At 35.9% G+C, this 72,089-nt stretch overlaps 3 protein-coding genes and 1 long non-coding RNA gene across 6 annotated transcripts; 3 read left to right on the top strand and 1 right to left on the bottom strand.

Moving 5' to 3' along the window:
- Positions 1-7,314: 7,314 nt before the first annotated feature.
- On the bottom strand, positions 7,315-8,816 carry ALC (basic helix-loop-helix (bHLH) DNA-binding superfamily protein). The gene is made up of 5 exons (XM_078992689.1): positions 8,319-8,816; positions 8,089-8,193; positions 7,909-7,974; positions 7,749-7,814; positions 7,315-7,682 (listed from the first exon to the last, which is right to left on the bottom strand). The coding sequence occupies exons 1-5, from the start codon at positions 8,649-8,651 to the stop codon at positions 7,440-7,442; spliced, it is 813 nt and encodes a 270-aa protein (XP_078848815.1). The 5' UTR covers positions 8,652-8,816; the 3' UTR covers positions 7,315-7,439.
- A 29,808-nt stretch (positions 8,817-38,624) lies between these two features.
- LOC145039307 (uncharacterized) lies at positions 38,625-39,651 on the top strand. The gene is made up of 3 exons (XR_013679808.1): positions 38,625-38,840; positions 38,913-39,197; positions 39,355-39,651. It is a non-coding gene; the product is annotated as an uncharacterized LOC145039307 (long non-coding RNA).
- Positions 39,652-46,892: 7,241 nt separating this feature from the next.
- Positions 46,893-48,468, top strand: LOC145039306 (F-box/RNI-like superfamily protein). The gene is made up of 5 exons (XM_078987374.1): positions 46,893-47,084; positions 47,208-47,354; positions 47,654-47,789; positions 47,953-48,051; positions 48,160-48,468. Exons 1-5 carry the CDS (start codon positions 46,987-46,989, stop codon positions 48,367-48,369), a joined length of 690 nt encoding a protein of 229 aa, XP_078843500.1. The 5' UTR covers positions 46,893-46,986; the 3' UTR covers positions 48,370-48,468.
- Positions 48,469-51,690: 3,222 nt separating this feature from the next.
- Positions 51,691-62,244, top strand: LOC145043914 (tRNA nucleotidyltransferase cca2-like). Of its 3 annotated transcripts, none has more exons than XM_078992688.1 (2): positions 51,691-53,541; positions 62,190-62,244. In XM_078992688.1, the coding sequence occupies exons 1-2, from the start codon at positions 52,108-52,110 to the stop codon at positions 62,235-62,237; spliced, it is 1,482 nt and encodes a 493-aa protein (XP_078848814.1). In that variant the 5' UTR covers positions 51,691-52,107; the 3' UTR covers positions 62,238-62,244. The 3 variants fall into 3 exon arrangements, with proteins under 3 accessions (XP_078848814.1, XP_078848813.1, XP_078848812.1); XM_078992687.1 differs by lacking the exon at positions 62,190-62,244 and having other exon boundaries at positions 51,691-51,836; positions 52,203-53,999; XM_078992686.1 differs by lacking the exon at positions 62,190-62,244 and having other exon boundaries at positions 51,691-51,836; positions 52,056-53,999.
- The last annotated feature ends 9,845 nt before the right edge of the window (positions 62,245-72,089 follow it).

The following is a 72,089-nucleotide window of genomic DNA, read 5'->3' as shown; positions in this document are numbered from 1 at the left end:
GGACCATGATCAGTCGGGTCTAATACGGGAAGGGTAAAATGGTATTTTACCCTTAGTAAGAGAGAATATGATATGGACCTTTGATTATGGGTTATTAACCTAATTATTAATTAGGGTTGGTTTGGATGTGTTCAGTGTAAAGAGCTTTGTATCAGCTGCGTGTGTGTGATTTCGGTTATCTTCAGATTGAGGTGAGTCTTCTCATAGTATTTGCAGGTCGAAGGCACCAGTGCCAGCCTATTGATTTATGTTTATAGGATGCTATTTTTTTGTGCGACTCTTACATGTATTGTATGTGTTTGTATGTATATCGGATGGGGCCCGATGCTATAGGGGGGTGACGAATGTGTTGGGCGGGGCCCATTGCTTGTTACTGACAAATCTGTAACAGGTGGGGAGCGCTGTATGTATGGTATGTGGTATTTTTGGGAACTCGGTAACTTTTATGCTAACGATTTATTTTTAAAATGTTTTCAGGTACTTCTGGTTCGAAGGGGAAGGGCTTGACATTATTGCACAACATCCACCCGTGTTCTACATTTTGTGATTTTGGATTGTACCATGATAACTATTTTTTACATTGAAATACTTTGATGGTGTAACATCCTGTTTCGAGTCATTCATAATTCAGTCTCGTAACCCAAATATCAAGTATAATAAGGCTTTGCGCTTTGGGGAAAAAGAGGTTTATACCCATTTTGGAAGTGGGTAATGTTAGATTATGTGATCCAAAAGTTCGGTTTGTGCTTTGTAGCCCAAGGGCATAATGGTAAAAGTGACGCTTTAGACCTTTTATTTGAAATAAGGATTTTAGTTCGATGTGTTTTAAGTCAAAAGTAATTATATAGGGTTGTAAAGCTCCTCAATACTTTTTCGTAGATATAAAGATCGTCAAAAACAGAGTTGTAATGAAGAAGTTATGATTGTTTGAAGTTATGAGGGCTTTGGGCTAAGCAGAGTACGTTGGGCATACTAGGCTGGTTGGATCGCAGAGTGTTATCCAGTACGTTGGGCGTACCTGGAGTACGTTGGGCGTACTCCACTCAGATACAAATCCTAATTTAGGGTCTTGGACCCTATTTAAACACCTTAACTCATTTCCATCCCTCCTTATATTCAACCTCCATCTCCTCTAACCCTAAATTTGAAACCCTAGCCCCCTTTTCAAAGGATTTTGAGTCTTGGAGTGGTTTTGGTGCATTTGTAAGAAGAATAATACCTTTGCAAAGTGTTGGTTGTCCTGGAGCTTGTAGATCCAGGCTTTGTTCATCTTGATCTAGCTTTTGGAGGTATAAAGTTTGAATCTTGATGATACATTTGATAGATCTAGCTAGTCTTGGGTGTTTTGAGCTTTTGGTCACTTTAATGCATAAAGTTTAGATCTTGAAAGTTTTTGACCTTGTTATGGATAAATTTGGAAACTTTATCCATCTAAACGTCATATTGATTTAGGTCTAAAGGTTTGAGACTTGGACTTGATGGATTAAGTTGAAAAGGATGCAATTTTGGTCCCTTTGAGACTTAAAGACTAGATCTTGGTTGTTTGGACCATTATAATGGATAAATTTGGAAACTTTATCCATTATGGAGTTATTAGGAACCATAAAAATGTAATCTTAAACCTTAGTTTCCTTCCATGCATAAGCTAGGATGTCTTAAAGAGTTTAACAGTTAGGGTTTTTGGTATTGAGCAGTTAATGACCATGCAAGACCATGAAGTTGGAAACTTTATGGTTAAGGATATCATTTTAGGACTATATCTGAAATTTGAAATAGACCCAATATTGGTCGAAAGAGATCGAAGGGGTGAAATATACCAAGTACTGGTTGAAAGAGACTGCATGGGGGTGAAATAGACCCAATTATGTTTTGACTGTTATGTATGTATGGTATGGAGTATTTTGAGAAACCTACTAAGTTTTGTGCTTATAGTTTATGTTATGGTTTTAGGTACTTCCAGCTTGAGGGGGAAGGGCCCAACATGATCACACTGCATCCGCCCATGTTTTCGGCATTATGTGATTTTGAGATTTCGTACTATGATGTTATTTTCACTATGATCAACTTTTGATTTATTTGAGATGACTACTGAATGCTTTAGAATGAATTAAAAACAACATTTTTATTTGGATTTTTTGGGATGTTATAAGTTTGCATCAGAGCCTTGGTTTGAGGGATTTGGGCATACTCTCGGGTGTGTCTGGAATACCCATACATCTTGTTATGTATATGAGAACTACATGCTAAATTATGGCTAATGATTTGTTCATGATTTCATTTTAGGAGAGATGCTTTTATATGATTGATTGTTTGAGCTTTTAGAATTGCATGCTAGTATGAATTTCAGATGATTGGATGGATTGATATGATATGTGATGTCTTATAGCCTAAGAGAAATTGTATGTTATATTAGATTTGGAATCTTTATTAGAAGCAAGTGAGTTGAGATGTCCTCTCTTTGGTTGGTGACTTAGAGTGTTGATGCATGAATTCTACTTGCTTTGTGCCTCATGGGACTCTTGATGATGTGAATTAACTATTAAGTAAATATGTTAAGTCACATGCTGTATAGGTTAAATAATCTCAGAGTGACTATTTTGAACCTACTACACAACTTTCTTCTGAGTCTAACCGTTGTAGGGATAAGTCTTTTAGTCGAAGGATTATTTAACCTTTGTGGCATGTGATTGTGTTCATTAAGTAGTTAGCTGACATTAGTGGGAGTCAGGGCCGGCCCGTGGGCATGGGCAAGCTGGGTGACCGCCCCGAGCCCCCAAATGCTACAGGGCCTCAATTTTTACCTTGTTATTTTGGTTATATATTAAAAACCCATTACTTTTTAGCCTATTGGACTACTTCAAACCCCAATACTCTGATCAGGAACTAATCCAAAAGATGGAGCGTAGGAGCGAACGAGACTTATCTGGCATGCATCCTAATTCCAAGGCGAGATTTCTATAGAAAATCCAAACATTGCCATGGAAAATCCAAACGACGTCTTCTCCAAAAGCAAGAGTTAATGATCATTCTTCTATTTCTTATTCAAGATTTCAAGTTAATCAATTTCTTTCATTCTTTTCTGATTTTCTGAATTCGTCCACAACAACCATTAGTGAAAATCGAATGTTATTTTAGAATTGAGAGACTGATTGTGTCTCGTTCTTTTCACGATTTCAGAAAACGGGAAACACTATTGTTTCCCTTCTTGTTGTCGATTTCCTTTTTTGATATACCACCAATGGGAAGTTAATCATGTTATTTGATTTATTTTAGGAGTCTGGCCTAGAAGTTTGAATCGAGAGTTCCAGTCAGTGCCTCAATTGGATTTCTTTCTCAAATTCTAGAAATTTGAAGGTTTAGTTTTCAGAATCGACTGTTGGATGTGAAATTGATTTATGATAATATGACTGTGAATCTCTGTATGCTCTATCACTCTTGAAATTTCTTATTCTTTTTTGAAATTCGATTTTTATGAGTCTGTTCAAGTTTGAGACATAATCAAATGTTAATATTTTTGAGTTAGAGACAGTTCTTGAACTTTATTGCTTAATTTCGATTTGTAATGTTAATATTCTTATTTTTGATATATGAATGGTACTCTTTTTTATTTCTATTTCTATGTTTTTGATATGTATAGAATTTTCTGTTGTTGTATAGTTTTTTCAACTACTTCCAGGTTATTAACAACAAGTATTCTAGATTTAAGCAATTCACCTAACAACTTTTTGTCGATGATAAATCTACTTCAGTTGGAGGTCAACAAATTATGTACAGGAACAGAACTGAACAAGTTAATGAAGAAACAAAGGGGAAGGGATTTTAGTATTTTTGTACTTCTATTAGTATTGTATTTTTAGTTTTCCCCATTCTATGGTGTACAAATTTAAATGTATTGTTATGTATGTATAAAATAGTGTGATATACGAATACATAAAATTTTCGAAAGGGCCCTATTATTTATTTTGCCTCGGACCTCCAATCGTCTTGGCCCAGCCCTGGTGGGAGTTCTTCAACAACTGATGAAAGACCCTCACTTTCGTATTTCTGAAAGACCCAAACTTTTATACTTAACAATATATTTACTTCAAAGCATGTTACTTGCATATTCATAAAAACAATAATTTACATTGATAAAAAGTTTACAATGACTGGATACAAACCGATTATTACAAAGTGTTATATATTACACAACTACCCAGGATACTATACATTTATACATACATGATCCTTAAATACAAAAGTAAGAGTAAAAAAACTATTCTACATCTTTTGACAATATATAATCATACTGGTTACTTATCTCCTGCAACTTTGTTAAACATTGAGAGGGTAAGCGGTGACGCTTAATGAGTTCAATAATAGATACAATATGACGTTATGCCATATATATACTTCAATATGTCAGAAGCAAAGAGGAACAAGGAACAACAACGGTATATGTGAATCATGTGACAAACTTTCCATATCAATCATTGATTTGATTCAAAGATATATAATCAATAAGACATAGCAATTTCCATAGTTGATATACATCAATAAAGCTTTGGCCCAAATGGCACAGAAGACATACAACTTCGGATTAACATTTTGGTAGATTTCAGGCTTTCAGCCCTGTCTAACCTTCTGCCAATACCATAGAAGAGAAATCATTCTCTTACGGAGACATGTTCTACATGGCCAGAGGCTACATACCAGTACCAACGTGAATCTAAGTTCTTTCACTGATCACATGGTCAAAGGTATTTCTTTGCTATTAAAAATAGAGAATAAAAATAACACGGGAAAATAACCTGGAATAATAACACTGAAAAGCACATAGCACATATAACACATAACATACAATTATTTCTATATATTAAACTTACCTTGAAATAACTTGGGGCTAAAATAGTAATTTGAGCAGCATTTCAACTCCAAATATGACTTTATTCGTTGAAAACCGGGAGTTTATTGAAAAACCGGGCTCTGCAAAAGTAGAGCTTCAAAACCGAAAAGATAAATTTTGCGGGCTTCTCGTGAACTTCGGGATGTATTTCGGGTGCTAAAATTGACACCGGGGCTTCGGGGGATGTCAAAATAGTGAAAATATTGAAAAATGGGTCAAAATTGTCAATTTCCTAAAAGTACCCGGGCAATCTCGCAGGCCTTCTATTTAAAAGGGCGAGCTTGCGAGGGTCGACCGAGAAGGAGGAGTTAGCGAAGGTAGGTGGAAACCGCGGAGCGAGGCCAGGTGGGTCGTACGAGGTTCGGACATGTGAAGGGGGCAGTTGGCGCATCGGACTCCGGACCAGACACGCGTCGGTCTTCGGACCTGTCACGATACGGATGACTCAGCGAGATCAGACTCGGGGAATGCTTCGGTTGGGCCTCCCTTCAGTCGAATCAGCAGCGAACATGAGGCTACTGTTCATGCGAGGTGACGTGGCCGATCTTATCCATGCGGAAATTCTCGGAAAATGTGCCCCAAACTTCTAAAATCCATAACTTTCGCATACGGGCTCCGTCGTTGACGTTCTTTATATGCACGCGTAGGCGGGAATATAACATACAAATTTCGTTTAGACTTCATCGCCTAGTTTTGACTTTATTTTTAATATTGTTATTTTTAACAAACCGGGACTGGTAAATCCGTTAAAAATTCATAACTTCTTCATCCGACATCCGTTTTCGTCGGACTTTTTACCATTATACTACTATTGACAAGATCTTCAATTCTCGTTTAGGTTGTGTCGGCTAAAAATCACTCGATCTAAAATTCGAGTTTTTAGTTGTCTACTGCTAAGCTGAAACTTAGAAAAATCATAACTTTCTCATACGAAGTCAGATTTTGGTGTTCATTTTATTAAATTTCTCAGTTTAACGAATACTATGACTTTCATTTAGATCACTAAGGCTAAAAAATAGTTTATCAAAAACTCACTTTTTACGTCATTCGGCGTCGTGTCGGTTTTGTCGCGGATCTTTGATTGGTCATAACTTCTTCGTTATAACTCGGATTTCGACGAGATTTTCGCCTACATGTTTCTAACAAGATTATCTACAACTTTCAATCATAAATTTTTACTTATTTCAAATTTTATATTTTCGCTAAATTTCACTATTTTCTTTTAATTGGAATCTCATAAGACTTTCAATATTTTCTGAGTGATTCTAAACATAGTTTTACTTCATTTCTAGTAAAAACCATCTGTTAGAACTCAACATTCAAATTCACATAATATTTCGTAATATTATTCATTACAAAACACGATTTCAAAACGTATATGTTACATGCAAGAAATAAGCCAGGTGGAGATTCGAGGAATACATAAGCAAAAAGGAAGTATGGTGCTCCATTCTGCTATGTGATGGAACCCTAATTGAATTGGAGATACAAGGAAGACAACATATAAAAAATTGAGGAATACATGAGCAAAAAGTAAGTGTGGTGCTCCGTCTTGCTATGAAGCCAGAAAGCATGAGATGGAAGAAAAAATAGTGGTAAAGGAAACTGTCCTCCAAGGAAACGGTAGCAAAAGATTCACCATATCAGTTTCATGTGCACCTCGATACATTATAGAAGTCTAATTAAAATTAACCAGCTCAAGCTCACTGATATTTGGGTTATTTTGGATTTGTGGCTATTTTTTCGAAAATAGTTTGAAGAAATTAGTTAAATTTATCACTTTCTCTTAAATTAAATATCTTTTTTTTTAAAAAAAAATTATATAGCTCTACCTATTTATGTAATATATTAGATATGAAAAATAACCTATCAAAACCTAGTTTCACCCAATTTATTAAATTCGTTGTATTGGTTGGATATCAAGCACATTTGGAAATTAATCAACCCGATCCATTCCCATCCATAAGTCCATAACCTATCATTTTTACTATTATATCCAAATAATTCTCTCATATTCATCATTAATTTAAGAAAAAAAATTAAACATCTTTCTACATTTTTTTTATTTATCCTTCTACTCATATAAAATTATGACAAAAATTATGACATGTCCTAGATGCTATTAGTTTTTTTTCTTAATCTACTCATTTAATTTTAACATTATCTTGATCTACTCGGGTAAAAAAAAAACTCGAAGGTTACTTGATTTATCTTTTAAGGAGAACAAGTTTTCCAACTTATGCTCATCTTTACATTCATTCGATTTAACCATATAAGGCTTAAAATTTATATATTTGTTTTTTTTTTTCAATTTTTTAATAATTTGTGTCATCACAAATCAGATCAAAAATCGGATCTCTTTGATCTTAAGTTTGGAAAAATCCAGTGATTTTCAATCAATGTCACATCATTAAAGTAACACTTCTACGTTCCATCAACAGTTCTATCACTATTGAAACTGAAAATTAAAATCACAATCATACCAACTACTAACAAAGTCATCAAAATACATGTTTCACCTTACGATTACAACAACTAATAATAACTAAAAGATTCAAGATCCCAGTTGAGTTCCAAACGGAGGTTCATGATTCATCGACCGGGAAAAGTCAAGTATCGACGGCGGGGTTTGGCCGACGCCGGCGCATTGAACCGGGAGGCTAAACATCGGGTTCACCACCGGTTCTTGGTTCGCCGTCATGTTGCCGGACTGGTTTCCAAGGTTCAACCCACCGGTTCTCTGGTTCGCCGGAGCACACATGGAGTACAAGTTTATCCCATTTCTCATCGTCAACATCTGAAACATTAATCACAAAATTAGTAAGATTTTTTCGTGAAATTTAGCCGGAAAAAAACAACATACCTGAACTTGGAGCTGAAGCTGCTTCAGATATTCAATGGCTTCATCCAGCATTGAAGCTTTATCCGTCTGATAAATCAAAACCAATTAGGCGTTCATGTTGAATATCGAAATGTTTGTGTAGAATTATCAAAATCGAAGTATTTGTATTTGAGCACAATACCTTATTTGAATTGGGGATAAGCTTCTGCAAGGCCTTCATCTTCTCATTTATCTTGCTTCTCCTTCTCTGTATCAAACAAAATCCGATTATAAATCAAGGTCGAACAATCACACAGAGTACTAGTGAAGTAGTGATGTATGGCTGATTACGAATTTATGATTAATGGTTGATAGTTGTTACCTTTTCGGACAAATTATGAACCTCAGCTGCTCGTGTTCGTTTCGAAGGATTACGAGGAGGATTTTGTTTTGCGACCATTTCATCCATCAAGTTTTCGAATCCCTCCTGCAAAACGTTTCAAGTTTCAATAAACGAACCACCATCTATGGCGGATTTAAGAAGCAGAGAGAGAACAATATATGCACGAAATAAGCTAAATGAATCAGATCAAACGGGAAATATCAGAATACCTCACTTTCGCAATCGTATTCATCTGGGTCATAATCCATAGTACCCACAGAAGAAGAGGAGACATGAGCCATGGTATTCGCCGGAATGTGAGTAACACCGGTAGAAGATAAAGTGGGGATCTGATCGGAAATGGAAAGCCCGGAGGAATACGGCGGTTGTTGGCGTTGGAATTCATACTGCATTTGTTTGGGAGTGAGAGAAAAGGATGAAGAAGAAGAAGAAGATGCTGATTTAAACAGGATCTGACGAAGGAGAAGGGAAATGTCATCGGTGGATTCAGGCGGCGGAGAATATGAAGAAGAAATGCGTGGTGTATCGAACATGTCCGCCATTTTTACAGAGCTTTTTTACATATGCATTGATTTAAGAGAAGAGAGTGATTAAAGTGGAATTTTTCAAAGACCTATTTTGATGTATAATCTGTAGATTACTTTACGTCGATGGTGGAGAAAGGGTTGAAAAGTGTAGCAGGAATTGGAAAGAGTTATGGGCAAGTTAAATAGTTGGCAAGGAATGATGAAGGTGGTGGTTGATGAAACGTCACGCGTCGTGGTGTGAGAGTGAGAGTGTGACAATCATATCATAAACCATTGCTCTTCGAATAGTAGATATTTTTGTTTTAATCGATTAAAATAGATACTCTAAAATATATATATATATATATATATATATATATATATATATATATATATATATATATATATATATATATATATATATATATATATATATATATATATATATTTATTTATTTATTTTAGGGTTTTCTATAAATATCTCTTCTTCTTTCTCTTAATTTCATTTTTTGTTTTTGTTGTTTATTATTATTTTTTTCTTATTTTGCTTTTTTATTGTTTTAAATTCTTTTTAATTATTATTATTATTGTTTTAAATTTCGCATAAAATTTCAACATTCATACAATATTATAAATTTCAACTGTTATATAAAATCGGTATTGAGTTTATTACCCATGGAATCATTTTTGTTGAGTTTGTTCAATCCCATAGTTAAGGGGATGTGGTGATGTGCTTCAATCTTTAAAATTTTCTGAAAACATCCATAATTTTTTATTTTATTTTTAAAAACCCTTATATTTCACAAGTTTTATTTTTATTTTTAAAAAACTTAAAATAAAACTTAAGTTTAATACATAAAAACACAACTAATAAGATTTTTTTATGATATTAACTCTCTAACTAATAGGATTGAAGTAATAATAATAATAATAATAATAATAATAATAATAATAATAATAATAATAATAAAACGTCAATAGTCATTTATTAACGATGAATGTTTCATTATTTGGATATATTTTAAAGAAAAACCATCGTATTGTAATTGATAATAACATAAGCACCATTTGTTACAATGTACATCAAGGTACAAAAGGCATGGGTATTCAGCTCATAGGTTTGTACCTATCTACTAATCCATGCAGAATAATGGTTACATCCATGAAAAAAGATATGAAAAAGAACGAGATGTTTATTAATTTATTCAACACTTTCCTTTTAGAATTAAAAATAAAAAGTTATTAATTAATATTGACAAAATGTAAAAAGGTTGAACTTTTTAGTAAATGTTTTAGGATATGTATTTAACATATGTAATAAAATATAATATATTTAGTTTTTTACTATTATTTTTATGGTTCTCCATTAAGAAAACATTCCAAGCTGGTTCTCCATCGTGAACACGAAAAAGCCTGGTTACGACCATGGGTGGGAAGAGGCGTGGGGGACATTCAAAGTTACAAGAACTAAACATGTGATGAACACTAGGATTAATATAATGTATTATGTATTTGAGCTAGTGTTAAATGATATTTGTGTTATAGAAGTAATATTAACTTATTGTAAATTGTATTATTAATACAACATTGTTGAATTAAACTTAAAAATCGCATCTATAAGAAATTTTAGAATAGTAGAAAAAAATGACTATTTATTAAAATAAATTGTTAACGTGTGTTGTGCAAAACTAGCTTACAGCTGTAAATTGGAAGCTAAATGTTGGAAGTTGTTAAGTTGGTATATGTTAGTTGGAAGTTGATAGTTAATAGTTGAAAACAAAAATCTATAGTTTTTGTTTTTATTTGTACAAAAGTGTTCACCAAATAAGTTGTCAATTTTTAAATGTGTAAAATTAGATAAAAACAAAAAGTTAAATACTCCAAAAAAAAACATGAAATTAAGATGATAATTCTTGACACGAGACGAAAATAAAAATGTTTGGGTGAAATTTATGACATGTTAACCTGTTAACCCCCAAATAAACAGGTCATGATTGGTTGGTAATAGTAGGGATGTTATTCGGGCCAGACCGACCCGAACATGAATAACCCGAGAACCGAATAAAGGTATTTGTATGAACCGGAAACTGAACCAAATAAGCAATACGGGTTCGGTTCGGTTTGGGTTTTATTCGGTTCGATTCGGTTCCGGCCCGAATAACCCAAATAACATGTAAAATGACCTATTATTATTGTATAACCCGAATAACCCAAATAACATTTACAATGTGATTATAACTATTGTATTTTGTATGACTTTTGTATTTTATGATTTCATAACAAATCTTTTAAAGAAACAATTTTTTTAATTAAAAATAATACAACGTATATATAATTGTTCCCAAGGTGCAAGAAGAGTTAGAATTTGTGAACTAAGAATATAAACACATATAACATGGATTAATTATTCTTGATTAGTATGTAAAATACAAACACCAAAATCTTAAGATATAGTTATGACGCAACATATTAAACACTAAACATTAAACACCAAAACATCCAAAAATCTATATATAAGTATATAAGTACAAGACCAAATAAGCTATCAATCAAGGGAAAAAAATGTGAGTTATGTGACTTTTCTAATTCGGTTCGGTCCATTTGGTCCGAATAAGCCCTTATTCGAGTAACCCGAACCGAATAACCCGAAACCCGAATAAGCCTTATATAGATACCCGAAAACCGAATCAAATTGCTTATTCGGGCCTAATTCGGTTTGGTTCGGTTCGGGTTTGCGGACCAAATTCTCATCCTTAGGTAATAGAGTTCATGGATCAACCCACCAACCCGTATATTTGTTTTACATTTTTTTATTTTTATTTTTTTACTTTTAAAAATATATTATTGTTTTAAAGCAAGTTCCCTGAAGGTGGTTCACCTTATACTATATTAGATTTTAGTTATGTGATTATGCCTATCAATCTATGGGCAATGTATGCTTTAAATTACTCAGTTCTCACAAATAATATATGGGTTCATGGATCAAACCACCAGCCCAAATTTGATCCACCAACTCGTCAACTCGTATAATTAAACGGGCTACATAGTTCATGTTCGAATTGATGTTTCCAACCCGCGACACGAATAACTACACGGTTCGTGTACAGATTGATGCATTATGGCACACCAACCTGACAGGATTGTCCCCCCTATTATAGAACTAGAGAAATTTTTTCTCCATGATATTTTCTACAAAAACACCAAATATAGCCTTAAAGCACACCGTTTAGTTCATTTGAAAACCAAAATCTAGAAAGAAACATAAAAAATGTTATATATATATATATATATATATATATATATATATATATATATATATATATATATATACACACACACACACGATGCATATGGAAACCGACATATATGGAAGACAATCAACAAAGAACATTCCATGATCACTAACCACATAAAACAATAGACTCGTTAGAAATAGCTCATACAATTAATTTCCTAACTTTCTGATAGAATTTGGGTCTAAGAATATCAATATAAACTTGGGTAATTCTAGAATCGTGATTGTAATCATTTTTCAAAATCTGTGATTTCGACCTTTTTACATAGGGTATCAAAAAAAAAATATGCTTTTAGGATAATCCAATAATGACAATTCAAAAGTCAGATCACTTCCAAATTCGAAATATAGAAATTACCTTGCTATTTTGCTTTTTTGACAGAAACATATTCACATAAACAATTTCGAGTGATCCAAGTGTTTTTCCTTTCCAAAGAACATACATCTTCCTTTTATAGAAGGAAAATGGCGGTCGGAAGTTGTTTATACTGAAAAATGGCGCCAAAATGGGTGGTTAAAAAGATGGTTATAAGACATAACCAATTATTGCACCATCATGATGTTGTAACCCTTTTGGGGGGAAAATGCATGTTCGGACTCTTTCCTAATATAGAATCCATTAACCACCCCAAGGGGCTCTGTCCCTTGGAACCCTATTCCTTGGGGTGCTGCCCCCGGACCACTGTATTCCCGAGTTTTAATTTATTACTCCGAGTATGCACCCCGCATCTCCAGTTGTAACGTACCAAAAATTAAGGGCAAAATTTTCAATTTTCAGAATAATAAAAACCATCTTTCAAAACATGTCCATAAAACCAAAATAGAATCAAGTATGATCAAAACATCTAAAACATCATAGTAAAGTGAAATGTGGAACAACATAGTGTGTACGATGCGATCACCCCGAGCTCTTCTCCGTGGATCCAGAAGTACCTGAAACATAATATGAAAACCGTAAGCACAGAGTTTAGTGAGTTCCCCAAAATACCACATATCATATATATATCAAACATATAACAGACCCCTCGCGACATCGAGCACCGCCTAGCATCGATCCCTACTCGGAACAGATCTATCAGAAATATGAGTTGGGCCCTGCCTCATCACATTCATCAGGCCACGCCCGGTATACATATAAACATATAAGCACATGCAAAAATCATAAAGATAAATAACATATAATATACTTATCAGGCCTCGCCTGGCATCGAGCCTTGCCCGATATACATATCAAATATCATACATGCAAGAGTCACATAGAAAACTAGCATCCTAATCATAATAACCCATGGGTCGGTATTGGTGTCATCGACCCGCCAAGCATAGTAAGGAAACTCACCTCAAACATGCTGAATCTCTTAGATAAATACACGGACTGCTGATCTAGAAAAATCTCTGCGCTAACACCACCAAATGATATCCAATCAATAATTGGGTTACAACCCAAAACTAGAATCCTAGTCTAATTGTCCAATACTCAGGGTAAAAGAACATTTTACCCCCTTTTAATTTGGCACAAAATTCGAGGCCCAATCCAATAGCACTAAAAAGCTCGGCAAGGCCCAACTTCCTGGTTGGCCCAAACACATCATGGGCCTAATTCCAATAAGGCCCAATGCCTAGCCATGGCAAAAAATCAGAAGGCTAATAGCCCAAAAAGGGCCCAAACTCTTCTAGCCCAAAAGCAGCCCAAATCGAGAAAGTCAACCGAAGTCAACGGCGGTTAAGTACGCCCGACGTACTTAGGCTTACGCCCAACGTTCTACAAGGATTCCAAGTATAGGTTGCATATGAGCTAGTTACGCCCAACGTACTACTCAGCGAGCCAAGATCAGGGACACGTACACTCAGCGTACGTGCCCATTACTTAGTCAGAAATCTAGCAATCTTGCTTAGGGTAAAATGACCATTTTACCCCTGGTCAAATTCAACGTTTTGGTCAAAGTCAACCTTCCAGGTTAACCTAACTCGTTGAGTCATCCTATTGACTCGTCGAGTTCTAGAACTCAGAAACCCTAAAATCGTGACTCGGCTCGCCGAGTCACCCTATGACTCATCGAGTTCCCAGGCTACCCATCATCGCGACTGGACGAACTAACTCGTCGAGTCATCCTCAAACTCGCCGAGTCCTAGAAGAATCAAAAAAGGGACAAGATGATCCAACTCGTCGAGTTCCTTGACAACTCACCGAGTTTCATGAACATCATCGAGGATCCTTGATCGAACTCGCCGAGTTCCCATATGAAATCACTGAGTCCCTTGCAAATCTAACCTAAACAGCTGATTTCACACTTCTAAGGCTCTAAAATACAGACCCAGATCGTTTCCATGGTCCATTTCTATAAAGTTGTAGACTTGATGGCTTTGCACACCTTAAATGGACTCAAACTCAAGTTATAGCAACCTACTTCCATGAACATGACCATTGCTTGGACAAAAACGGGTTCAAGACCTCTTTTATGGTTCTAGAGGCAAAATAGCACATGAAAAAGGGATTGCTTGGCATACAACCCATGGAGAGTAACTTATCATTCTCAAAGGGATCAAAAAGACCCATAAACCAACACTAAAAGAGGTCTAAGCTATGGGTTATCAAGTTAAGAGCTTTTTACCTTAGAAGGTTGCCAAAGATGGTTAAAATCTAGGATCTTGATCTTCTTCACAAGCTTGATGGCTCCAAGATATTCCAACTGTAACACCTGATTCCTAGTATGCAATTTAATTCAAGAAACTTCATATTTTTCTCTGGGACTCGAAGAGTTGGTGGCCCAACTCGTCGAGTAGACTCGACATCCTACAAGAATTTAAGTGATCTACTCGATAAGCCGGGAGACCGGATCGGCGAGTAGGTGTTGTTTGAGTGAAACCCTAAATTTAAGGGCTAACACCATATTTAAACAACTTATATCCTCCCATATCAGCCTCCATCGTCCCTTATACTCCCAAAAGACCTTAAACTAAAACCCTAGCCTTGTTTGAGTGATCTTAAGCCATTTTGTGCATTTTTGGTGGTTGTGAAGCTTGAGAAGAAGAAAGGAGAGTGGGAGTTCAAGTTGAAGCTAGAAGATCCAGAGATTGTGTTCTTTCCAGCTCATTTAAGATAAAAAGCTTCAATCTTGACCTTCCATGTGTTTAATCAACTTTAAGGGTTGAATTTTGGTATCTTTAGGGCATTTCTAAGCCATTTTCGGGTTGTGGGGTGTAATGTGGAGATATGGCTTCAGATTTTGGACTTTGGAGGGTTCTCATGGCATAAAGGTGCCAACTTTAGGGCTATGAGAGCCCCATGCATCTTGTAGATCTCATTTTAGGTCCTTTTGAGCTTAAAGACCCATGCATGGACGTAAAGGTCTTGACTTTACGTGTTATATTGACCCTAAGAGGTCAGATCTACCCTTTGGATGAGTTGAGCTCAACATAAATCGAGTTTATGGACATGGACTTAGTGGACTTGGTGAGTTGTTCTTGGGACTCGACGAGTTGGGTGTTGGTTTCCCCGACCTTTGCTGTTTTTGAGGAGTCTCATTGAGTCTATAAGAGGACTCAACAACGATTGACATGATTATAGATCTGGAAAGCATGGGAATCGACGAGTGTATGATCAAACTCAGTGAGTCCAAGGCAATCTCCCAACCCATGAAGACGGACTCAACGAGTTGTTCATATAACTCGGTGAGTCATGGACTGGACACATTCGTATGATGAAGACGGACTCGGCGAGTTCAAGGAAGAACTCGGCGAGTCAGTTGAAGATAGTCCCGATGAAATGATTAAAGGAGAACTCATCCAGTTCATGCTTGACTCAACGAGTAGAGTCGGGGTTGTATCATTTTGAAAGAATAGGGACTCGACGAGTTGGTGGACCAACTCGCCGAGTCAAGTCAACTGGAGGTTGACTTTGACCAGGATGATGATTTTGTCCATGGGTAAAATGATCAATTTACCCTAAGAATAGTTATCAGTTTTTGACTAAGTGTCCTTATGGAAATTATAGTCGGAGAGTCACCAGAGTAGCAGCCAGAGATTTCTCAATTAGAGTTTCAACAGTCAGTCACACGAGGTGAGTTTTCCTTCAGTAGGAACTGGTCCAAGGCACCAATGTCAGCCCGTTTAAGTAGTATAGTATGCCAGGGTTAGCCCAATGTCGAGAATAGTCGATGCAGTTTCCGGACCGTGGTCCGATGTCGGGGCGGTCCCGAGAAGTAGCTATTTATTCTTGATATCTTTGTGATTCATGAATGTTATTGTTGTGTATTATGTGTTCCGGGGTGGGGCCCGATGGCGGGGTAAGCCCGATGTATGCTAGTTTATAGATTGTATGTTCTATGTTACGGGCTTCGGTCCGATGCCAGGGCAAGCCCGATGCAAATTATGTGTTTATGTTATACGTTATGGTATATGCTATGCTATGTATGTGTCAGGGTAAACCCGATGCTGGGTGAGCCCGATGCCCGATGCGGTCGGATGCTGGGGTGAGCCCGATGTCGGGCAAGAGTCCGATGTCGCGTAAGCCGATGTCAGGATTCGTCCCGATGCAGTTGGGAGTAGTCCCATAGTTATGTGATTGATATGTGTTATGTGTATCGTATGTGGTAGTTTGGGGGAGCTCACTAAGCTTCGTGCTTACGGTTTTCAGTTTTGGTTTCAGGTACTTCAGCTAGTAAAGGGAAGGGCTTGGGTTGACGGCATGACACACACCACATTCTTGGGCCAGGGAGATCATTTTAATATTTTTATTATATGTTTTGATTACATTATTTGATATGGTGTTTTGGAGATATACAATACATGTTTAGGGTTTTATGTGATGACGATGAGTTTTATGTTTTGATAATGATTTTAAAAGTAAAAATTTGTGGACCCAATTTATGAGATGTTTCACCAACTCTATTCTATATCACAAAAACACACTCAAAACCTCAAATATCTCTCAAGGATGAAGCTCATCGCGAATTAGGGTTTTAGAGGACAAGGAGGCTGGTAAGGGAGGCCCAAAAGGGGTTAAGTGGCTTTAGTAGGGTGTAAAACTTTGAAAATAGGGTTTCCTCTTAACAGACCTACTCATCGTGTCAAGGCTTCGACTCACAGAGTAGACCATTTAAATCCCCGCATCCAATCTGGCATCTAATCGACGAGTTAGGGCTACTAACTCGTCGAGTAGCCTTTACAAAATTAGTATTAAATGAACGAATGCATACTAGGAACGGGGCATTACAGAATAAGACCCTCCGATCAATGTGTCTCAGTGGAAACCTCCGGTCCTAACTCAATAAAGCTCAAAATAATACACAACATAAATCACAAATACATAATGCAGGATATCACAATACTCAATATAAGCATACAAGACCTTCCAGTCACATAAAGTTACCACTGATGGTAAGTATAGTGAGAAGACTCACCTCGTAAGCAAACAAATAAACCTCGTACACGAATCAACGGTCTAGCCTCCGCCTAACACATATCATAAGTGTTGGATTAGTGTCTAAGGTTGTAACTATATTTGGTAAGTACTTGACCCGGTTGTGCATGGTCCTTTTGGGTTGCCTTCACCATAGCAACTTGACAGGATGATTTGTAAAGAGAGAAGAGATATTATTGTTAATATATTATGAGAATAATATATTAAAGGAATAATACTATTATTTGATTAATATAAGTCATATATTAGTTAAGAATTAATTTGGTGACTTAAAGAGATTAATTGAATAAAGGGGCATAAACTGTCAAATGTGTGATAGTTGTGTTTTGGGCTATGAATCCTTATGGATATTAGGGTGGACGATTTTTAGGGTTTGGATATCTTAAAATCGTCCAAGCCTAATATCTAGGAGGATCTTTGGATTTCTTAGGGCCTAAGTTATTCAATTAGGGTCAAGGGTGAAACCCTAAAAACTCATAGTATAAATAGATCCCTTGGGTAAGGGAAATCGGCATTCATGCAAGGCAAGAAACCCTAGGGCTGATTTCTCACCCTCCCCACTCTCTCTGAAGATCATCCTCTTGCTAGTTGGTGTTTATAAGCCATTAGAGGAGTGACAATTGTGACTCTAAGCTCCAAGAACAAGAAGTTTCAAGCAAGCAACTTAAGCTTTTCTTCTAGATCTGTTTTATATGATATGATTCAACTGTTTACACTAGATCTAGAATTGTAAGCCTTGGATACATTGCATGTTCAATTAGAGAAACCTAGATCCAAGCATTAGGGTTTGCATGCACACATAGGAAAGTTCTTATGGCTCAAACCCATTAGTGGTATCAGAGATTTGATTGATTTCTATTGCATTAATGCATTGGCTGATTGCTTGTTGCTTGAAAAATTCGATTTTTGTGATTCTGTTCATTGAACTCGGCGAGTTCCATTGTGGACTCGGCAAGTAGCTCTAACTCGGCGAGTCCATAGTGGAACTCGGCGAGTTCGAGCGTCAGTTGGAGGTAGTTTCGGGATTTCTTGCTGTTTTACTTGAGGATACTTGCCTTAACTGTTTTGGGTCATTAAAATCTAATTTTAATCATATATATGAGTATATTCTTGACCAAAAAAAAGATAATTACCAATTAGTTGAATAATAATTTCCTTATATGATAATAGTTGATTATTTGAATTGAATTGGTGAATTATCTTGCAAGTAATATTGAATAAAATCAAATTGAGATAATCTAATTAGTTGACTTGTATTATTTGCTATTTGATCCTTATGTTTTGAAAAGTTTAAAACCTGTCCTCAAGTTTTTGAAATTAAAGTTTTGTGATTAAAAGTTTAATTTGAATAATTTAAATTTCAAACCCTAGAATTTTACAAGTTTAAAATTCAACCCTAAACTATTATATTATTACAAGCTTTATATATATATATATATATATATATGTGTGTGTGTGTGTGTGTGTGTAATTTAAAATGCTAGTCTTACCGTTACTAGGCCTCATTCACGAAGCCGGTCTATAAGGTGGGTATAAGGTTGCTGCCTATAAAATGGCACTTAATGGGTGTACACTCACACCCACCGCTTGCTTGACTGGTGGATGGTCGTTAGCCGAACGGGTAGGATAGGGCAATCCTCTCCTCATTAATAAGTATAATGAGTCTATATAAAGTAACTAAACGTGTTTTATAAAATTCCCAATCTAGTTACTTTAGGAATGTGAATTGATGCAATCCCATAAAATTACACTTTGCGCCCTTATTAAGATGTTAGTGGAGTGTGTGTGGTTAACCGAAACATTAATTGGTTCTAAACAAAGGTGGCAAAGGGTGATTTATTGTTTGTCATAGTTCGATAGAGCGTGTGTGGTTTACCGGCACATCGAATATGTGACTGTAACAATGAAAGCACCATGTAGATTAGCATGGTTATTCACACCCACTTTGTGATACTCGATATCCCAGTCAAAAACTAGAGGGGCATATCGAGATTTAAACATGCCATTGAAAGTTTCAATGAATCTCAAAGAAATCTAGGAATTCTCAATACATTTAAAACTTAAGCTTATGTTTTTCATGGTGAAGAATTAGTGAATTGTCATTCACTTACCTCCAAATTATTTGCATATTGGATTACGACATCCCTTTTCTAATGTGTAAATAATGTTGTTGGGTCCTAGCTCTAATTTTTATTTTGGGTGTTAATTAGGGACTTAACTCTAATCAAACTTTGTTTCCTTTTTATTTGTAGATATCCAACGCAAACAACGCTGCTGCTAGCTCATTCACTCTAATGAGCCTTTGTCAAAAAGTGACTTTTGATGGATCGAACTTTAGCGAATGGATAAGATACATTCGCACGATCGCGCGTTACAAGGACAAAGAGTATATTCTTGATGAGAAGCTCGAGAAGATCAATCCTGAAACTGCTACTCCTGAAGAAATGGCTGTCTTTGAGACCCATGAACGTGATGCAACGAAAGTCCATTGCATCATGATAGCCACGATGAACTCTGAATTCCAAAAGTCCTATGAGGACATGTATCCTTATGAGATGCATCTAGACTTGATGGAGACATACCACCAAAGCGCGAGGCAAGAGCAATATGAAATCATAACGAATATGATCACTGCTAAAATGGGAAGTGGAGAGTCTCTAACTGTACACTTGCAAAAGATGCAAAGGTATGTTGATCGTCTTCGCAAGTTGAATGTCAGCTTTGGGGAAGATTTGGCTATCGACATTGTTCTTCACTCCTTGCTCTCATGCTACAACCAATTTAAGATGACCTACCACATGAACAAGGAAGAGGTCACCCTAAGCAAACTCCAAGGGCTCCTAAGGACTGCTGAGAGAAACCTTAAGGACAAGTCTGTTGCACCAACTCCCAATCCACTCGCTGCTCCTATTTTGGCTATTGGGCAAGGGAGGGGCAAGAAGAAGAAGGCTTCTTCAAAGAGCCACCGCAAGAGAAATTCCCAAGATGGTTCCTCTTCTAGTGGGACCAAGGTTGATCCTGCTAAACCCAACCTAAACCCAAAGGAGGCAGAGTGCCACCATTGCCACAAAATAGGGCATTATAAGAGAAGGTGTCCGGAATATCTGCAATCCATCAAGGATGGGAAGATCAAGCCATCTTTCGCAGGTATTTACACAATTAAATCTAATGATTCATCCCATGCTATTTCTTGGGTTCTTGATACAGGATGTGATTATCACATATGTTCTGATTTGCAGGGACTATGAAGAAATAGGGATGTGGAGCTTGGAAGAATAAATCTAATCATGGGAAACAAAAGATCGTCACCTGTCACCAATTGGGCTAGTCCGATGAAGATCGTCATGAAACTCAACGAGTTGATGAACAACTCGGCGAGTCGGATGAACTTACCCCAAGGATATGCACACGTATGTACCCGTCGAGTCTCGCTAAGGAAACCCGATGAGTGGCTTTAGAGTTCAGTCAAAAAACAAGGGAAACTCAATGAGTCACTCGATGACTCGGCGAGTGCACCGGAAGCCAAGGAAACTCGGCGAGTAGCCAAGGGAACTCGGTGAGTCAGGTCAACATGGACTGTTGACCTTAACTGTTGACTTTGACCATTGACCCAAGTTGATCTTTTGACTTTTGAGGACATTTCTAGAAGGATCAGAAACTTACGTATGAAATTCGTGATAAATATAGGTGGAGGGATTCATGTCAGTAACCCGAAGGTTGGAGCTAATTTCTGTGAATCGACATTTCGAGGTGAGTCATCCTCACTATACTAAGGGGTCTAAGGCACCAAGGCGACCCATTGGATTGTATATCCTAGTAGTTATTTTTATATTGAGTTTGAGTTAGTGATGTATGCCAGTTGATGTACTAGTCGGGTAGATCTGTAGGACTGCTTGTGATACTGATTGATTACCTGTATGTGCATTTATCTGTTACATGTCGACATGTTATGTAGGGTGGGTTGAGGTTCTACTGCTCCACGCAGTAGCCAACAAACCCGAGAGTATTCCAGATATGAGCTGAGCGACTGGTAGGCATTCCAGACTCATACTGAGGACTCGAGAGCATTCCAGATACGAGCTGAGGGCCCAGTAGGCATTCCAGACTCGTACTGAGGGCTCGATGGCATTCTAGATGTGAGCTGAGGGCTCGGTAGGCATTCCAGACTCGTACTGAGGGCCCGAGGGTAGTCCAGCTTGTAAAGTTGGGGACCCAATGTATGTTGTTCTGTTTTGATTGATATGATATGCTAATGTTGATATTGCTATGTGGACTGTATGTGTATCGATATTTTGGGGTGACTCACTAAGATTTTTGGCTTACAATTTCAGTTTATTGTTTCAGGTACCTCAGGGGATCGTGGCAAGGCCAAGGCGTGATCGTACAACTCCTCCTACTATGTTATGTTTCTGGGAAAAGACTCTGATAATCAATGTTTTGAAAACAAAGTTTAATATTTTGATGAACTTGACATGTTTTTAAAAGTTTAAATTTTTTTGAAATTTTGGATGTTACATATAGTCCAGAATTTGACCAAAACCTAAAAGTCAACCAAAGTCAATTGCAGCGTGTACGTTGGGCGTACTACTTCGCCATGCATGCATCAGGATACTCGACACTACGTTGCACGTATTGGAAGTACGCTCGGTGTACGTCCCATACTTGCTTTCCCTAGTCCCTTGGTCTTAATCCGTTAAGACCATAGCTATACTCTCAGATCTGGACTCCCTAAAGGCTTATACTCAATAAAGTTCGTGATTTTAAGCCTTTGCATGGCTGACCAAGCCCCAAACACAAAAACTCTCACTCTTTACTCCCAAAAATGCTCATATCTCATGCATGGGGTGGTTTTCACGTCCAAGACCTCATTTTTATGAATCCTCTCCACTAGAAACACTTAAAGGGACATATATTAGGCTCTGGAGTTCAACAACTCATAAAGCTTCAAGCTTTGGGACCAAAAACTCTAAAATGGACCATAATATGCACAAATCAAACAGGATGAGAAAGCTCTGAGCTTTATACCTTCAAATGATGCTTCAACCACAGAAAAGCTCATATCCAAAGCTTGGACTCCAACTCTATTCTCTTAAATGCTCTTATTCACTCAAAGAATCCCACCATAACACTTAGAAGCTCACAAATGGTCACTAAAGCTCAAGGGACGAAAATTAGGGTTTTGATAGGATTAACGGCTAGAAATGGTGGCCAGAAATGAGGCCATCATGTTCCTTAAATAGGGACACACCCCTAAATTAGGGTTTTCACTCTGAGCCTAGTATGCCTGGCGTACCCTCTGGTACGTCCATTGTACTAGGTAGCCTCCACGTCTAAATCACGCACATGAGTACGCTGAGTGTACACACGCGTACGCCGCGCATACTCAACTACCATCTTTTCTCAAATAAAGGGCCAAACTTGACAATTACAATAAAACAAGGGTTAATGAGATGTACCTGTCTCGGGATGTTACAGGCTGCATGATAGTGGTGTGATTCCTTCCAATTATATGGTTATTATAAGTGGTAACGGATCGATGACTAGCTTTTGGACTAATGTATAATGTGGAAGCTTGGTTTTTTGTTCTCAATTTCATAGATGGTTTTATTTGTCTACAATGAAGAATGCTCATGTTTGTGACTTTTGGTCTAACAATAGATGTCGGGTCTCTTAGCAACGCCCTATTAGAGGTGGAGTGGAGATTTTGCAATATGATAATTTATTGGAGTTTTTGAGTTATGTTTTTTTGGCGTATGGTCCATATAAAAGGATGTGGGAATTTGAATTGTCTGGGATTTTTTCTGTTAAATTTGCTAGAAAACATATTGATGATCACACTTTGCCAGTGGGTGGGACGGTTACAAGATGGAATATGTGTGTCCCAATTAAAGTTAATATTTTCTTGTGTTGCTTCATGTTAAACATGCTTTATCTATGGATGAATCTGGTTGATAAGTGGACTTGGAATCGATTATGCCATTGTCAAGCCGAAACGGAGAATATTACTCATTTGTTTTTCTTTTTTCCTTTGGCTAGTCAAGTGTGGAACTATATTTCTTTGTGGCCCGACTTGCAAGTGCCTTGTTTTTACATGCCTTCAGAGATGTTTTGTTGTATTGATGCCCTAAGTTATTAGAATGGAAAGAATGAGTGTTGAATCAGTGTTTAAGACTACCATTAGGTGCTTTGGACGTATAGGAATGTGGTTGTCTTTTGGTCCACAAAATATCAGAAAGAGTTTATTTTTGATAATATTGTTGTTTATCTTTTCGTTGATGTCTATTTTTCGGAACTCAAAGTCTAGGATCACTTGAAGTGATTGGTTAATCAATTCAATATTGCCTTAATTTTGTATTTGCTAGCTCGTAGCTATCTTTGGTTTTTATTTATAAAATTTGATGTTGTTCAAAAATTTTTTTTAAAAAAAAGAGGCAATTTTATTTAAAAAAAACATTAGATCTTTTTAACTAGCAAATCCCAAACACCCCTTAATCAAAGTATGATTTTAAGCTATTTTATACTTTGTATTTTAATTTGCATTTGTATTCAGAAAATCTTCTTACATGTTTTACATCGATATATTATGTAAACGAACAACAAGTTGTGTCGATAATTATTTTTAGATAGTAAAACTAATTTTTAATAAATCACAATCATAGATCTTAGGGTAATAACATAATTATGTATGATCGGTTTGACTATATCATGATATTCTTTTTTCTTGAAATCCAGAATATCAATCAAATATATGTTTTTTTTTCCAAAAAATTGTTTATTGAAAAAACAATTTTAACTTATACTTTTTAATATCAACTGATAATAAAGTTTCTTTTTATATCATTTGTTTGGCATAACAATAAAGCCTAAAATTAAAAGTTTTTTTATCTTAAAACTTTTGTCAAGATAATACATAAAAAGATGGTCATAACTCATAATGTCGTTTGTTGGTCAGCAAGTTCTGGAAGCATCCAGTCCAACCCAACAAAAAAAAACCGTCACTTAAACCACACAACCAGATAAACATCACACTCCCAACCATTTCCTATTTTTCAAAAAATACGTGGCAATTTCTCATTGGACCAAAATATATCATATCCAATCCCTCTAAAGAGATTGATAACGATTCCCTACATGAAGGACCACAACAGTAATCAAGATCCTCATCATCAAACGTCACACACATCCCAAATGCAGAAATTTTTTACCTTAACACGCCAAGCAAAAACTCAACACCTTTTTTACGATAGTGACGTGTCAATCAAAATAATCTGATCGAGATTGATCTGACGGCTCAGATTTGTTGACACTTCGAGAGTTGGTTTGATTTGCTTGAATTTGTTGAATGTAATGTGACTGTTATACTGCAGATGTGGATGGGGTTTGGTTTACGTGGAGAGTTTTGATTGGTGGTTGTTACTGTGTTACCTTCTAGTTTTCATAAAGCGATTGGTCCAACTGGCTGTTGTTTTGAAATTGTGACTTTGTGAATGATGGACGGCTGCGATGTAACGAGGACATTCATGCTTTTTAGAGTGGGCGTGTATAAATGGATTCCACGCTCCTTCTTTGGAATGCATAACTTATATGTTTTTGAAAAGGGAGTAACAATAAAACTCATATAGTAATATTTCAATTGATTTTATAATTTAATTATTATATGTTACTTTGTTTAATGAAAGCTATTTATTTTTTTAACCAAATAAAAATTTCAATCATTGTGATATCTTATTTCAGTAGACGTTGAGACTGATATTATTTATTATAAATTGGTATGTCTTCATATGTATTTCTTAAATTAATATCTAAGTTTTTGAATAACTTTTCATTATATATATATATATATATATATATATATATATATATATATATGTATATATGTATGTATGTATGTATGTGTGTGTACTACGAAAATATAAGATATTTTTTTACAGAAAATATGTGTATGAACTATTAAAATAAAAGATATTTTTTAAAACAAAATATCATTTCATTAAATATATATATATATATATATATATATATATATATATATATATATATATATGATATCAAGTATGTTAATGAGAACTTGTGTTGATTTAACACCCTTCAAACTCGAAATATAAGATAATAGTGGTTGCAGTTGAAATTTCTTTAAAAAAATAAGTGGTTTTCATTGAGCGAAATATATTTCGAGTTTGAAGGGTTAAGTGATTAATTGGTCTAGAAAGGTTAATCGGGAACCATAATTTATAAAATAGTTTATTTAAACTATTTTATAAAATGAATCAAATTTTACCCTTCAAACTCGAAATATAAGATAATAATGGTTAAGTGATTAATTGATCTAGGAAGGTTAATTGGGAACCATAATTTATAAAATAGTTTATTTAAAAATAAATAATATCACCAAATAACAAAATCTCATTTATTTTATGCTTAGATACACATCAAGTATTATTAAAATAGGTAAAAGTAAACAGAGTAAAATTTGATTCATTTTATGCTCATATATACAGAAAACGACATCAACATGGAGGTCAAGTGTCGACACGATGAGAGACAAAGAAATGTAGGCGTCGACGTGATGAAAGACAAAGAGATATGAAGCTAAAATTAATGCATTTAATTTACTATTCACATATTTACTTTTAAGGCTACCAATTTTGGAATATGGAGCCAACCTCTGAGGTTCTTTTTGACCAACGAAGTTGCTCTTTCAAAAGAGTTGATGGGGTCATTAATAGTTGGATTATTAAGATGGAGTTGACATTTGAGGCTTGTTGTTGTACTCGCCGACTAAAGACCAATTTTGTAGTAATGCAACCTAGGTAAATGATTCATTACACTAAAAGTTATCTATAAATTCTTTGCTTCTAACTTTGGTCTTCAACTCTCCTTTTTATCTGAGTACATGTCAAAATAAAAGTGTTAGGTTTGGAAAGCCTAATGAGTATATTGGTGGTAAACTCTTATAAAGTACTAGATAATGGTGATAATCAAAACTCAAAGTCAAACCCATAAAAAAAGTATCAAAATATTTTAAGTTTAACATTTTCAACAGAAAGGGTTCCAAAAGTGAAAGGTTCTAGAAACCAATAATTCAAAGTTTGATAAGTGTGGAATAAAGCATTACATAGAAATAAGTCAACAATTTTTAAAAAAATTAAATGCATACGTTTCTATTTCCAGCCTAAAGATAATCTAAAGGTCCTATCTCACAGTGATAGTTATATTAGGCTCATACATCGTAGCCAATCTACACACTATACTTTATTTGTTTGTTCTAAAATCAAGGCTCATGTATACTTAGTCCAAAGCACCATATACACTTTCCATTTACATTTTAGTTCCAATCCAGGTATCTTGTAAACCATCACACAAGTACCACACTTGGGGTTGCAAGTTCCTTGTGTATGTATGACTTATCTATAAAGTCGTACTCCAAGATAAAAAGTAGATCTTCATGAATGTCACACTAAGTCTCAATCCATCATATGTGAATACACAAGTAAGATGCTTAAATAGTTTCAATTCGAAACCAAGAGTTCCCCATTTGTAATAAAAATATTTTGAATTAGATTTCATGAAATGAACAAACTATATATAGTTTCACATAGTACATATTAAGTATATGAAATTAATCAAACAAATTCATCAAAATAGGTTTAAGGACACATTCTCCTGGTATAAATCACCTTAAGTGGTTGAATAAGCCTAACTTCTAAGATTGTTTGATACTTACTAGTCACTTAAGGTTAACAATAATTGGGTTAAACACCCGCCAAATATTCTAAGTCCATAATAAGTTCTTAATCTCAAATTCTAATTTTTTATTGTTCTAAAATTATCCCTAAGAGCATAGAAAGACATATGAGAAAACTAGACCTCATCTAGACCTTTTATACTTATTTTGTTTTTCTCGACAGGAGGATGAGAATCAAGGTTTTATTTGTTGCGATCTAGGTTAGCAAATATAGTCTTGTATTTCCAAACGGTGTGAAGTGGTTTTTCCGGGTTTCTCTTCACTTTTGCAACCATGTAATGGTGTATTTTGATGTATCAAAATTCTTTATGATTTGTCGACAATAAGATTTGGAAAAAATTGTTTATTTCACTAGTATAGTGTCTTATTCTTTTGATTGGTTTATAAATAAAAGTAAAAAAATAAAATCTTAATTGGGTTTTTTTGTTACTTCAAAACCTACTTATAACAATTACCTTGCAATTTTATTTTCTAACTCATTGCTTAGTGTTTTAATAAAATTTCAAATGTTCTAAAACAAAGTTTATCCTTTAACTCTTATTTTAATTTTGTTATTAGAATTTGTCTATTTTTGTTAACTTATGATAAATAAAATATAATATGTCAGTATATATAGATTAGATTCAAAATATACTGTTATTTATTTTATTTTATATTAAATTAGTAAAAATAGGTTGTTAGTTTATATAAAATAATATAAATTACAATACCATTACTTGCCGTATAAATTTAACCCTTTAAATTAGCATGAAAGTCATTTTGGTCCAAGTTTAGTTCGGCTTCTATATGGGTCTGATATTATAGGTTGGCCCACTTTAGGTCGATGGACCTAATATTTAGCATATCTCTTAATTTATGCCATCATAATATCACGTTTGTCCATGTGACAGTACACTAGTCTTTTACTTCTTATTCCTAGTATCATTCTATCTATTTTAGATGGTCATAAGTGTTATTAAATTTAATTTAAATTTGATTGAAATTCTAAATTTATACACTTGTTATCATCTTAAATAGGTAGGAAGAAAAATAGAAACAAAAAATAGAAGGAAATTTAATTTCTCATGCAGTAACCATGGATACATCTAATGTCTTGTGTTGGGATTTTATTTTTAATGTAGAGCTTGCGTCTGTAGTACAAGGGTTTAATAGGAAGATTGTACCTATGTTTAGAAAAATTAGCTGATAGTCAATAGCTATAAATCGAAAGTTATAACTTTTATTCGTATAAAAATGTTTAGAAAAAATAAATGTAACATAAAAAGTAAAACTAAAATCTCATAAAATCTTTCAAAAGCTACTAAGTAATTTTTGAATTATAATTTTTTTTTTGTTAAAAATAAAATTACCCCAAATGTATTAAGTTTAATTCTTACAAGCTAAAAAATAAAAGTTCGTAAAAGCTCTCAAAATCTCATTTTACAAATTTATGAATAGGATAAACTCATACATGTTATTTCAATGGTTAAATCTGTGTTTGCTCCTTTACTTTTTTGATATTTTTGAAATCTTCATCTCTATTTATACTCTTTATCTTTATCTTCAATGAAATGATAGAAACAATAATCAAAAAGTTCATCTTCTCTTCCACGCATCAAAAACCACAAACATAACGAAAACAAGTAAACCATGTTTCAACTTTTTTATAATTTGATACTAAAACAGGAAAAAGAACCAAAAATGAAGGAAAAGACCTAACTAACCGTGCTTAAGTGCATAATTCAATTGCTTATGAATTACACTTTCTTAAATTATACGTCTCTCATCAATAATCTTTCATGTAATATCTATGTATGAGAAAAACTATAGAGAGTGACGAATAATCACTTAATCTTTTTGGATATTTATTGCATTAATCTTTTACATGAAATTATAAACCAAAATAACAACTTATATACACCAAGTGCTTTAGTTTTCTTTAAGAGAGAAAGGAAAGGAAATGAAGGCTCGTTTTATTATTATATATATATTAAAATTCTCTTGGCTTAGTTACAGTACCTGACCAGGGTCCTGTAACTCGGGTTACCATAGGGGTTAGGTCTTTTTGTTCCCGATCCTTCCGCTGTTCCGCTCACTTTATCTTCCTCAACACAAAACCTCTGATCTTCTCCCATCTACTTCTTCACCGATCTTGACTACTTCACCGACCTCTATTTGGGTGTTTTCTCCGTGTAACAGCCCGGATTCCCAGGTATTAGTTATTTTCCATTTGTTGGTGATTTGTGAGGAGACTCGGCGAATTGGAGCCCAAACTCGCCGAGTATGATCGCGGTTATGGGCGCGGGTTCGCGTTCGGACTCGGCGAGTCCAAAAGTGGACTCGGCGAGTCCACGCTGTTTAATGAAACCCTAATTTCCAGGGTATGAGACTTACTTAAAGGGGTTTATGGCCGTCATTTGCGGCCACCAACCCCAGAGAGAACCCTAAAGAGTCTTTGAGCGTTTTGTGAGAGAGAGAGGAAGATCCTTGATTATTTGTGGGTGTTTTGCTTATAGAAGAGGACCAAGGCAAGAGGAGACCAAAGAAGGTGCTAATCCAGTGATTTCTGAGCTCAGAGACTTCATTTGAGGTAATCATTCGTTCCTTTCTCAGTCCTTGGTGTAAATCTTAGAGATAGGGTTTCTTTGTGGCCTTTTTGGAATGATCCATGGAGTAAATGGCCTCTTCTCGTGTTGATGCTTTAGATATGGACCCAAAGAGGTCAAGAGACCCTTTTTCCTCAAGCTTTATGAGTGTTAATGGAGGCCATGAGCTTAGAATAGCATTCTAGAGACCATATCTTCAAATAAGGCCTTTGAACCTTTACATGGGCACCAAGATAGTAACTTTACGTGATGAATGAGCTTGGAAGGACTGGATCTATGAGTTATTGGAATAGATCTGACCTCAGGAGTGAGTTTGATTTGATGCATGGCATAGACTCGCCGAGTCTGAAGAACAGACTCGGCGAGTAGCATGAAGATTGTCCATAACCACTCAGCGAGTGGTCTTGCCGAGTTAAGGGGTTGACTCAGTGAGTCAGGGAGAGTCAGAGAGGGTTGACGGGTGGACTGAGTCAAGCCGGAACTCGCCGAGTTGTTCTTGAGACTCGGAGAGTTGAGTTGTGGTGGCCCCGCGACTCATGCCAGGTGGAATCCGTCGAGTTAGGAAAACACTCGACGTGTTGAGAGAAGATCCCAGGGAATCAATGGACACATGTAGACTCGCCAAGTCACCCTAGTGTACTCCCCGAGTCCGATCAAAGTTGATCGTTGACCATGTTGACCTTTAGGGTTGAGTTCAGTTGTATTTATGGGTGTATTATCTTGTGTGATTAGGCGGAGGCTAGATCACATTTGTTACGAGGAAGATAGTTATCGAGATACGCGAGGTGAGTCTTCTCACTACACTTTACCTTGAGTAGGTAACTAGAGTTATGTGATACAGTGTTTGTGTGCTATATATGTGTTATGTGTTGCACTGCATTATTCTATGTGATTTATGCTGTGCATGTTTACAGAGTTAGAACCTGATGGTTCACAAAGTTCGGGTGCACGGACCCACAAAGTTATAGCCTCGAGTGGCTAATATGTGTTTTATGTGGTATTTTGGGGAACTCACTAAGCTTTGTGCTTACAGTGTTTGGTGTTATTTGTTTCAGGTACTAGTGACGACCGTGGGAAGGCGCCGACTTGATTAGTACACACACGGGATTTTTATGTTATGAGATCTTGGGATTTTTGTATGACATGGATTGGATTTCAAACATGGGTGTTTTTATGAATATTAAATGAATTATGTTTCTATAAAATCCGAAAAAAAATTGTCTTGAAATTTTATGGGGTTACAAGTTGGTATTAGAGCCTTGGTTTGAGGGATTCGGGTACACCTTCGGGAGTATTTGAACTTAAACTGAGGATTTGGAAAATATTTTCAAAAGAGAACCAAATTTTCTAAAAGAAGTAAAAGATTTTTAGAGAAACTCAGAGTAGAAATGTGTGTACGATCAGTTAGCACCCGAACGGTGAGTTCCCAAAATACCCTTATATTATATGTTTATGAGATTGATATGATGTATTCTTTTGCTAGAGCAGGCTAGGTATTCCTATTAGGACTAGAGTGCCCTGATTTATGATGCTTTAGCCTAGGGAGAGGTGAGCTGCTATGAGATGCTTGAGAGTGAATAGGTAGCAGCGAGGAGCTTATGAGAGATCTGTTAGAGAGCGATAGAGTACTTGGAACTTGGGATCCAAAGAGGAGGATTTGGGGTGTATACTGAAACGGTGCGGACAGTAGTATTGGGCCCGTACTACTGAAAGCACCGGGGCGGTGTACAGTTCAAGTAAGAACCTTCGGAATGCCAAGGATCAAGGAGGGAAGAGTTGTTGAGTGTGAGTATGCTCGAATGGATTCTAATTTATCGTATGTTGTATTTCAGAGGTAGATCATGGTGAGGACACGTCTTATGCCAGAGAGCAGTGGGGCTAGTGATGAGGAGATCCGCCGGATCATCCACGAGGAGGTGGCTGCGGCCATCAGAGCAGAGATACCAAAGATGTTCGGGTCTATTAAGACCACGCTTATTGAGACTTTCGACGAGCATTATGCTGCCATTTCTGAGGCTACTGTTGCGGCGGCCACTGCAGCTGTTGCTGCTGCGAGGCCGTAGGGTGGTGATGCGTTGCTGTTCCGAGAGTTCAGCAACACAAAACCGCCAGAGTTTGACGGGACCTAGGACCCGGTGGCGGTCATGAGGTGGATTTCAGACATAGAGGGGTGTTTCTTCACTTGCTCATCTCCTGAGCATTTGAGAGTTCGGTTCGCGCTAAACCAGCTTCGCTTGGGAGCGAAGGACTTGTGGAAGTTTGTGACAGCGCACTTTTCGCCTGCTGAGCTTGCGGTAGTGACCTGGGAGAGGTTCACTGCCATGTTCCGAGATGAGTACGTTCCCCAGGTGGAGAGGGAGCGTTTGGCCCAGGAGTTTCTGACCCTCAAGCAGGGTACTGAGTCTGTTACGGTGATTACCAGGATGTTCCATGAGAGGGCGATGTTCTGCCCTGAGCACGTGTCCACTGAGCAGGCACGCATGAGCCGATATTTAAGTATCTTGAGGCGAGACATTCGGGAGTTCGTGGCGAACTCCTCGTACCGGACATTTGCCGAGCTTCAGGCAAATGCCCGGAAGAGGGATATTGAGCTAGAGACTAAGGCCAGGGAGGAGGCGGAGTCTCAGGGGAGGGATCGACGACCAACACAGTCCCAGCCGACAGCCAAGCAGGCCAAGCCCGCTGATCCCAAATCTTGGAGCCAGAAGGGTCGCACTTATGGAAAGTGCAGCAAGGGTCATGATGGAGTATGCAGAGCTGGATCTTGCTACAAATGTGGCAAGGAGGGGCATATAGCCAAGGACTGCCTCAAGGGGTTTGCGGTGTGTTTTCACTGCAACCAGACCGGACACCGGAAGGCAGAGTGTCCGCAGTTGCGGGGATCAGCTCAAGGTGCACCTCAGGGATCTGCCCCTGCCGCCATCAGAGCTACCGAGAGTCGGCCAGTGAAGGCCGAGGCACCGAGGGCACGAGGGAGAGCCTTTCAGTTGACCACGGAGGAGGTCCGCGCAACGCCCGATGTCGTGGATGGTATGTCTTCTTTCGTGTATTTATTTTGATGTTGAGATATTATGCTTATACTATGTTATGCGTAGGTACTTTTCTTGTGAATTCTGTACTTGCCTTGGTGTTATTTGACTCGGGTGCGAGTCGGTCTTTTGTATCTTTGGCTTTTAGTCAACATATCAGTGTTAGTCACGAGGCGCTGAGTCGGCCTCTGAGAGTTTCCATAGCTGACGAGAGGGCGATATATGCTACGGAGGTGATCCGCGGGTGCGTATTCGAGATTTTCGGTGTTGAGTTCCCGATTGATTTGGTTCCTATTGCGATGGGTGATGTCTGTGTCATTGTGGGCATGGATTGGTTGAGCAGATTCGGTGCGGTTATCGACTGCGAGCGACAGCTGGTGACCATACGAGACCCTAGTGAGGGAGTTCTTACGGTGTACGGCGAAGGTACCCGTTCTGGGTCAGCGTTTTGTTCGGCCGCTAGGGCGAGGCAGTGTCTACAGCAGGGTTGTAAGGGCTTTGTGGCGTATGTGATGGATACGAGGGTTGATTCAGAGAGGCCGAGGTCAGTTGAGGAGGTTCCGATAGTGCGTGATTTTCCGGATGTATTCCCAGTGGAGTTGCCGGGTGTGCCTCCCGTGAGGCAAGTGGAGTTCAGTATCGATTTGGTTCCGAGGGTCGCGCCTATCGCCAAGGTGCCTTATCGTCTTGCACCTCCAGAGATGCAAGAGTTATCCTCACAGCTTCAGGAGCTGCTGGGAAAGGGGTTTATTCGGCCAAGCAGCTCACCGTGGGGAGCGCTTATCCTTTTCGTCAAGAAGAAGAATGGTTCACACTGGATGTGCATTGATTACTGGGAGTTGAACAAGCTGACGGTCAAGAACCGTTACTCGTTGCCGAGGATCGACGATTTGTTCGATCAGTTACAGAGAGCATCTTGGTTTTCTAAGATCGATTTGAGGTCCGGATATCATCAGGTGAGGGTGTGAGATGAGGACATCCAGAAGACAACATTCATGATGCGTTATGGGCATTATGAGTTTGTAGTGATTCCTTTCGGGCTCACCAATGCCCCGACAGTGTTCATGGATCTCATGAACCGAGTGTGCAGGCCGATGTTGGATCGGTCGGTGATTGTATTCATTGACGATATCTTGGTATATTTGGGATCTAGAGAGCAGCATGAGGAGCATTTGAGGGAGATTCTCGGAGTTCTGAGATCGGAGAGGCTTTATGCCAGCTTCTCCAAGTGTGAATTGTGGTTCCGAGAGGTCCAGTTCCTAGGACATCTCGTTAACCAGAAAGGGATATTGGTCGACCTGGCCAAAGTTGAGGCGGTGATGAATTGGGAGGTGCCAAGGTCACCCTCCGAGATCAGGAGTTTTCTAGGGTTGGTCGGTTATTATCGGAGATTTATCAAGGATTTCTCTAAAATCGCAGTGCCACTCACCAGATTGACCCGGAAGGGTGTCGCTTTTTCATGGGGCCCCGATCAGCAGGCCTCCTTTGAGACGCTTCGCCAAAGGTTATGTGAAGCCCCGGTGTTAGCCCTCCCAGGGGGGATGGAGGATTTTGTGGTATATTGTGATGCGTCGATCTTGGGGTTGGGAGCGGTGTTGATGCAGAGAAGGCATGTGATAGCATACGCATAGAGGCAGCTGAAGCCACATGAGACGAGGTATCCCATCCATGACCTATAGTTGGGGACAGTAGTGTTCGCCCTCAAGATTTGGCGTCACTATCTGTATGGGGTTCGGTGTACGATATACACGGACCATAAGAGCCTGAAATATTTGATGGATCAGCCCAACCTAAATATGCGGCAGAGGAGGTGGTTGGATGTGGTTAATGATTATGATTGTCAGATCCTGTACCATCCGGGCAAGGCTAATGTAGTAGCCGACGCCCTGAGCCGCAGGGCGGAGAGCGCCCCGTTGCGAGGTGTATGTTTGCGTTTGACCGTAATAGCTCCGGTGTTGGACACCATTCGTGGAGCACAGGCTGAGGCAGCGAGATCAGAGAACCAGAAGAAAGAGCGAGTTGTAGGGTTGGTATCGGAGTTTGTTACTGATGGTCGGGGGATTATGACATTTCAGGGGTGGATTTGGGTACCGTTTGTGGGAGGGACGCGTACCATTTTGATGGAAGAGGCTCATCGGTCAAAATTCTTGATCCATCCTGGGGTCACTAAGATGTATTTGGACCTGAGGAAAGTGTATTGGTGGCCCTGTATGAAGAGGGATGTTGTGTGGTATGTTGAGAGGTACTTGACCTGCCGTAGGGTTAAGGCCGAGCACCAGAGACGACATGATAAGTTGCAGCCATTGGAGGTTCCCGAATGGAAGTGGGAACAGATCACCATTGATTTTATCAGCAAATTGCCAAGGACTGCTAGGGGAGTCGATGCAATTTGGGTGATTATGGAAAGATTGACGAAGAGCGCCTACTTCCTTGCTATCAGTGAGAGTTCTTCCGCAGAGAAATTAGCAGAGGTGTACGTGAGGGAAGTGGTATCACGACATGGAGTGCCAATTTCGATTGTTTCAGACCGTGATGTGTGTTTCACTTCCAGATTCTGGAAGAAGTTTCACGAGGAGTTGGGTACTAGACTGCATTTTAGTACCGCATATCACGCCCAGACAGACGGACAGAGTGAGCAGACGATTCATACGCTCGAGGACATGCTCCGGGCATGTGTGTTGGATTTCAGGGAAGTTGGGATACGTACTTTCCCTTGGCAGAGTTTTCCTACAACAACAGCCATCATTCGAGCATTGGTATGCCGCCCTTTGAGCTGTTGTATGGGAGGAGCTGTCGGACCCCCATTTGCTGGGGAGAAGTCGGACAGCGTGTTATGGGCAGTACTGAGATCGTACTTCAGACAACAGAGCAGATCCAACAGGTCAGACAAAGGTTGTTGACCGCTCAGAGTCGTCAGAAGAGTTATGCGGACAGACGCCGGTCCGAGCTTGAGTTTCAGGTCGGCGACTTTGTGCTCCTGAAGGTCTCTCCTTGGAAAGGAGTGATTCGATTTAGGAAGCGGGGCAAGTTGGGCCCTGATATATTGGTCCATTTCGGGTGGTCGCGAGGGTAGGCAGGGTAGCCTATCGTTTGGAATTGCCAGCAGACTTGGGGCAGATTCACGACACTTTCCACGTGTCGCAATTACGGACGTGTATAGCTAACGAGTCGGTGGTAGTGCCATTAGAGGACATTCAGGTGGATGCGAGCCTGAACTATGCAAACAGACCAGTCGCAATTATGGATCGAAAGGTCAAGGTTCTGAGGAGCAAGGGGGTACCCTTGGTTTTGGTTCAGTGGCAACATTAGAAGGGGTCCGAGATGACTTGGGAACCGGAGCGTGAGATGCGTGAGCAGCATCCAGAGTTATTTGCAGAACGAGACTTCGAGGGCGAAGTCTAGTTCTAGTGAGGGAGAATTGTAACAGCCCGGATTCCCAGGTATTAGTTATTTTGCATTTGTTGGTGATTTGTGAGGAGACTCGGCGAGTTGGAGCGCAAACTCGCCGAGTATGATCACGGTTATGGGCGCGGGTTCGTGTTCGGACTCGGCGAGTCCACGCTGTTTAATGAAACCCTAATTTCCAGTGTATGAGACTTATTTAAAGGGGCTTATGGCTGTCATTTGCGGTCACCAACCCCAGAGAGAACCCTAAAGAGTCTTTAAGCGTTTTGTGAGAGAGAAGAGGAAGATCCTTGATTATTTGTGGGTGTTTTGCTTATAGAAGAGGACCAAGGCAAGAGGAGACCAAAGAAGGTGCTAATCCAGTGATTTCTGAGCTCAGAGACTTCATTTGAGGTAATCATTCGTTCCTTTCTCAGTCCTTGGTGTAAATCTTAGAGATAGGGTTTCTTTGTGGCCTTTTTAGAATGATCCATGGAGTAAATGGCCTCTTCTCGTGTTGATGCTTTAGATATGGACCCAAAGAGGTCAAGAGACCCTTTTTCCTCAAGCTTTATGAGTGTTAATGGAGGCCATGAGCTTAGAATAGCATTCTAGAGACCATATCTTCAAATAAGGCCTTTGAACCTTTACATGGGCACCAAGATAGTAACTTTACGTGATGAATGAGCTTGGAAGGACTGGATCTATGAGTTATTGGAATAGATCTGACCTCAGGAGTGAGTTTGATTTGATGCATGGCATAGACTCGCCGAGTCTGAAGAACAGACTCGGCGAGTAGCATGAAGATTGTCCATAACCACTCAGCGAGTGGTCTTGCCGAGTTAAGGGGTTGACTCAGTGAGTCAGGGAGAGTCAGAGAGGGTTGACGGGTGGACTGAGTCAAGCCGGAACTCGCCGAGTTGTTCTTGAGACTCGGCGAGTTGAGTTGTGGTGGCCCCGCGACTCATGCCAGGTGGAATCCGTCGAGTTAGGAAAACACTCGACGTGTTGAGAGAAGATCCCAGGGAATCAGTGGACACATGTAGACTCGCCGAGTCGCCCTAGTGTACTCCCCGAGTCTGGTCAAAGTTGATCGTTGACCATGTTGACCTTTAGGGTTGAGTTCAGTTGTATTTATGGGTGTATTATCTTGTGTGATTAGGCGGAGGCTAGATCACATTTGTTACGAGGCAGATAGTTATCGAGATACGCGATGCGAGTCTTCTCACTATACTTTACCTTGACTAGGTAACTAGAGTTATGTGAAACAATGTTTGTGTGCTATATATGTGTTACGTGTTGCACTGCATTATTCTATGTGATTTATGTTGTGCATGTTTACAGAGTTAGAACCTGAGGGTTCACAGAGTTTGGGTGCACGGACCCACAGAGTTATAGCCTCGAGTGGCTAATATGTGTTTTATGTGGTATTTTGGGGAACTCACTAAGCTTTGTGCTTACAGTGTTTGGTGTTATTTGTTTCAGGTACTAGTGACGATCGTGAGAAGGCGCCGGCTTGATCAGTACACACACGAGATTTTTATGTTATGAGATCTTAGGATTTTTGTATGACATGGATTGAATTTCAAGCATGGGTGTTTTTGCGAATATTAAATGAATTTTGTTTCTATAAAATCCAAAAAAAAATTGTCTTGAAATTTTACGGTGTTACACTCCGCAACTGACCGTGATGCTTTTTCCGCAGAAATGCTTTCCGCCGTCGTTCGTCGCCTCCGTCACCTGACACCGTTGACGACATATATAGAACTCCATCTGCTTCTGTCGGAAACACCACCGACGACACCCTACGAACAACCGGTGAGAGGTATGGTTACTTTCTCTACTTTTATGATCGTCTTTCATTTCTATACACTTTTTTTTTTTGGGTTTAGGTTTTTTTGAGTCGCCGCTATTCAATTTTTTTTCCTATTATGTTTCAATTTCAAATAAAAAATTCTTATTTTCGAAATTTAGATTCAATGGTTAGAGGTTCATAAACGCTATATTTTTTGGTGATCAATGTTTCATGAAGAATCATACGAAGCTGTATGTATTATGATTTGTTACTGCATAACTGTACTTGATTAATAAATGAAGATTGTTACCAAAATTTGAAGTTCCCTAAGCTTGACGACTATTATTTTGTTTTACTTTTCTTCACCTCTATGTTAACAATAGTGAAAATTACCCTACTCTTATGTTATCTTCTGATTGACGGTATTTTCTTTCAGTACCACGTAATTGATAAATGAAGAAAATTTTAAAGATGCATTCAAAGTGTTCAATTTAATGCATCAAACAAACTTCAACCAAATCTGTCCAGACGGCGTTGCTCAAGAATTGTGATATAGAAACTTTATAACTATCACTTCAATGTTCATGAGTGACGTATGTTATTAAAACTTTCTTGGCCAAATTTGTAATTTAATTAAAAAGTGTATTCTAAAGCTATATGCTTTGAATTCTTACCCAAAGTGCGTAACTATTCAATATGCCATATGAACTTCAATTGAATTCTATAAAGAGGTTGATTTGAACTAACTATTTGTTTTGTTATATTTATTTATCCTAAAAACAAGTAGGAGGAGGAGAGTTTTATTTTTCAGGTGGACTGTAAGGTCCAAATGGAAGTAGAAGACACCTCGGAAAATGGTGCAAGATAGCGATAATCCATCTTGAATATCCAAAAAAGCCATCAAGTGATTTTATTATTGCTGCATCTGATGAAACAGGGACTATAGTTTTCACTGGAAGAAACAATAAAGGTATAACTTTTACCAACTATATAATAAATTAATAGTATTTTCCTTAAATTTGTTCCATTCTCATGGTTGCAGTGGACTTCATGAAAGATGATAGCACTGTAATTTTGCGTAATTGGATGCTCCAAGTTGTTGTATCTGTCATGCAAAATGCCAAAGCCGACCTTTATAGAGGGAAATTTAAGATGAAACTTCTTCAAAACTCTTTATGTTTTCTTTTCAAATTAGTAGAAAACAATAAATAATACCATATGCAAAGCCCATATTGTATATAAATAATAAGTTTAAACATGAAATTTCCATTTTCATATTTTAGATCCTTTTGATTAGGCGAAGAGCAAGGAAGAAAAATAAAAGGAGGTGCGTGAAGTTGGATTAAGTTCTACCCCCCATTAAGTTCATTATCCAATATTTATGACACACAATCCTATTATTTGGGTCATAGACTCATGATATCAGTTATTTTATTTGTTCTCTTTTAATTAAAAATTTTAATTGACTTTATATTTATTTACAGGTATGTGTGCCTCTAAAAGAATGAAGACTTCAAGACTTCATAGAACAAAAAATTTCCCATTTTGATAGGTTTGGCCTTGTGGAAATTTAGATGGTTATTTAGGCTTTTTGCGACAAGTAATAACCATTTTCTGCATTATTAATGGTTATGATGAGATAGGGACAAGTTTGTTCATCTTTTACATTTTTTGTGTGAATAGTCTAAACTGTCTTATTCTCTCAATATTGAGTCTTGATTTTGTATTGGAACCAAAGACTTAGGCAAGAGGTTATTGTAGGCTTTGTAGAATTTTTTCAACTCTACTTGGTGAGACTATAATTTCAACATATTTTTAATTTATATGAATCACTACTACGTCTTCTTACAGGGAATGTAATTCCATCTGAAAAGTCAAAACCTAAAACAAGTCAAACTAAAGCATTGATACATGTTGATGCTTCTCTTATTGATGCAATAGAAACCAATCAAAAAAATTTATTTGTTTCTATTTTGATTTCTTATTGTGGTGTTAAATTTTTTGAAATTCCTATCTATTGGTCTAATTGTGGAAAAATTAGCAACTACTATTTTGTTTTCAATCAATTTACAGGGCTATGATTACAGAGATGCATATGGGGTTGACTTTAGGGTTTGACCTGCCATAGGACTTTAGAGTTTTAGTGGTATAATGAATGGTAAGTGTAAATATGATGTTGGAGATGGAAATGGAATGGAAGGGGTTAAGTGAGGGAAAATGTGCAACTTCTTTTTCCATTTTTTTTAGTTCAGAAACTTATTTATAAAAATAATATCATGTTTTATACAATCGGAGAAACAATTTTTTTCATCTCTTAGGGTTGAAGGGGAACATGAAGGTTTTGGATAAGTTTTAAATTACAATCTTTTTCTCTTAATCATAAATGTTTATAAGAATCACAAATTTTGATGGAATTGAGCTAGAAGATTTTGTCAACATGTGAATTATTTGATTTAGTATTTTTCTTATCCAATTTTCTCAGCCACAACAGTAAGTACATGACCATTTTACCCTTAAAAAAACAACAAACCATTTTAACAATAAACTAAACACCAATATTTTGATTTTATCATATTTTTTAGTTAATGCTTCTTATAAGAAGGTTATTTTCATATAAATTAAAATAACTATTTCACCCGTATATAATTTTTATTTTGTTTATTTGGATAAAGTAATCTTAATCTGAAATGTTACTCCTAGAACATTTTTTTTGTTGCATGTGGCATCCCTGTTCAGATTTATCCCATCAAATATAGTATTCCTATATATATATATATATATATATATATATATATATATATATATATATATATATATATATATATATATATATATATATATATATATATATATATATATATATATATCTTAAAATTGTCGTTTTTTCCGTTTAATACTTTCATATTGACAACTTTTTTATTTTTTTTCCTGAACATGTCACTTGCCCACAATCAATTCTTTGGTCACATAACCAAGGATCTTGAAAATCTTAAAGAACTAAATATGTTGTGAATGTCTTTTAATGTCATTTTGAATACAAATTTACTGTAGTCAATTTTTATAAATTAGAAAGAACTCTTCACAGTCTTAAGTTCATTATGTCAATTTTTCCTCCCTTATATCGTTTTTAGATCATATTATAAATCAAAACTATGATGTTTTAAGTAATTTATAATTTAAACAAGCATGGTCCAATTTCATCATGTTATCATGCCATAATCTGTCATGGTAAGTTTCAGATGTTTTGTGGTTTGGAAGAACTAATGTGTCACACCATAGACTTAAACATGGAACAAAAAGATTATAAAGATGAAGGACTTCCACCTGCACGGGATAACACTTATCAACTAAAAGAAGAAGCGGAATTTACACCACAACTGTTTCAGCAATTTCATTAGGTCGTGGAATTTGGCATATATAAACCAAAATTGGGGAATGTACTTTCATTTTAATGTTCAGTTTTCTGTAATTTGGATCATCAAAATACAAAATGCCAATGTATATTCATTTTTTACCGTGTTTGCAAATGGACGAATTGCAGAGAATAGCAACATATTTTATTGTGGCTACCAATTAAGGCGATGCACTATAATTGCACACAAAAGCAACACCTTCCAAAACCCATCGTGCGGGGCCGGGGGGGGGGGGGGGGGGGGATCTAGTTATTATTATTATTATTATTATTATTATTATTATTTGTTTTTTTTTTTTGTTTTGTTTTGTTTTGTTTTGTTTTTTTTTTTTTTTTTTTTTTTTTTTTTTTTTTTTTTGCTTTTTGTTTTTTGTTTTTTGTTTTTTGTTTTTTGTTTTTGTTTTTTGTTTTTTGTTTTTTTTTGTTTTTTTTTGTGAATAGGTGGAGTGAAGAAAAAGAAGAGATTATGATGGAAAGGAAATGAAGAAATTAATGTGATTTGTATCTAATTTTGGATGGATTGTGATGTAAAGCAACAAAATATTTTACCCTTGCTTCATCTTCATTCTCCTACAACCTCACATCAGTGATTCTTCATCTTCATTCTCACAACTTCTACATTCTCAGTGTATCTTATTCTTTTTCATTCTCACATATCATGTTCTTCATCTCTCTCTCTCTCTCACACACACACATACACACCCACAAATCATCTTCATTTTTTCCCTGTCTTTACCACCATTGTCTTCTCTCATTCATCTACTTAGTCTAATGAACCCTAGCCAAGGATGAAAGTCATTTGATACATTGGCAGATTTAGTATATATCCTGGTGTAGCCCGGGATATCCCTAAAAAAAATTCAGTAGAATAATTTTTTCTGGATTTTTTTTCTTATTGTGTATTAAGCGGTTTTTTTGTCGAGATACTCCTTTACTTTAATCCTGGATCTGCCACTGATTTGACAACGAAGTTTCTTTCGCTCCCCTTAAATCCAAGAACGCATTTATCACCTCCCCATTCTCCTTCCATCCGCTTCCCTTTCTTTCTCCTCCCCTCCTCTCCTCCCCTCGTTAATTTTTAATCTCGAACACATGATGATAGTGACACAACTTATGATGCGAAAGAATAAGAGAAAACAATTTTACTTTGACACAACTTATTCACTCAAGCTCACAACCAATGTCAATAATTGGTGTAGTAAAAAGCTTTCAACAATTAATTAACATCACTTACAAAGAGGCACCAAGCAAGCTCCATATGATTCATAAACAAATTCAAAAATTGTGTTAATAATGCCAAAATATAAATTTTGAACGTCATGGAAAAGTGTTAGACACCATGTTTTATTATTGTTAAATGATGTCAAGACTCAAAAGGCATCAAATGCTCTTCAATTTATAGTGGCATGAAACCGGATGTGCAGGATTTAATGTTAGAATTATTTTCTGAAAAACACATTTTATCGTCTTCTTTTTTGACAATTAACAACTCACACAAGTTCGAGATCACTTTATATCTACACACAATTGATCTTTGAGTCTTAATCAATCTAGTTTCACAAACACTAGTCCATATTTGCGAATGCTCAAGTGATTTTTTAGTGCACCTTTCATCAATTACGTTTTCTTGTATCTTGTAGATTTAATTTTTTTTAAATGTCGGCACTCTAAAACATAACACAAATCACACCTCCAATAATGCATATAATCGGTTTTATCATATTAAAATTGGGCTACGGCCTCTTTTTGTATTGAACTTTTTTTTGCCATATTGATTGTCTTGTTTTCGTTTCATTTTAATTAAACTTTTTAAGTTAATAATAATTCTAGATGTATTTCTCAATCTTCATGAATACAATCTATATTCTTTGATTTTATAATTGTAGAAGACTTTGTAGCAAGCACAAATTTAGCGTTCTGTTTGCTTCTTGCTTGTTCTTATGGGTATGTTTTCCGTTTTTGTTGGTATTTGATTATCGCTCATATTTGCTATTGCTATTGGATTGTTTGTTTTGATTATTGTCAATATGGGTCAATAATATGATTTTTTTTAGTCTATTACTACTCGAATTGATGGTAAAAGTTATGTCTATTATAGTTATGTGATGAAGAATTTTTCAAATGTAAAACATAGATAAGGTTATGTTGATGGTACATAAGGTAAACCTAAAGATGAGAAAGTTAGAAACCATGCAATGTTGTGTGATATATGTGAAATGATAATTCTAAGATTACAATTGGATCAACAACAATGTAGTGCAATCCAATGGTACCCAACTGGCCAAGTATAAAGCTAAAGAAGTTTGGAATCGTTTGAATAGATCATACACCCAATCTAATTTGCTTTATAGTATCATTAGTATAATCTGAAAACAAATAGTTGAGCTCTAAACATAATGCTTCAAATGTTGAAGATTTCTATGTTGTGATGTTCTATTTATGATATCAATTGACTCTTACTGAATTTTCTGAGTTTGAAGCATTTAAAACATACATTACTAGGAGGAAGGATCAATGTTTGATTTAGTTTTTGATGGCATTAAGGTCTAACTTTAAAGGCTTACATGGGACTATTAAATCTTATAACCTTGTTTCTACAATTGATCTAGTTGTTCACAAAATGACTGTAAATGAGACTTGTCTCAAACCTTAGGTAGATAAATGGTTTGAAGCATCAACTACTCCCACTATTTTTGTTATTCACAATGATCCCATCCTACAAATTCGTCCGGGTCACATCACTCCCTAAAGTTGCTTTTGATGAATGCATATTTTGCAAACATGAGAAACATTAGAAAGCAATCGCAACACTTGGAAAGGGATCGTAAAAATCATGTTGGATCTTGATAAAAATAAGCACACCAATACTTCTTTGGGAAAATGTTCCGCAAGAAAGATTGGAGATGGGAAGAAACCACTTTTTTGGCATGACATTTGGTTGAGATTGTGCTAGTAAAGCTAAAACTCCCAAGGCTTTCGTGTTAAAAATCAATACAAAAATTCTTACTTTTGCACTGAGGAGCTTCTATGCATAATTCAAATGGACTTAGAGTCAGCGAAGGTCTTCTTAGTGGCAACCCAGAGGGTGTGCGAGTGGTGTGGTCGCAAAGGGCCTCCGATTTTAAGGGGCATCCGAATTTAGGGAAAATATATAGTAATGATTTATAAAATACATTTTATGTGTTTTTATTAAAGAAATTAGCAGCTAACTATATGTACAATGTAACATTTGGTTGCAATCTTAAAGTAATTTTAATTATGAAAAAAAAATCTTATCATAAATTCTATATTATAAAAAATTTAAGGAAATTATGTATATAAAAAATACATATATGTTTCTAGTATAAGTTCAATCAAATGTTATAGGTTTTATAAAACTCACAAAAATATCAAACCCTAACAAACCTAATAACAGTAAAAATAGATTGTCAGTGTTGCTCGTCTCTTTTTAAATTTCCTAAATTCCACAGATGCTTAGCTTCTTTCTCTCCCAGGCTAAATGCTTATTTTTTGAATGATTTATTTATGAATTTATAATGAAGTTACAGAATAATATAGTAGAGGAAGTAATAAAACAATGTTCTTGTTTTTTCTTATATATATCATAGTGTCTTGTGAATTATGTTTATCACTCTATCATCTAGCTTTATAGTTTTAGCTTTTCAATATTTGGTATAGAGGAGTTAGAATAGAGCATTAGCAAATTTTAGGGTGGGGGTGGGAGAGGGCGGAAAAGGGATTCCTATTTTTTGACTTTTAATATTAATATAATATAGTCCGATGTTTAGAAATGTTAGGAAACAAGAATTTTGTTTGTTGTTCTAACTATTTTAAACATTAACTTTCAATAAATATTAGAAATATATATTGTTAAGTTATTAACATTGGGTTTTTTTCGTTAAAACAAGTTGCCTCTAACTAGAAAATTTGAGTCGGATTGTTCTAAACATAAAAAGAAAACAAAAAGAATAACAATTTGTTCATAGTTAAAGAGGATCTATCTATCGATTCATCGTTAAACAAATGTCGAAACATCATCATCATGAGGAGTTAGTTGTGTAAGAACACAGAGAAGAAGACGTTGAATTACATGTGCTAGAAAACATGGATGAAGTTCATGATGTTCTGGAAGAATTTAAAGAAGAAGAATTTGAACTGCAAGTTCTAGAAGATATGCCTTTTGTAGATGAAGACATATCCACCTTGAATGGTAATGATGATGACAAAGAAGATACTCCAATGAACATGTATGATCCTAGAAACTAGAACATCTATTGAATGGATACATGATGTTATGGTCATGCATTTACAAGATGTTTGATAGTATCTTTGAGTTTTGAATTTAGTGATAACAAAATTACTTAATAATACTTTATAAAAAAAATTATGGGGCCTTATTTTTATTTTCACACAAGATCTCCGACATGTTAGGGTCCTGAACCTTGTACATGTGTTGTTGAAGTAACTTATTTGGTTGCCATGGTGCAGTTTATTTTTTGTACCCAAATTACAAATTCCAAAGACAAATTGGATTGGACATTCGACTCCAATGGAGTTTTCTACATAAGATTGCTAAGACAACTCAAATATGAAAGAAAAAAAAAATCAATTCTAACTCGAATAAAATCCAACATACTTAATATGTTTTGGATGACAATCAATCTTGAATTGCATCTCGTTAACTCTGAATTTGGTTCGTAGATATCAATTGAAATCTAGCATACGTTATGTTCACTATGATGACATCTAAGTGAAGGTATTAATCATACTTATGTGACTTGTTTATACTTTTGTGACATCTAAGTGAAGGTCTTGGAACGAACTTAATGTCATTTCTTCTTCTTCAATCCAACAAATCTTCATTGATGATGGGCTTAGTGTAGCTTCAAAGATAAAGGTAAACAACTTCATATAATTGTCTTATCAATTTTGTGTTCGTCTTGAAAGCAAGAACACATTGGTGTTTAAAAGGATCGAAAATCACAACGATTTTTTTTTTATTTGGTTAGTCATAGATCAAAATTGTTTAGCTTATATTAGCATGCTTGGTATAGCTTTCATATTGTTGCATCCTCTTTCTAATTGTATTTTCTCTCTTGCATTTTGCCAAAAAAATATCAATAAAGTTTTCATTGTTAAAAAAAATATGTATGTCATGCTAACCGGACCAAAAATGCCATTAGCCGAAATATTAAAAACTATTATCTCATATAAAAACATATAAACATGTTTTTGTCCAAACATACAATTTTTTTTTGTGCTAAAAATAAAATATTTTTGTACCCTATCCTATCTTCCAAAGTCCCCTAGCGTCACAAATGCCAAGAAAAGTTGTAATATACATAAGAGTTTACGTATTTAGCTTACAAGTATTATTTTATATTTTAATATAGAATTGAAAAAAATAACAAATTACACAATCGGAAAAGTACAAGTAATAGTCACATAAAGTGGAGACACTTTCTTATTCAATGTACATCTTAACTTGCACAAGGTACAATCAAAATAAGCATGAGATGGGTTCCATGTTGAATATTCAAAAAAGTGACACGTGTGGAGGAGAGAATCTGATGGTGAAACGATGACAACATTCCTCCGCCATTGCTTTCTTCTACACCTCCTCACGAAAACCTCTTAAAACGACGATTAAACCCTTCTTCTTTCTCTCTCTCTCTAGAATTGGGGCTTTTTTTCTCTCTCTAACATGACGATCGAAGAAGGAGAGGCTCAAATTGACCAGCTTCCGATGGACCTACTTGCTCATATATTCGTTTTCATCACCTGCTTCAAGGATTTGGCGCAGTACGTTTCATGAATTATGATCCTTTTGTTTTCTAATCGATTTTTTTTTTTATTTTTTGAGATTTCGATCGTTTTTCGTTTTTTAGCATGTGTGTTGACTGTGTTTGTATGTGAATTATGAAGAACGAGCAGTGTGTGTAGAAAATGGAGGGAAGGCGTGAAGCAATCGATGGGAAGCAGAGAGAAATTGAGTTTTGCAGGTTGGAAAATGGATGATAAATCAACTTCTCGCCTTGTTTGTTATGCTTATGGTCTCAAGGAGCTTGACATGTACGCTTTCCACTCACTCCACCTTTTTTACGCTTTTCCCCCCCCTCTCTCTGTTTTCTGTGTTTAGCATTTCAATTACAAATTCCTTGAGAAAGTTTTTGACGCTGATGAGGAAATTTCATCGATCAATTTTGATTGTTTGGGAAAAAAGTGATTATGATTTGTAATTTAGGTTAAAGTTCATAGAAATTTAGGCATAACAACTTTGAAACACGCATCGAAATCAATCATCAGATGCAAATTACAAGGTATTTGATGTTTTGGATTGGATTTCTGATTGTTTTTGTTATGATTTTCAGTTCAAAAAGCCGATGGGGTTGCCAAATAACAGATAACGGATTATTCCAGTTATCAACAGCAAAATGCATCGCCAATCTTACCTGCATATCACTATGGGGAATGACAGGGATCACAGACAAAGGTGTTGCTCAACTGGTATGTGTTTTATCAAAAACATTCAGAATCATCAAGAATCATGCATTTTCTTTACATAATGGACCTCTAATCTTCAATATCATAATCTAGATTACTTGATTGTTTTTGGCTTTTGGCTTCTTGAGAACAAACAAGTTGACCTTTTCTTGTTGACCATGTACAGATTTCAAGGGCCAATTCATTGCAACACCTAAACATTGGGGGCACTTTCATAACAGATGAATCTTTATTTGCAATTTCCACCAGCTGCCCGAATTTGAAGGTCAGCTGCCCGAATTTGAAATACAAATAAAATAAATGAAAGTACTTTGCTATTTATACAAGTATATAAAAAAAAAAATGATATTGATTATATTTCACATAATTGCAGAGTGTTGTATTATGGGGATGTCGTCATGTTACTGAAAATGGGCTTCAAGTTCTTGTAAATAAATGTCGGAAATTGGAGTCAATAAATGTATGGGGTATGAGAATCCCTCTTGATTCCTTTATTGCCCTTTTGGAAATACGTCCAGCTCTTCAAATCACCCCTCAATCACTGCTTAATATCGAAAATGCCCCTCTGTTACCTGTTTTTTGAGGGCTTACTATTGGTAAAAAAAAATGTGTACAGATTGTTGTGATTGTATGTAATTTATTTATTGACATAATAAAATGGAAACTTTGTGTGTTTTCTCCATCTTTGTTGGTAATTTTGTTTTGATTGCTTGATAAATTGTTTAAAGCTTGGATTTTTGGCCAATAAATGTACAAGACAAAAAAAATGCAAAATGCAAAATAATAGGAGATTGAAAAATAGATTGATCTCAAAAACTAGCTTTTGTCTCGTAAGATATGAGAAGCTAATTGATAAACTAATATCATTTAGTAAAAATATAAGTGATAAAATAAATGGAGAATATAAAATGACATAAACAGATATTTATATAGATAATAATTAATGATATATAAAGGTATATTTGGAAAATTTATTGAAAATGTTGAATGAACTTATTTGTAAATAGAATGGTTCGGTACCGGTTCTAGTACAATACCGACACAATCAAGATTCGGTACTAACTGCTCAAACTCTAAGCTGAAAAACTAGTTTTTGCATGATAATCTGGCTGATAAAATAATAACGTTTTTTTTAAACTAGCTGATAAACTAATTGACAAATATAAAACGATATAAAATAAATTTTAAATATATAATTAAAAACATGTTATATTATATAGAACATTATTATAACTTATTTCATCATATTAAACTATTTAGTTACAAAGAGTTTTCCGATCATTTTCATTTTTAAAACACTTTATTACATTTGATATTATATTTGCAATATAATTTATCCCCTCTCATGTATAAATTTTCAAATAATTAACTATTAACACAAACATATATTATTTGTTATTTCTATAGAATTTAGAAGTAACGTAATATTATGTTTTAGGGAGTGTTTGTTTTATCTTTTTGAACCAACTTTTAGATTTTATATTTTCCAAAAAGTTAAAATGGGGTAAAATCTGAGCGTGTGGCTCGGATAGGGCTCCCGGGCCTGATGGATTCTCTTTCGCCTTTCTAAAGAAGCACCGGGAGGAAATTGGTAGTGATTTCTATCTAGCAGTTAAGCATTTTGAAGCCACAGGGCTCATTGATGAAGGATGTAACTCATCTTTTATCACGTTAGCCCCAAAGGTACAAGACCCGATCACGTTAAACGACTTCCGCCCTATCGGCCTAATTGGATGTCTATATAAAACGACTTCAAAGGTCCTAGCTGAGCGGTTGAAAAGAGTGATTCATCATGTGGTCAGCAAAGAACAAACAACTTTCATTAAAGATAGGAACATCCTAAATGGGCCTCTAATCCTCAATGAAGTCATTAACTGGTTAAAGAAGAACAAAAAGAAAGCGTTCATATTCAAAGTTGACTTTGAAAAAGCTTTTGATTGTATTAGCTGGGATTTCCTAGATTCAATCATGCAACAAATGGATTTTGGGGATAAATGGCGAGCCTGGATTCGTGGATGCTTAGCTTCAGCAAGGGTCTCGGTTATTATTAACAGTGCAGCAACAAAGTAATTCAGAATGGAGCGGGGTGTGAGGCAGGGGGACCCGCTGTCCCCATTTTTGTTTATCATAGCTGCTGAAGGACTCAATATAGCTCTAGAATCGGCAAAAGAAAAAGGTGTTTTTAGTGGTGTTCAGCTCCCCCACTGTGGTCCAACAATCTCGCACCTACAGTATGCTGACGATGTGATATTTTTGGGATCATGGTCATTGGAAAACACGAAAAATCTGATCAGAATATTACGGTGTTATGAGCTGTCATCGGGGCTCAAGGTTAATATGTTAAAGAGAAAAATATTCGGGCTCGGTGTCCAAACCTGTGAATTAGAATTGGTGGCCCGTAGCTTTAATTGCTCGATTGGTTCACTCCCGTTGACCTACTTAGGTCTCCCAGTAGGTGTTTCGATGGTCCGTGAAACTCATTGGAAGCCCATCACCGAGAAATTCCAAGCGAAACTTTCTAGATGGAAAGCCTCTACCTTGTCGTTTGGGGGTAGATTGACCCTATGCAAATCTGTTCTAAGTAGCCTTGACTCATTTTATTTCTCATTATATAAGGCCCTTGCAAAGGTACTTAAAAGTCTGGAATGAATTCGGATGAAATTTTTCATGGGTGGGAGCTTGGAAGCAAGAAAAATGGCCTGGGTTGCTTGGGATAAAATTCTCGCTTCCAAAGAAAGAGGGGGACTCGGGGTTGGCAGTTTGAAAGCGCAGAATCTTGCTGTCATGGGTAAATGGTGGTCGCGATTCAGAATCCAACCAGACAACATATGGGCCTTGGTAATTCAAGCCATTCATGGTTCCGACGGTGGTGTGCCCCGTCCAAAGGCTGTAAGAAGAAGAAGCAGTTGTTGGGGCTCGATAGCATGCCTGCCAGCATTTTTAGACAAAGGTTAGGTGCCTTTCTTATCTTTCTTCCAAAATTCATTAAATATTGACGGTTCATACAAATGGTCTTGGTCACTCGACCCTTCGGGTGTTTATACTGTCTCCTCACTGCGGAATCACATTGATAATCAGTCCCTGCCTCATAGTAATGCTGGTTGGAAATGGAACCCGCTTGTGACGGGTAAGGTAAACATATTAGCCTAGAGAGTCTGCCACGGTAGACTTCCATGCATGGAGAACTTAAGTAAGCTTGGTATCAGCTCTTCAGACTTATGTCAAATGTGTCATGAAGCCTCAGAATCGGTAGATCACATCTTCGTGGGATGTCCGATATCAAAGGAAGCATGGGTGCAGGTGTGCAGTTGGTGGCGGTTATTGGGAATTTCACCAAATAATTGTAGTGAGTTGTTAAATTGTAAAGACTCACTAGGGGGACATAATAGGCTGGAAATGATTCATGAGGCTATAATGTTGGTTTTCTTATGGGTAATTTGGAGATACATAAACAACAAGGCCCATTGTTTGAACTCAAACTCCTGCTCAAAATCGGCTTTGGCATTCGAGGTACAAACATTTTCGCACCTATGGATCAATGCAAGGAATCGGAAGGGAAGGAAGCTTAGATGGCTCGAGTGGCGTTGTGACCCAATCTTGGAGTGCTACGGCAGGATGTAGTTAGCTTTTTTTAGTTTCTTTTCCGGCTTCCATTTTCATTCTCATTGTCCTTTTCTGTTTATTTCCAATTGTCTCTCTTTTGATGTAGCGTTGTTTTCTTCGGGACAATTTGCACCTCCTATCTCCTGTCTAGTTTTTTTTATTAATATATGCCTACCGTTCTAAAAAAAAAATGTTTGATAAATATAAAAGATCTTCTAAAATTAATTTTTTGAAAAATAACGTATGACTTTTTGGAACTTTTAGCTTAACAATTAAATGAACCCTAATACACATTCTTCTCTTCTCGTTCTTCTCGCTGTCATTCATCATCAACCTCCCAGTCACGTATCAGCGGGTTTGCTTTTTCATGATAAATGAAGTTATGTTAGCAGTGTTTGCATTTGCTTCCTTTGTTAATCTTTATCACAACAAAAACGTGCAGATTAGGTATTGATTTTGTTGTGTTGAACCCTAATCCAGAAGCTAAAACAAATTATTTTGACAAATTCATCATTCAACCAATGTATCTGTTCGAATGTGATGCTACCTTAAGTGAATAATACAAATAATCTCTTATTTTGTAGGAGTATTTTTCTCAAATTCTTAGTTGAATGACTGCGTTTTTACTTTAATAGTGATAGTTTTCTCCCCAATAAATATTTGCAGCCACTTTCACTGTGGATATGGCTAAGATTAGTGAGAAAATAACACAACTAAGATGGTTTTATGGATCTTCTCTGATAAAACCACCATCAAGTTCAAGACTCCATTACTTCCCTTTCCAAGAACTCAAGTATTGTATCGTTGTTGCAGATCAATCATGAAGACAGATACAACAATATTACCTATCATAGTCAACGAAACCATCGATCCAACTGATGAAGAAAAACAGATATTCGATCGATTGCGTGAAGTTCTTGCTCATTTCAATCTTGACACACAGCTTCGTGTTGCAGGTGGATGGGTTCGCGATAAGCTTCTAGGAAAAGATTGTTATGACATCGATATTGCTCTTGATAACATGTTAGGAAAAGAGTTTTGTGAAAAGGTAAACGAGTATTTAGTATCCACAGGTGAACAATCACAAGGAATCGGTGTTATTCAAAGCAATCCTGATCAATCCAAGCATTTGGAAACAGCAAGAATGCGATTATTCCATGTCTGGATCGATTTCGTCAACTTAAGATCCGAAGATTACACTGAAAACACCAGAATTCCAACCATGCAATTCGGTTCTCCAGAACAAGATGCATATAGAAGGGATCTTACAATCAACACCTTGTTTTACAACATCAATACATGTTCAGTTGAAGATTTTACTAAAAGAGGGTTGAATGATTTGAAATCTGGGAAAATCGTGACACCATTGCCACCAAAAGAGACGTTCTTGGATGATCCTTTGAGGGTTCTTAGAGCAATTCGTTTTAGTGCAAGGTTTGAATTTGAAATGGATGAAGAATTAAAACTTGCAGCTTCAGACAATGATGTGAAATCTGCCATTGGTGGGAAAATCGGCAGAGAAAGAATCGGACATGAAATCGATCTTATGATATCCGGGAATCAACCCGATAAAGCAATAACTTACATATCAGAATTAGGTTTGTTTTGGGTTGTTTTCACATTACCTGAAAATTGTAAACCTTCAATTTCACAAGAAGATGATAGAATTTGTGTTGAGTATATGAATTTGGGAATGAGACAGTTTCTTGAAGTGGGGTGTAGTTTTACAAATGAACAGAGAAGGATTTATTTATACGCATTGTTGTTTCTTCCACTTAGGAAGATAGTTTACATAGACAACAAAAGGAAAACATTTCCAATTGTGAATTACATTTTCAAAAACTCTTTAAAGTTAAAAGTTAGTGATGCGGATGATGTTACGAGGCTACATAATGGAGTTCAGAAGCTTTTGTGTTTGATCCCATTCGTGTTATCAAATGAAGATATGAGTAAAATTGATTTGGAAATTGATTTGATTGAAGTTCCTGTGAAATTGAAACCAAGGATCTTGTTGGGTTTGGTTTTGAGGGAAATGAAAGATTTGTGGAGGGTTGCTTTGATGCTTTGGAGTATTGTGGGGGGAGAAGTGGAGAAAAGGAAGGAAGTGTTTATGGAGGTTGAAAGAGAAATATTGAAATTAGGTTTGGAGAAAGTGTGGGAAGTCAAACCTTTGGTCAACGGGAAGGATATAATGAAACATTTGGAGCTTGAAAAAGGGGGCCCGGTTGTTAGTGAATGGCAGCGGAAGCTTCTACAATGGCAGCTTGCTTATCCTTCCGGAAGCTTAGAGGAATGTGTTGATTGGATGAAGAGGGAAATAGAGAAGAAGCGTGCTAGAACATCAAGAGGAGAATAATCTTAATCTATTTCTAGGTGTTTTTATTATTATTATTTTTTTAGTAAGTAGGTTGCTATTTACATTTTTATCAAGATATTGGTATATCTTAGAATCTAAACACGGGGAACAGTTTTTTGATGTAAGTTCTTGTGATGTACAAGAAGTAAATTTTGATGCTAGTGATATCGGTTTGCGTATTCTGAAATATAAGAACAGAGAAAACGTGATGGTGTTTTTTCTTTGTTGTTGTGTTGTGTTTAGGGAAAATTGTAGGAGATATCAACATACTTTGCTCATGGGCAATGTACATTGATTATTTTTTTATCCATAATAGTAAGTTGCTTACAGTTTTTTACCTAATAAGGTTTAACTGGACAACCTTATTTATTTAATTTTTTTTATTATTTGGTATCTTATGTCGTGCTAAAAACAGTCGTAATCACAAACCAACAGATTTATTTCAAAGAAGTCTATCGAAGGGAAGTCGAAGAACAACAATCAAACTCAAAAACATTCAGTGTAAAACAAAAAAATAGCATGGTACTTTCAATTCTTTTTGTTTTTTTTTGTTTTTTTTTTTTTTTAAAATTTATCAAAGCACGTGTTTGAATTTCTTCTTATTATAGCATTGTAATCTTGAATAAATTTTTCTTAGTACATTTTACTTCAAAAAAGATGCCCCCTATCACTCTCTTATACTACTATATCTTTATACCTTAATAAGCATTTAACATGTTTTGCTGAATTTTAAGAGGTATAACATCAAATGCAAATTGTACAATGAATTTATGCATTGAAGCTTATTTAGTCAAATGATTGAATACAAGGTTTTATTTTATCCCTTAAAAATCTCCATCAATCAAACTGAATCAGTCAAAGTGAAGACTTATTCTCAATTGTTCCTTGAAATGGGGGATTTGAATCCCTTTTTTGTTGTTTCTCTTCTGTTTATAAAGAAACGTTGCCCACCAGCATAGTGCTAACGGATAGGTGTCTCTTTCGGATCTGAGTCAGAAGCACACCATCACCATCGACATCGACGCTTTATCTCTCACCCTTAACTCTCTCATTTACTAAAAGCCTAATATCTCACTACCAATGTATCTCTTGCTCTGTGTGTGTGTGTTTCTGTTTTATATATCTTTAATATTTGTGTTTTGTTTGTATCGTACGGTCACAGTCATAGAAAAGAAAAAGAAATTTTGTGTTTTGGAACCCCAGATGAACCCTTTGGTAAAATCTTGGATCTGTTTAGATCTACGTATGCTGCTGCTTCCCCGAAGATTCAGAGGCAGAATCATTTGTTATGGTTTCTGTTGGTGATTTAATCACCAAATATATTTTAGTGTAATGGATTTAACAAGTGTTTCAAGAATAGTGTTTTAATTATAATACAAGTTAGGAGGTGTGACAATGCACACTTGTATTTACTGAACATTGTTAGTACCGAACCCTGATCTACTGTGTCAAGTCGGGGTTAATTCGTATTTTTTCAAAGTTGAAAACGGTTATCGTTTTATCCGTTGTGTGGATAAGTCCGGGAAACATATAACTTCGTTGAAACACAGAAAACAAAAAGGACGCTTTCTTCTTCATTCTCTCTCAAAATTGATTCTATGTTTTGTGCCTAAAATCAGAATCGTTTCTTCAGGAATTATCATAGTTTGGATTTCGTGATACCCAAGGCAATTAGGGTCGAAATATCAAACAAGGAAAGTGTATCACACGATTCCTGTTTGTGATCCAGATTTCCTATAACCCAATTTCGAAATTCCCCAACAGTTTCTTTCTTATTTTACGATTTATGGTTTCATTTAGAACTTTTTCTTGATTAAACAAAAAAACTGCATGTGGGTTATGATGAATTTGTGTTTGAGTGTTGTATCTGGTTTTTATTTTGTTGTTTTTACTCAAAATGATTTCTGAATAGATCTATGTTTGGGGGCTGAACTCTGAAGATTACATTTGTGTTGTTTTGGCTTTCGATTTTGATAGTCATATTTATTTTTTTTGTTGATTTATTTTACATAATAATATTTATTGATTTATTTTGGGAAAATGTCAAATTTAATGAACTTGAATTTGTGTGTTTTTGATGAAATTATTCCATGTTTGTTTGTTTTTCTTATCAAATCTATAAAACTAAAGGTTTATGTTAATCTCAAGGTACATAGATTTGTGGTTATTACTCATGTATAAAGTTTTGGAGTTTATTTAATATTTAACAGGTGTTTTATAATAAAGTATATACATATTTGTTTTTCATTTCAGGTTTTATAGTACTTGAGTTGCTGTTTGTTGAGTCAAGATAAGTAATGAAGCTGGTTTTTTAATTTTAGGGTTTGTTGATAAAAATTTGAAACCGGAAGCAAGTTTGAACTTTTAAATATTGTAGTCTTTTTGGTGAACAATTTGAAATGATATATGTTTAATACGGTTTGTATACGATTTAAATAATGAATTGTATTAGTCTTTGTTTATGAAATTAAACTGATAAACGTTGGCTTCATTTATGATTATAACATTAAACTTATAAATGTTGGTTTTATTGTTTAATTTTATGAGATGCAATGGTGTATTTTGTATTTTGTGAATCTTGGGAATATATGTAAAACTTAAAAAAAATGCTGATTTCTTTATTGATGTTACGATTATTAGTTTAATATTATTAAGTTCTTAAAATTTGAACACAAGAGTATTTTTGAATTTGCTTTGTAGTCATTAGTATGTAAAAATATGTTATAGTTAATGCATAATTAAGTATATGAAAAATAAATAGTATTAAAAAACTTTTAAAAAAGATATTAATAAGATGACTAGAGATGAGGAAGTTAGAAAAAATGGCATAAAAAGGAACATAAATAATATTAAAGGCTTCAAATGATTAATACAAATAAAAAAAACTAAAAGCAATATAGTTCTGCACCCTACGTCATTCTATCACGTTATCTTACATTGTACTATCTCTGTTTAATATTTTCAAATTTTGAATTATTTTTATATTATTTTTTACTACAAAAACTACTTAACATGAACTTAATATTTTTTAAAAGAAGAGTTTAATTTTTTCAACGTTGAAACATCATTGAATAAACCATAATAAATGTATTCGTAATCGATGGATGATGAGTTGGCATATGAATTTTAAAATATTAATAGAAAATATCAATATGTTTCTAGGGAGTTATTTAATTTGTTTAATGGGAAAGTAATAGGTCGTGAAATAATAAACAACTGACTCAAAATATGTAGTTTTAAGATTTTTTGAATCTTCATTTTATCAATTTTTGAATATTGTTTTTTTTGAAATCTAATAAATTAAAAAAGAATAATTGTTTTAAAAATAAGAAATAAAAAACGAAATTTGAATGTTTTTTGGAAAGCTTTTTGAATATTCCATTTTGGATGTTCTTTTATTATTGTTTTTTCAATAATTGTGTTATATGTTTTTTGAATATTGCTTTTTGGAAAAACATACGAAAACTACAAATCTATATACATTCTGGTAACAAAATGAAAAATCATACGAAAACTACAAACCTATATACATATTGTCTTTTACTAAAGCAACATAAAAATATAAAGGAAAAAACTTTTATGTGGATTGTTATAAGTTACTATATAGAATTATTACTTAATGATATTTAATCTAATTTATTTTATTTACTAAAATAAATTAATCTTTGAAATTAAACTAATAATTGCATTAAAATTAAATTAAGTTGTCCGCTACATTGCCCAAGTTATATCCTATACATCTTCGTGAAGTACACCAAAAAAAAAACCTATCTTTAAACTATTAACATCATATTGAAATGAAACAAATGGGCGAAAACAAAATAATACCCAACAAAAAATTATTCATTGAAAGAAACTATTGTTAGCCGCAATAAAACAAATCGAAAAAAAAAAAAAACAATTTGACGACCGCCCAAATGATACTAACTTTCGTTCGGAAACTAATCGCCGGAATGAAACAAATCGTCGCCCCTGCATCGCGAGGGTATGCTACTAGTATTATAAAACATATTATTCACATCTTGAATTTTAAGAGGTATAAGATATAAAACTTTTTTTACAAATCATTTCTACATAACGAAAAATCATTAGTAGTTAGTTTAAAAAACATGAATTAAATAAGATTGTTAAGAAACTTAATTTGGAACAAAATAACAATTTGAAAATATTAAATTAATGCACATAAATTAATTTATATTTCTTAAACTAAACACCGATAATAATTAATTTACATTAAATGTATAAACATACAATATAAATATAAAGACTATACGTAAATATTTTATTTAAAAGAGGTAATTTTTTATTATATAATAACAAATAATAAAATATAATAATTATTTCCCCATCAAAAAACCATTTGCCAAAAGAGTTAATTGTCGTCGCTGCTTTGCGCGGAGATACGTGTAACTTCTCTTTGGCAAATTAATAAAGAAAGAATATTCTTAATTTAACCAAAACCAAAAATCCTTGTACTTCATTGTATTTATATAGGTATGAGTAGATTTAGGGCGCGTTTGGTTTGATAGAATGAAATGAAATTCGAGGTAAAATGAATCTAATTCCACTATATTCCAGTGTTTGAAAAAATAGTGGAATTAATTTCCTACTATGAAGAAATCAACATTTTACTTTATTACTCTTGTTTTATTTCACAACATAACATCTACCACCATCACTCACCTCTTACACCACCACCACCACCACCACATGCCATCACGTACCACCACCACCACCACTACCTACCACTACCACCACCATCACCACCTACCACCACCACTATCACTTACCCCCGCTACTGTCACCACCACCACAATCCACCTGCCATCATCACTGCCATCACTACCCACCTATCGTAATAGCCACTGCCACTATCACTACCAACCAATACTACCACCACCATTCACCGCTCATCATCACCTACTGCCACCACCACCACCTACCCACACTACTACCACCGCCATCACTACCACCACCTACTGTCACTACCACCACCGCTACCTACCCACCTACCGCCACTGCCACCTACCATTGCCACCACTACCACCTACCAACTCTACCGTTATCGCCACCACCCACCATTTGTCACCGACACTACCATTACCACCATCACTGCCACTACCATCATTACTTACCACCGCCACCGCCACCACAACCACCTACCACTACTACCGACATAAATGCTCAATTAATAAAATGAAAATTAACTATTTTTATTTTTTATATTATATATATTTACATATAAGAAAACAAAAAAAATTAAGTAAAACAGACAAAAAAAAAAAAAAAAAAAAAAAAAAAAAAAAAAAAAAAAAACAATTCTGTTATTTTATATGGATTATAATTCTATTTCCTGTCATCCAAACAAAATCTGTAATTAAACTCTTTTTCCTATCAACCAAAACGTATGTGAAAGTAGATTTAAGTTTCTACCACTACCTTTTCTAATTCCTTTAAAAACATTCAACAAATCAAAAAACATCTTTTCTCGTGTGAGTCTTAAAAGTTACACTTCAATTAAGAATCTTTTCTAATTCCATTATATATATATATATATATATATATATATATATATATATATATATATATATATATATATATATATATATATATAATTAAAGAAATAAATATTAGGAATAGTAAACTTGTCATTTTTTTTTTGATAACTTTGCTCTTCATTCTTTGGTTATTTTGACATTTTGGTGATTGCAAACAATAATTTTATATTTTTTATGAACCTTTTAATATTTAAAGTTTGGTCACAAAACTTTAATGGTTTGACAACTTTGATCCCTTTTCGAAAAAGTTGCTAATTCCTACCCTTTTAATTATTTAGCCATTTTGACACTTTTGGTCCTTGCAGTCAAAACTTTTACATTTTTTCATAAAAACATGAAAAAACGATCCAGGGTAAAGCCCGAGCTTTTCATCATTGCACTTTCTACGTCTGTCATAGTTATCGATTCGGAAACAACATTGAAAGCTTCTGGCCCCCGTGTAGCAGGGGTAACCTTTCTAGTTATTATTAGATTTTTTTTGTACAATTAAGTTCTTAAAACTTTGAGTGCATTAAGTAAAAAAAAAACATCGTAGTAACTCTCCGATCTACAGTAAGTAGTAACTATTTCTTCATTTTCGCCTATCTCCGAGTCCTCTCTTGGGAGAATCTCAATCTGAAGATTACAGGTGCATCTTCTTAATCTCTTTGTCTACATTAATATCTAATTGATTCTTTTTACAGATTATACTCATAAGCATTCGATTGAGTCATCTAGTTGCTTAGTCTCACTCGGTTTTTGCACAATTAGGGTTTCATGCTGTTATTTTTGTTGTTTGTATGTTTAGGTCGAATTTGATTGCTTTTCCATGATAAATGTTATGTTGCTAGTTAGTTCATATGACTCTTTTTAATATTCATCACAACAAAATTGAAAAATAGAAAAAGACAAATTTAATCTAACTTTTTAAAGTTTTTATAAGAAATAACAAAAAACATTTAGAAATGACCCATATAGCCAACAAAATCTCAAAAGGCATGTGACCTTTGCGATTTCAGACCATTTGCAATTTCCTCTAACTCAATCTTATCTATGATTTCTTCTATTATTTTGCCTCTTTACAAATGTCTAATGCATAACATTATGTATTAGACATTATTGTGAAAAACAAAGATAAGTGGGATTGTACAAGTGCTTCTGTATAGACATTTATACAATCTCACTCTAGAAGAGGAAATCATACAGGAAATCGTAATAGGGGTCTGCTATTTCATCATGCCAAAATTGCAAAACCAGATTTCCTTTTGTGCTTTTGATGAAATCGTTGTCCAAATGACGAAACCCAACCCATAAAGGCCCAACTGCAATTTCAATTACTATATGGGTCACTTTTTAAATTTTTTTTTTTGGCTATTTATTGGAAAATATTTAGGGAATTTAACTAGATTTGTCTTTTTCTCACAACAAAATCGTGCACACTAGTTATTGATTTTGTTGAAAATCCTAATCCACTAGCTAAAACAAATTATTTTATGTTCGCCCTCTATCATCATCGTGATTTTTTTTGGCCATTTCATCATTTAATCCATGTATATTTGCAGCCATGTTCATAGCTAAATTAGTGAGAAAGTAACGCAATTAAATTGGTTTAATGGATCTTCTTTGACCACATCCTTTTACAGGGTAGTTGATGCAGGTCAATCATGAAGACAAATGGAACATTACCTGTCATAGTGAAGGAAACCATTGATCTAAATGATAAAGAAAAACAGATATTCGATCGATCGCATAAAGTTATTGCTCATTTCAATCTTGAAACAAAGCTTTGTGTTGTAGGTGGATGGGTACGTGATAAACTTCTAGGAAAAGAATGTTATGATATCGATATTGCTCTTGATAACATGTTAGGACGAGAGTTTTGTGAAAAGATAAACAAGTATTTGGTATCCAGGAGTGAAGAAACACAAGGATTTGATGTTATTCAAAGCAATCCGGATAAATCCAAGTATTTGGAAACAGCAAGAATGAGTTTATTCCATGTCTGAATTGATTTCGTTCACTTGAGATCAATAGATTGCAATATGCAATTCGGTTCACCAGAAGAAGATGCATATAGAAGGGATCTTACAATCAACACCTTGTTTTACAACATCCATACATGTTTAGTTGAAGATTTCACAAAAAGAGGGTTGGATGATTTGAAATTTGGGAAAATCGTGACACCATTGCCACCAAAAGTGACGTTTTTGGATGATCCATTGAGGGTTCTTAGAGCAATTCGTTTTAGTACAAGGTTTGGTTTTGAAATGTTGGAAGAGTTAAAAGTTGCAGCTTTAGACAATGATGTGAAATCCGCAATTTTGGGTAAAGTTAGTAGAGAACGAATTGCCTTTGAGATTGATCTTATGGTAAACGGAAATCAACCTACTAAAGCATTAACTTACATTTATGATTTAGGGTTGTTTTTGATTGTCTTCACACCACCTACAAATCCCAAGCCTTTAATTTTAGAAGAACATGAGAAAAGTTGTGTTGAGAATATGGATTTGGCATGGAGATAATTTCATGAAGTGGGATGTAGTTTTACATATAAACAAAGGAGGCTTTATCTGTATGCATCTTTGTTTCTTCCAATTAGGAACATTGTTTATATAGATAACAAAGACAAAAAAGTATCCGTTGTGAATTATATATTAAAAAATTGTTTAAAGCTGAAAGCTAGTGATGCACGTGATGTTATGAGGTTGGACGATGGAGTCGAGAAGTTTTTGTGTTTGATTCCATTCGTGTTATCCAATGAAGATATGAATAAAAATGATTTGAAAATTGATTTGATTGAAGTTCCTGTGAAATTGAAATCAAGGATCTTGTTGGGTTTGGTTTTGAGGGAAATGAAAGATTTGTGGAGGGTTGCATTGATGCTTTCGAGTATTGTAGGGGGAGAAGTGGAGAAAAGGAAGGAAGTGTTTATGGAGGTTGAAAAAGAAATATTGAAATTAGGGTTGGATAAAGTATGGGAAGTCAAACATTTGGTTGATGGGAATGATATAATGAGACATTTGGAGCTTGAAAAAAGTGGGCCCGTTGTTAAAAAATGGTTGCGGAATCTTCGACAATGGCAACTTGCTTATCGTTATGGAAGTGTAGAGGAATATTTTGATTGGATGAAGAGCCAAATGGAGATGTAGATTGCTATTTAGATTTTTAATCTAGAAATACATAGGATGTTGGTATATATTAGAATTGAAATAGGAAAACATTGTCTATGTAAATGCTTGGGAGTCACAAGAAGTAAATTTTTATGTTGATGATGATATTGATTGTGTGGGAAAAAGTGATCATGATTTTATATTTGATTTTTTGACATTTTAAAGTGATTATCTTGATAAAATTTGATCCCACATACTCAAAATCCATAATTACAAAATCTTAAATATACATGCAGACAACCAATGGTTTTCTAATCAACATCTAAATGTAGTCCTTCGGGTTCACAAGCATTTATATGGTAATATCCAGTATCTGTATCAGTTAGATATGCTAACATGCTCGCAAGTTTATGTGAATGTGAGATGTTTTAGACTTTGAAAGCTAACACATAAAATAGCGAGAAAAGAACATAAAAACAGCCGATGAAGATTAAGCATAACAAACGAAGATAAGAAGTAGATTCATCATATACTTGCTCTAATCCATTGGTTTTCTCTTTTTCTTAGAATGGCTAAAATGATTTTATAAAAACACACTCTAGCACAAAGAGCTAGAGGAACAAACTAACAATTACAGAGATATATACTCATAGTGGGATTTTTAACTCAAGAGTTTTCACTTTATGCTAACTTTATTGTTCCTATTTGCTAACCAATCAAGAAAATAGATAACAATTCGGTCTAAAATCGTACTCTTCTGAAATGAGTTTGGATTGAAGACTATATTGTTTCAATACCACCACAACACCCATAACGTCACATAGATAATTACCTTCAAAGCTTCCTTCCTCCAACTCGATCCCTTATAAGCCTCAACAAAGTGAATGACATCTAGAAAAGACTGAAACAACAGAAAGGGTAAATCTAGCCACTTGAAAATAGATCTCCAAACTTGGTCAGCGCTTACATAACACTCAAAGAACACATGGTTGATGGACTCTTGAACATTGTTTTTCAAGATTCGCGTCCTTTGATTACAAATCGCATTGAACAATGTCCATTGAAAATTTCATTTCTTTTTGCCATTTCATCGTACACTTTACGAGCACCATCCAAAAGCTCACATCTCACATACATGTCAATTAGAGTCTTACCCATGGACAATTTAGAAATAAAAACCACTAGACTACTAAATAAATAAGAAGTAGAAAAAGAATTTATGCAATCAATAGTGTATTGAATTAATATAAGTCGAATAAAGAACTTCGATGCCTTGTGTCTTACTTGGTATTAGAATTTCGAATTCGAATGAAAACCACCTGATTGTTGGCAAAATTTTTTGATTTTGTGAGGATCAATCAAATAAGGTTTTCATTAGAAAAAGATTCTATAAAAGAAATGATAAATAGATACTAATAGAGCAAGAAAAGAAGGAAATAAAAAAACATAATATAGAATGGAATTTGGTTTTTTTACTTTACAAATGGACATGCTGGATCATATATCTCTCCATATATTAGGATAGATAGATTGACCATCACACTCGAGATCTTTGATAGTGGCGGTATCTACTCATATGTTCATGTTCTATTCGGAGGACTAAAATAAAATTGTCTTTCAGAGAGATGGCTGAGTGGTTAAAAGTCCCGGTCTTGAAAACCAGTATAGTTTATTATCAAGGGTTCGAATCCCTCTCTCTCTCTCTCTCATATTTTGCTTGTTAAATAAATTTGTTTCTTTATTGGATTGGTTTTGATAGGATGTTTCATTATCATAAAGAAAGGGGAGTGGCTCGGCTATCCCGCGTAGCCAAGCCAGAAAAATGGATTAAATATAAATGAGTTGAAAAAAAAGAAATTTTTTTTATGACATGATCCCTATATGTATAAAGGAACCGAAGTGACTCCTAGTTCAAGTCTTTGATCTCCTGTCTCAATTAAGATGGGTCATGGAAAGAACAGGTTCAAAATCACGATCAGTTCCTTTTTCAAATCCTGCTGCAGCTGCACGAGCTCTTCCTGCGTGCCACAAATGCCCTACGAAGAAGAAGAATCCTAAAACAAAATGAGAAGTAGCTAACCAAATTCTAGGAGAGACATAATTGACTGCATTGATCTTGGTAGCTACGCCACCCACGGAATTTAAAGAACCTAAAGGATCATGGGTCATATATTCTGCGGAATGACGTTCTTGCCAAGGTTGTATGTATTTTTTCAGCCGACTTAAGTCCAACCCATTTGGACCCTTTGTGGGTTCTAACCAAGGAGCACGTAGATCCCAAAAACACATAGTTTCTCCTCCAAAAATTACTTCTCCAGTCAGGGAACACATTAAATATTTACCTAAACGGATAGGACCTTGAGCAAATATGATGTTAGCTCCAAGACATTGGTCTCTAACTAGAAAAGTAAATGCTTGAGCTTGAGAAGCTTCTGGTCCAGTGGGTCCGTAAAACTCATATATACTTGGATACTTGTAAAATATGTTGAAGACGACACTAAAGGTAGGTTCCTTGTTGAAAATTGGTGTATGTGATCTTAATCTCCTTTATCTATCTACGTACGTCAACGAAGGGTTAGGGTCAATTTAGTCAATCCATTATATGCCAAAAAGGGTTTTAAACTTCAGTGATAATATGGTCAATTTGATCTTTCTTTTCAAATTATCATAATTATAAAAATATAATAGCTGATTATAAATTATTAAAAAGTGTTTAAATTTTGTTAGCCATATATGATATTTGTTAAAAGTATTAAAACAATTACAAACTTATCATTTGTGTAATTAGATTGTGATGCAGGGTATATAGTTTAAAGTTATTGTAGCACCTGGTTCCTGGTACGTATTCCTTGTAATTGATATTTCTTAAATAATGCATTTTTGCCTTGGACTCGGCAAGTTGAAGGACCAACTCGCCGAGTAGAAGCGGGATGAGATGCAAGGTCTAAGCTTTGGACTCGGCGAGTCGATTCCCGGACTTGGCGAGTAGGCCTTGTTTGGGCAAAAACCCTAACCCGAGTGTTTGCACCCTATTTAAACACTCTAACTCGGCCGCCCTTGTCCCTAACACTTCCAAAGAGCTGTAGAGAGAAACCCTAGCCCCCTTTTTGTCCTTGTGAAGGAAGTTTGAAGCTTAAGAGAAGAAGTAGGAAGTGGAAGAGTGCAAGGAGGGGAAGTAGATCCAACATCTACCCTGCAAGAGGCTTCCATTCAGGTAGAAAAGTTCTTACCTTGATCACTAGTTCATTAGATCCCCTTTTTGTCCCCAATTGGTGGTTTTCAAGCCCTAAAACCTCAAACTCCATGTGTTTGTGCTCTATGATCCGAAAGGACTTTAGATCTGGACCTTATGGGCATCTTAGAAGTATAAAGTTTCTGTGGTTGAAGTGATTGAGGTCCCTATTGAGTGTATGACCTCATAAAGAGCTTGGATTTTCCTTTTTGAGCTTATAGGGCCATGCATGCACGTAAAGTTTGCAACTTTACATGATAAGCATGCCCTAGGAACATAGATATATGGTTTGGAATTATTGTATGTCTCATATTTGGTCTGTATGGGAAATGGGTCGTAGGGACTCGGCGAGTCCCAAAGTGGAACTCGACGAGTTCTATGAAGATGGTCTTAGACTCAGCTAGTTGGATGAACAACTCGACGAGTCCTATGAAGATTGCCTGGAACTCGACGAGTTGTTCTTCAAACTTGGCGAGTCATATGAACTGTTACTTAGTAAGAGGGGTTTAAGTGTTGAAGGTCCAACCCTTCATATCTGCACGCGGAATTAGCAATTTAAAGTGTAGCATTAGTCCCAGAAACCCAAATCCCCATAATGGATGCTCTGGTGAGGATTTGGAAGCGAGTAGGAGATCTGCTCATGGGACTTGGTGAGTTGTTCTCAGACTTGGCGAGTCGGTCTAATCATCCCAAGTAGTGAGTTAAGGGTGACTCAGTAGGTAGGAAGTGGGACTTGATGAGTAGGACCGAGTTAGTAGGAGAAGGACTCGGCAAGTCTGTGCCATGACTCGGCGAGTCCAATCAAATGAAAGTTGACTTTGACCAAGGAGTTGACCTTGGACTAGGGGTGGGTCAGTCATTTGACCTAAGGGTATTTAGGAGTGGCTAACGTATGTTTATGATTTATAGCCGGAGGATTACCGGTTCAGCAGTCAGGCGCTTAGCAAGCAGGCTTTCAACAGCTACTTTTCGAGGTGAGTTACCTTCCAGTAGTAGTGGGTCTACGACCACAATGCCGACCCACCAGTATGAGTTGTATGATTAGATGATTGTCTCTGTGATATTCATCTAGGGTTGCTACTACTTGTGATATTTTTATGTGCTAGTATGATATGATGTTATGTGCTAGTGACAGTAGGGGAGATAGTCCCCAGATTACCGGTCGATAGGGCCGAAGGGGAAGTCATGTCCAACCATGCTAGATAGATTATGTGATATGTGTTATGTGGTAATAGTAGGGGTGAAATAGTCCCCAACATCCAGTCGAGAGAACCGAAGGGGAGACCAGCACCCAGATATGCTAGTCAGTATCTGGTCGAGAGGACCGAAGGGGAGGCCAGCACCCAGATATGCTACTTAGTATCCGGTCGAGAGGATCGAAGGGGTAGGTCGGGCACCCATATATGCCTTACAATATATGTATGTTATATGGTTATATGGTATGTGGTACAGTGGGGGAACTCACTAAGCTTCGTGCTTATAGTTTATAGTTTTGGTTTCAGGTACCCCTTCAGCGAAGGGGAAGGGCTGGCACGATAGTGTCACATCATACACACATCTCGTTTTCCGCACTATGATTATTTTGGGATTGTACTCTTACACTATGGTTGATTTCATGTTTTGGTTTTCAGACACGTAATATGTTTTAAGAAATGATATGATCGAATGTTGTTTATTTTCAAAAGTTTTGCGAAGTGTTTAATTAAAAATGAAATTTTTTTACTTGAAAATTGGGTCGTTACAGTTATATTACTTGTAGGGGTTGCATGTGTGTGATTATGTATGCAGATAAAGAATGGTCACATGTTGTTAACCCGAACCCAATCCATGGACTATCCATGGGTTATATCTTGCCCCGGGTATTTAATGTGCAGGTGAAGTTCATTTCAGTCATAACTCAAGGCTCCAATTGATATTCTCTCGTTTCTTCACTTCATCTTCTGAAGAGGGTTTTCATATTAGGGTTTCTGTATAAACTCATTTCAATGAAGTTTTTGATTCCTTGTAATCATTTGAGAGTTTGAATGTGATTGTAGTGAAATATTTCGTTTGTATTTGTATGATGAAAACCGATTGTTTCATAGTGAATGAAATGTTGATGTTGGAAATATGTTGAGTTCTTGAGTTCATATTTTGTTACATGGTATCAAAGCTATGATGTGGCTTTAGTTATGATCGACGATGATCTATTGAAGGTTGAAGGTTTCATACAGGTTTGTGCTCGTTGTTCTATGTTCCGCTTCTATTTGTGTCACACCCTCGGCCGCCGGCAGAAACGCCGAGGTGCGCGACGTAAATCAGTAATCCTAGTTATTAAACATACATTGAACAGTACAAATAAAATCTTCTATTACAACTGAAATAGAAATTACATTGACAATGACTGTTACTAAATCGCGACACACGCCTAACAATCCGGTGTTACAAAAATATAATATTACTAACGCAGAGTCTTCTGAGCGAACGCTTCCAACCTGCTAAGTAACCTGAGAATACATGCATTAAAAATACATCAACAAAATTGTTGGTGAGTTCTACAGGTTTTGACACAAAGTATTTTTATACCCAAAAGTGTTTGATAAAGTTTAGCTGGTTGAACAACTTTTATAAATATATACTTTTCTATCAAGAGTATAAAATAATTGGGTTATAACATTGTGTTATAACTCATTCATAAATACCCTTTGTTCAAATCCAAATGTACAAATGTTGGAAAATACATATAAGTAATTCAGACTTATATCAAAATGCATTTTTATGTAAAAGATTTTGAATATCAAATTATATAAAATAAGAAATGTTACCTTTTGTGATAACATAAAATAACCAACTTTACTCTTGAAACCTTATACAAGAATTGTATCATTTATAAAAAAAAAAATCAAAAGTATTGAATTTATGAACTTTGTAAAATCGAGTCGTGGCAATAATTAAGTATTATCTGACTTAATTTGAAAACCGACACTTAGCTGGTGGGGTAAACTCCTCCCACATAAATATTGTGTTTTCTTATAAAAACAAATGGTTTATATAAATAACTTATTTTATGTAAGTTAATAAATCTTGTTGAACCGTGTCATGATATTAATTAAGTGTTATCTGACTTAATTTTTGGTACTGACACTTATCGCTTTGAGTCACAAGCTATCCTACTAAATACAGTTTCTTTCAACTGGAATGAGTGAGCATAAACCTCGTATAAATCCAATATCGATTCTATACGGTAACGAAACAAAACTGGGATTTTATAATGAAATCATAACCGAACTTGTGACACTGTACTTTATTAATGCACTAACACCATAATAAGGCGCGCGTGCTAAAGTCATTCACCCCGTTGTAACACCTGGTAATGTTTCGATAATGCTAACGTCAGCGTCAAAATTCATCTCGTCAGATGTAGTTGTAGCTATGAACTCCAGGCGGGCGGTTGTACCGTATAAGATCAATAATATGACACTTACACCCGACGTTAGTCGTTCCCTCGAGGATTAACGGTTATATATTGGAGAGTTTCTACTAAGTATTGAGATCTTAGCTTTCGCGAAACCCGGAATAGTTTATAATGGAAACTCAAACGTATTGGATATGGTATTCAGAATAGGTATGATGAACCTACAGAATAGGTATGATGAACCCATATGGAATATATGAAGTAGGTATGATGAACCTACATGGAATATGTATGATGAGCCTATAGAGAATATATGGAGTAGGTATGATGAACCTACATGGAATAGGTATGATGAACCTATACGGAATACATGGGGTGGGTATGATGAACCTACGTAGAATAGGTATGATGAACCTATACTGAATACGTGGGGTAGGTATGATGAACCTACATAGAATAGGTATAATGAACCTATATAATCCATTCTAAATTCACTGGATATGTAACATTATTCACCGTTTAGGAAAATGATAACTGAAATTCTTATAACTTTAAGAGTTTATCATACTAGATACAGTTTCGATGTTGTATTAGCATAATAGCTAATTTTTGAATTTATCCAAGTTTGGATCGACCGTAAATCTACATTCCCCATATTTTATATAAATTATGCGAGAATATATTTTTAATACATTTAATTTGGGATAAAGGTAAAATCTTTATATACAATACTCGACAATTATTTATTTCGTGAATAACGACTCTTAAGTCCTTTAGTCGATTATTTTATTTATTATAATAAAATCCGTAACTTAGTAAATTGAGTTATATTTTTATAATTATATAAAAATATAGTAATACACTTTCCATCCGTTGTTACACAAGCTTATATATTACAAGTTAAATTTGATAATTTTAACTAATAATCATATAATTTCATAAACTTAGTCCTTCCAAATCTATGGCAATGTACCTTCATTTTATAATCGAATAATGATTTTGGTCATTTGTATATCGTTTCATACTTCTAGTTGATACTTTAACTTATACATATAACATCGTCATGGTTGTGATTTACAATACCAATCCGTGTTATTATAATAGTTTACATATAATCTTGTGATTTTTATTAATATTAATTAATACATTCCAACAAGGTGTATTTATATCCATTATAGCATCCTACTCTAATTTATGTGATTTATACAGTTAAATTACTAATTCATAAGCTTTCAACCAAATATAAAGTACGATGCTATTTTAAAGTATAAAAGTTGAAAATCATCAAACTTTAATAGACACGCATATATTCTCCCCCAAATATTAAAAACGTAAAAGAGGGGCTGTAGAAACTCACATTCGAAGCGTGAACGAGGCTCAAGGTGTGTTTCTTGTCGTGAAATTTGTTACGTGACGTTCCTCTTTCTTAAAACGAACCACCGGGTATATTTAAATTACCTAATATAACCAAAAGGGTAGTTTTGGTATTAATTATTAAGTGTAGGGTGGTCTTTGTTAGAAATAAATAAATTCTAGCGAATGATTTTACCAAAATTATCCTCCTGGGACTCATCTTACAAACTATTCACAAAACAAGGGATAAACATATACATTTGAAACTGATTTCGGGCTTTAGGACTTAATCTGTTAGGGTTTTTCTGGTGGAGGGCCAATTCTATTTAATTTAAATGCAGGTTTGAGTTACCCTTCACTTTCGGCTGGGTCAAAATCGAAACCCAATTTCTTATTGAAGTCCCGATATAGTCGATCCCAAATGCTCCAACATCACAAAGGGTCGTCGTCTTCAAAGGGGCAATGGAGAAGGAACGGGAACGAAGGCAATGGACGAACACCGTGAGAAGGGAAAACACGAAGGCTCGCAGGCACAACTTCGTCGGTCGACCGCAAGAAGGTTCATATCCAGGGTTCGACTAGACTGAAGAACGCAGGGAGAAGCAGCGAGGCGGATGTGACCTCGGACGAGAAGAAAGAGACGAAGCAGCGGTGCAAAGGGGATTTTAGTGTTGCTTCTTCGATGGGTGGGGTTGCAGTCGGCATCTCCGATGACCCCATCGTGGTTTCTTTTTCGTCGCCTGCAGCTTGGAATCGGTGGATGATCAGCTGCTACAGTCGTTGATGAGGGCTGTTCCGGCATCGATTCGTGAAGGAAGGAAAGCAGGGGCGATCATCTCCGGTGGTGCTTCTAGGTGTGCTCCGGCCAACCAGGAAGGAGAACGGTAAGACAGTCGATTTTTAGGGTGTTTGGGTTGCCGTAATTGACAGGAATTGATGGAGGATAAAAGATACCTGTTTGGGATTGTTTAGTATTTAATACGGAATACGATTTATCAGTGGTTGTTTGGGTGGTACTTGACAGGAAAGAAGGAAGAAAGGAGGATAAAAGATACCTGTTTGGGATTGTTTAGTATTCAAATATCCATTCCTCAGACTGCAGAATCTACCCGGCCGTCTAACCAACGCCGCATCCGCCACCAATCCTCACAAGGATAATCAACAATAGCTCGAAGCACTAATCCATAACCATATCGATCCTTCAGGGAACAAAAGATACCAAAACGAAATCTCGATCACACTCGCCAAACCCTCAAGGAACAACTGATACCACACGAAAACCCGAAACGCAATTCCATAACCAACCAATGAAACTAGCAGATAACAATACTCCACAATAATCATAAATAATCAAAACAATAAAAAGAAGCGTACCCGCAGCAGCAAGCTGAAAAACACGTCCCTAAGCCCTTGGGGGCTCCGCTCCACCCTGACCTCCACCTGTGATCCTCAACGTAGCCAGTGCTGGAGCCTGCACCGGTCCTGCAGCAAGCCGTGGACAGTTGACCTTCAAATGTCCAACCTGATGACAATGATAGCATATCCTCAAATTCCGAACCGGCACTGACTGCCGACAATCCCTCGCATAGTGTCCCTCCTTTCCGCACTTGCGACATGCCCCACCGGACCGACAAACCCCGGCGTGACCCCTTCCACACTTTCCACAGATGTGGCTACCCTGATCTCCCATCCTGGAATCAACGGTCTTAGACCGTTTC

The sequence above is a fragment of the Lactuca saligna genome, chromosome 4 (assembly GCF_052625555.1).
Source record: "Lactuca saligna cultivar CGN05327 chromosome 4, ASM5262555v1, whole genome shotgun sequence".
Classification (NCBI taxonomy): Eukaryota; Viridiplantae; Streptophyta; class Magnoliopsida; order Asterales; family Asteraceae; genus Lactuca; species Lactuca saligna.
Note: the sequence above shows the minus strand (reverse complement) of the source record. Positions and strands in the feature narration are given on the sequence as shown.

Coding starts and splice junctions, on each gene's coding strand:
- LOC145043914 (XM_078992686.1), top strand. CDS start 52,108: ATGGTTTTATGGATCTTCTCTGATAAAACCACCATCAAGTTCAAGACT.
- LOC145039306 (XM_078987374.1), top strand. CDS start 46,987: ATGACGATCGAAGAAGGAGAGGCTCAAATTGACCAGCTTCCGATGGAC. Junction 47,790..47,952: donor ACAAAGGTGTTGCTCAACTG/GTATGTGTTTTA, acceptor GACCATGTACAG/ATTTCAAGGGCCAATTCATT. Junction 48,052..48,159: donor CCAGCTGCCCGAATTTGAAG/GTCAGCTGCCCG, acceptor ACATAATTGCAG/AGTGTTGTATTATGGGGATG.
- ALC (XM_078992689.1), bottom strand. CDS start 8,651: ATGGCGGACATGTTCGATACACCACGCATTTCTTCTTCATATTCTCCG. Junction 7,975..8,088: donor TTCATAATTTGTCCGAAAAG/GTAACAACTATC, acceptor TGTTTGATACAG/AGAAGGAGAAGCAAGATAAA. Junction 7,683..7,748: donor AGCTTCAGCTCCAAGTTCAG/GTATGTTGTTTT, acceptor TTAATGTTTCAG/ATGTTGACGATGAGAAATGG.